The sequence below is a fragment of the Panicum virgatum genome, chromosome 1N (assembly GCF_016808335.1).
Source record: "Panicum virgatum strain AP13 chromosome 1N, P.virgatum_v5, whole genome shotgun sequence".
Classification (NCBI taxonomy): Eukaryota; Viridiplantae; Streptophyta; class Magnoliopsida; order Poales; family Poaceae; genus Panicum; species Panicum virgatum.
This window is the reverse complement of record NC_053145.1, coordinates 35,267,311-35,339,399: the sequence shown is the minus strand read 5'-3', so window position 1 is coordinate 35,339,399 and position 72,089 is coordinate 35,267,311. Positions and strand designations below refer to the sequence as shown.

The window sequence follows — 72,089 nt, the reverse complement described above, 5'->3', positions numbered from 1 at the left end:
GACCACAGAGCTCACCGATCTACGTCGTCCACAAGATCGGCGGTGATCCTAGAGAAGGCCAGTTCCTCACCGAGCCACCCAAGGAGATCCCGCACGGCTACACATGCGCCTACATCCCTGACAGCGTCAGTCCAACACGCTCGGTGCAGATGGTAAACCCAGGAGCTTCTGGAGCAGACGCGGAGAAACAAGCATGGTGGCAAAGTACGCTACTGGGCCGAGTGCTGAGCCATCGGCCCCAGGAGTTCTTAGTGTGGAGCAGGTCAGTGCAATACTCAGGGACCAGTTCGGCATCCTGCCCAAGAGGAAAGCGATCGGCTATTCCAAGCCATACCCAAGCAACTATGACTTGATCCCACTGCCACCCAAGTATCGGCTTCCTGAGTTCACCAAGTTCAACGGGTCAGAGGGAGCCAGCTCCATCGAGCATGTGAGTCGATACTTAACGCAGCTTGGGATGATCTCAGTGTCGGATCCATTGAGGGTCCGGTTCTTCGGCCAATCCCTTACAGGCCTAGCTTTTGGATGGTATGCATCACTGGCTCCAGATTCGATTCGGACTTGGAGGCAGTTTGAAGATCAATTCCATACCCAGTACCACTCGGAAGCTGCAGAAGCTGGAATTGCTGACCTCGCCCAAGTCAGGTAGAAGCGAGGAGAGACTGTGTCAGAGTACATACAGCACTTCAGGAGGTCAAGAACCAATGCTACTCATCGCGCATCACAGAGAAGGAGGCAGTCGATCTGGCTGTCCTGGGACTTGCTAAGCCGATCAAGGATGCGGCTTTTCAGTTGGAGTTCACGTCTCTGGCACACCTGGTGCAGAAGCTTACAGCATACGAGCATTATCATCCTGAGCTATACCAGGACAAGTTCAAGCGCCATGTAAACATGGCCTAGGCGGATGAATCTGATGACTCTGGTGAAGAGCAAGAAGTGGCCGTGGCAGAGTGGACTCGGGGGGCAAACCCTGTCCCGTGCAAGTGGGTCAAACAGCAGGGGCTTGTGAAGGGCTTCGACTTCGACGTGACCAAGGTTGAGCAGATATTTGATCTGCTCCTCAAAGAAAAACAGCTGAAGCTCCCAGAAAATCACAAGCTACCAACGCCACAAGAGTTGCAGGGAAGACTGTAGTGCAAATGGCACCACTCGTTCACTCATTCCACGGGTGAATGCAAGGAGCTGCGTCATCAGATACAATCGGCTATTGAGCAAGGCCGATTAATTTTGGCTCGGCATACGATGAAGGTCGACACGAAGCCTTTCCCACAAGCCAATGTGGTAGAGTTGTCGGACTTCACTCCTACGGGTTAGAATTTTTCATTCCAGATCAACATGGTGGGACCCACGCGCCGCCATGACAAGCAGAGGAGAGAGGCCGCTTCTGGCAAATGGCCGCAGAATGAACGTGGGCTAGAACAGCGACATGTAACTGAAGAGCAAGTGCGTCACATCCGCAACTAGCTTCCAGCTTCTAATCGGCTTCTGGAAAAGTACCAGTACTAGTACAAGTTGCGCCGCCGATACGAATCGGAGGAGAACGAGTATGAACACCACACAGGGAGGACACTGGGGAGACGCCAGGCTATACGCGATCACTGGCACTGCCCGTTCTTCAGGTATTGCTGGAATTCCGGCATGAGCCGATTGGCTACTATAGATGATTGCTTGGAGTGCAGGCCTCGAGGACGCCAGCAGGATGAGACATCGGTGTTCCGGCGCTTGGGGCCCGGAACGCGTCAGGATGACCACGTGAGGCGCCCATCCAGGGGTGATTCCGAGCCAGAGGAAGAAGACAGGTACCATCGCCCATGGTGGTGTCCTGATGGGCTCAATCGCTCGCAGAAGCGCAGGGTGCAGCGCTTGCGCAATCTGGAAGAGGCAGAAGCAAAGTATCTTGACGTGCTGAGGAAAGCGCGTCCGGATCTCGCGGAGCAAGTCAGACGACCGCGAAGGGAGGAAAGGTGCCCTCCGAGAAAAGAGTGGCGCCCCAAGCAGACAAAAGCCGATGAGAAGTCATCGGCTGATGTGAACATGGTGTTCGTGCTCCCGTCGGAGTTTCGAGCACCCCAACCGGAGGAATTGGCCATCACGCAGTTGGATCTCGGCCCACGGCCAATCATTTTTGAGAAGCCCAAGGAGAAGAACTACAAGCACCTGAAGGGGTTATATCTCAAGGGCTTCATCAACGGCAAGCCTGTGAACAGGATGTTGGTCGACACTGGTGCCGCAGTCAACCTGATGCCATACTCTGTGCTGCGCCGATTGGGTCGTTCTTCTGCCGATCTGATCAAGACCAATGTGATGCTTAATGACTTTAATGGACAGCCATCAGAGGCGATGGGGGTTCTTAATGTGGAACTGACAGTGGGCCGCAAGACTGTACCAACATCGTTCTTCATCGTTAACAGCAAGAGTACATACACAGTGCTGCTTGGAAGGGACTAGATTCATGCCAACTGTTGTATCCCTTCCACAATGCATCAGTACCTCGTCTAATGGGATGGCAATGAAGTAGAAGTGGTCCCTGCAGACGATTCCAGCGAGGTCTCGGTCGCAGATATGAACGCCTGAGATGCGGAAGGACAAGAGCCGATCTCAGGGATCGCCCTGGAAGACTGTGATCGGATCGAGGCGACAAAAAATGGACTGAGGCTGGTCTTATCCACTGGCCTCACAGAATAGATGCATCCTAGCAAGCCACGGGGTGTAATAGAAATAGAGAGGCCGGTCCCAGCGATCGGCCCCAAAAAATAGAAAAATTCTGTTTGTGGTCGGAATTGTTACATCATGTACACATGATGGCCTGCTCTGGCAGTTGGCCACTCATTGACTATTTGGCTCTGAGTGATAATAGAAGTATAGAAGCGGCCAGCCTGTGCGGTTGGCCAAATAATTTTTCTTGTCATCTCCCTGTGTTTGCCACTGATCTTGTGGATAGTGAAGACTCGCTTGCGTTCGCAGCTGATTTTTCAGACGACGGCAAACTCGGATACGGGTTCACATCAGCTGATGATTTGGGAGAGGTTGACATCGGTCCTGGGGATAAGCCACGACCGACATTTATCAGCAAGAAGTTGGATCCGGCTTTGCGAGAGGAGATGATTGCACTGCTAAAAGAATACCGGGATTGCTTTGCATGGGACTACACCGAGATGCCCGGATTGGATAGAAGCATAGTCGAGCATTGGCTCCCGCTCAAGAAAGGGTTTCGGCCGTTTCAGCAACGAGCACGTCAGATGAAGGCCGAAGTCCTGGAAGAAGTTAAGAAAGAGGTGGAGAAGATGCTGGATGCTGGGTTCATCAGGCCGTGCCGATATGCAGAATGGATCTCTAGCATGGTACCGGTACAAAAGAAGGATGGCCGATGGCGTGTTTGCGTCGATTTTAGAGATCTCAACAGAGCAACACCAAAGGACAAATACCCGATGCTTGTTGCAGAAACATTGATCAACGCAACTGCTGGCCACAAAATGATGAGTTTTATGGATGGCAATGCCGGTTACAACCAGATCTTCATGGCCCCAGAGGACGTGAACAAGACTGCGTTCAGAGTATCAGATGCAGTTGGCTTGTTCGAGTACTTGGTTATGACCTTCGGGCTGAAAAATGCCGGTGCAACATACCAACGTGCTATGAATTACATTTTTCATGATCTCATCGGCAAGCTGGTAGAGATTTATATTGATGATGTCGTGGTCAAGTCCAAATCAGCTGCGGGGCATTTAGAAGATCTGCGTCAAGTTTTGGAGCGGACTCGGAGGTTTGGACTCAAAATGAACCCAAAGAAGTGCGCTTTCGGTGTGTCGGCCGGTCAGTTTCTGGGATTCCTGTTGCATGAATGGGGAATCGAGATCGGCCTAAAGAGTCAAGAAGCTGTAAAGACGATGAAGCCACCTACTACAAAGAAGGAGTTGCAGAAACTCATCGGTAAAATTAATTTTGTCAGGCGATTTATTTCTAATCTGTCCGGACGCATTGAGCCGTTTATGGGGTTAGTAAAGATCAAATCCGATGATGAGTTTCGCTGGGGGGCAGAACAGCAACAAGCTTTCGATGAAATCAAGGAATATTTGTCAAAGCCTCCAGTATTGGTTTCTCCTCAGCAAGATAGGCCGTTCTATGTGTACCTATCCGTGGGTGACACTTCCATTGCTTCGGTGCTAGTCCAGAAGCATGACGGCCAAGAGAGGGTGGTTTTCTACCTCAGCAGATGCATGTTAGACGTCGAGACCAGGTATCCTGAAATCGAGAAGCTTTGTCTTTGCTTATACTTTACATGTACGAAGCTTCGCCATATTTTGCTCTCGGTAGAAACAATTGTCATATGCAAATCGGATGTCATTAAGCATATGCTGTCGGCCCCTATCCTTAAAGGCCGACTTGGAAAATGGATGTTTGCATTGTCAGAGTTCGATATCCGGTACCAGCCTACAAAAGCAGTCAAAGGACAAGCACTGGCGGATCTTGTTGCGGACAGGATCAGCACTGATATTGCTGCATTATTTATTCGTGCTTGGGCTATGTTCTTTGACGGATCGGCTTGTGATGATGGGTGCGGTGTGGGAATTCTGTTGGTGTCGCCTCGTGGGGCAACTTACTTCTTCTCCATCAGAATGACTGCCCCGTGGACCAATAATCTGGTGGAATATGAAGCCGTTCGCAAAGGGATGGAATTGCTTCTCGAAACCGGTGCAGAAGCGGTGGAAATTTTTGGAGATTCGAAGCTGGTGATTTCTCAGCTCATGGAGGAATATAGGTGTGAGAGCGAGGCTCTTTTCCCGATATGGATGCAGTGCCGTGAGTTGATGTCACGATTCAGGTACATCAATTTCCACTGGATACGCAGGACTCTGAACAATGAAACCAATGATTTGGCACAGATGACTTCTGGCTACAAGGAGACAGCCGATGTAGTCGAGGTGGAGGTTCAGTTTCTAGAACCCGGAGACTGGAGAGCCAATATCTTCAATTACTTGAAGGATTCGGCTCGGGGGGCACCCAGAAGGATAAGACTCAAGGCCATGAAGTATGTTCTGATAGGGGATGACATGTTCTACAGGACCTTGGAAGGACTACTACTTAAATGTCTGGGACCTTCAGAGTCAAATCGGCTCTTGCATGAGGTTCATGAAGGAGCCTGCGGTACTCACCAATCGGCTCATAAGATGAAGTGGCTGATTAGGCGATCGGGTTATTTCTGGCCCAGTATGCTGGAAGATTGTTTCAAATATTATAAAGGATGTCAGGCATGTCAGAAGTTTGGCAAAATTCAGATAGTGCCGGCATCAGTGATGAATCCGATCATCAAACCGTGGCCATTCAGAGGTTGGGGCATGGACATGATCGGACAAATCAACCCGTCGTCCAGCAAGGGTCACCAATGGGTTTTAGCTGCCACAGATTATTTCACAAAGTGGGTAGAGGCAGTGCCCATGAGGTCGGTAGCATCGAGAGATGTGATCAGCTTTGTCAAAGAGCACATCATTCACAGATTTTGGATCCCTCAGACCATTACGACCGATGGAGGATCGGTCTTTATATCAGAGGAATTCAGAAAGTTTGCCGATGACATGGGGATTAAGCTGATCAGATCATCTCCATATTATGCCCAAGCTAATGGACAGGCTGAAGCATCCAACCAGAGCCTCATCAAGCTCATAAAAAGAAAGATCGATGAATATCCTAGGCGCTGGCATGAGGTGTTGTCAGAAGCTTTGTGGGCATATCGTATTTCGTGTCATGAGTCCACCAAGACGTCGCCGTACCATCTAGTCTACGGCCAGGATGCTGTGCTACCGTGGGAGATCACGGCCGGATCAAGGCGTGTTGAGTTTCAGAATGGTCTATCTGCTGAACAGTATGCAGCCTTGATGAATGACAACGTGGAGGACCTAATGGAACTAAGACTTTGGTCGTTGGAAAAGACCAAAGAAAATAAGGCTAAAGTCGCCCGTGCATACAACAAGAAGGTCAAGACTAAGGATTTCCAGGTGGGAGACTTGGTTTGGGAGGCAGTATTGCCGTTGGGAACTAAAGATAAAAAGTTCGGTAAATGGTCTCCAACTTGGCATGGGCCGTACAAGGTTGATCAGGTTTTGCCTGGGAATGCATACATGCTCGAGTAATTGGACGGCGTCAAGTTTCCTGTTGCTGTCAATGGACAACATCTGAAGAAGTATTTCCCGAGCATGTGGAAATGCGAGTAACGAAAAGCCGATGAGATCCATCTGGCTGCAGTGTAATAGGCCAACACGTTGAGTTGGCCGGTAAAAAAAAATGATATGATGATGACAGGCCAACACGTTGAGTTGGCCGGTAAAAAAAAATTGATGATAGGCCAACACATTGAGTTGGCCGCTAAAGAAAAAATGCATATGAGAAGTAAGATAGCTGATGTGTAACCATCGACTTAAGATGTTTTTAAACAAGTACAAGTTTCAGGTTAACAGGCAGTACTGATTGTCTCTTGAGCCTATCTACTGGTTCAGGAATTCTTCTATGGCGTGGATGGCTTCAGTACGGATGGCATCTGCTCGTGCTACAATCGCTTCGTCATCCTTGTCATTGCCTGAAACTATCTGCCGACTCAAGGTGCTGATCTCTGCAAACTCTGCTTGTATCTGCTCAGATATTTTCTGGGTTTCTTGTTTGGAGTTTGGAATGGAAGTTTCCTCGGCCTGGATGAGTTCCTTGGTAGTGCGGACCTTTTCTTCGAGTTCCGACAATTCTTTCTTTAGGAGGTCGAGTCAATTCATGTTGGCAGACACATCAGCTTTGATATCTAGAGTTGCTTTCTTCTGGTTAAGGGCCTTGCACTTTTGGGTAATGTCAGCTTTCAGAGAAGCTTGGGAGCGACGTACTTCCATTCTTTGTTGTGCTTTACTCACTTCTATCCGAAAGAATGAAAGGTTGCTGGCTGACCAGAGCTTGATTTGCAATGGCTCCGGGAGTTGGGATTCTATTTGCTCGAAGATGTTCTTTGTCTTGCTGGAGTCATTAACTAGAGCAGTGATCGGAGCAGATAGAAGATCCTTGATAAGTTGAAGCTGATGTGCCAAGTTAGCCGATTGTTGCAGAGAAGATGTTTTTGCTCCAGGGGTAGTCAGGCCCATTGATGCAGGGTCAAAGGAAAGCAAACCTGAAATATCGAAACTCTATGGGCATATCTGGAGTTAGTGCAAGATGCATTTATGGAGTTATCGGCTGGTTCAGAATTGGTTTTGTAATGTTACCTGTTCTGAAGAAGTGTTGGGCGGTTCAGGAGCAATCGTCCTATCAGAGCTGGTGTTGGCGTCAAGAGCATCTACTGCATCGGCTTGTTCCTCGCTTGCATCCGACAGTGCATCATGAGTTGCAGCCATCTCATGTTGATCTGGGCTTTCTACATTGGGGATGTCTTTAGCTGCATCCTGAACATAGAACTACAGTCAACCGGAGTATACATATACGAAATAAAAAAGGGTTTTAGAAAGGTGAGTTACCTGGTTGGTGTTGGATTCTGATGGACTTGGGGATGCTGGTGCTGGTTTCTTGACCACTCGCCTTGTGGTCATCTTCCTTTTCTTGGTCAAGACTCGGGGGGCAACGATTGCAGAAGTTTGTCTTCGCTTGGAAGCCGACTGAAGTAAGTCTGGCTGAACAGTTATTATCACTTTCTTTGTTGGTGGTGATCCTTTGCAAAAGAGTATATCAGGAGCAGTTGGAAGAAAGTGGAATGGTTCCCCAGTGCTGGTCATAGGTTCTGGACCATCTTGTCGCTGCAAACAGGGTGGGTTAGAATTAGACAGATGCAAAGGATGGAGGACTTAGAAGGATGAATGCATAAATTTAGTACCTCTTCCTCGGGAATTGCATATTCAAAGTCGATTTGCTGCAGTCGAGGACCTAAAGCTTTTCTGAAGACATGAGTTTTCCACATGTTCCACTAGGTATCAAAGCCGATTGATGAAGAAGTGAAGGACAGATCGGCTGGTGTTGGAATGTGGAGATTGTCAAACATGTTGTAGCATCTCGAGCTGGTGAGACCATCAGGCAGATCGGCTCTGCTCTCCACCAAGTGGTGAATATGGAAGTGGGGAGGGACCTGTCCTAAGCCAAATTGCCGAGCTGCTATAACTGGTTGGTAAGATTCATAACCTGGCTTGATAATTCTGTTAGAAGTACTGATGCCAACAGGAAGGAAACCGGGTCGAATCATCAAAGAATATAGATGCCGAGTGCTGTCGTCATCGGCAAAGTTATCTAATCTGAAGGCAGTTGGGTTCTCAAAGGATTCAGATTCAGTAAACGGGAAGTAGCGAGGATTGTCTAGTCCTTTGTAGAAGACTCTAAACCAGTTTGCTACATCTGTTGAATTTAGTTTACTGCCAGGGAGACTGAACAAAGCTTGGCCGTAACTAGTACATCTGATTGGTTTGCCACTTTCATCGGGGAAAGAGTTCTTGGTCAGGCCTTGGAAGTTGGGAATATGATGTTGGAAGTACAGTTGTGCCCACAACTGAATGAACCACCAAGGGCCTCCAGTTCTCAGTTTCTTTTTATTAAGCAAGTTAGATGTCATGAAATGGAGATATCTATAAATTTCTCCAAGGAAGAGTTTGCCTAGGCCGGTGTGATTACCATGGGCCAGGTGGTAGGCCAAGGGGAGATAGTTCTTAGTTGGAGCTAAGGAAGGGCCACAGAGGATGAAGTGCTCTAGCCAAAGATTTAAGAAGGCTGTGTGTTCCTTCTCAGTCACTAGACCTTTTGTTTTCATGTGCTGACTCATGTAAGTACCCCAGTTTGTGCAGTTGACTTTGGAAGAAAGTTTGAAGGGGACTTCTGCCATTTTGTGAGCAGCAGGATTAGGAGAGCTAATGTCTAGTCTAGTGATCATGGTGATGACTAGCAGAGTAGGGGTCATGGGTCCATGACCAAAAAGGAAACAATTCAGAGCATCAGACCAGAAATAGCCGATGGTTTTCAGAAGATTTTCATCTTTGTCAAGGGGTGACAGTGATAGGCTAAGTGCATCGGCTATGTTCAAATCTTGCCACAAGGGCATGTAGGCTTTTGCTACTCTGTTGTACCATGTAATCCAGCTCTCAGGTGGATTAGGCCAGGCTCTTAAGCAGTCGGCCCAGAGGTTCAGGTCGATGTTTTGACTCACAAAAGGGATCCTATTTGCTTCACAAGAGATCAGATCTATGGGATTTTCATGGGTTCGTGGGCCAAGACAGAAAGATTTGGTGTTAGAAAGATGCGGCAGAAGGATGTCTGACACCTGAAGTTCAGAAATTCAGAAGTATGTGTATGGTGTCATGTTTCAAAGTTTCAGTTTCAGAAGCTTAATAAGCTGAAGAAAACTAAAGGATTAGGCCGAATATTACCTTCAGGCCGTGGATTGCCGCATCGTTGATTGCAGAGCTTGTCGTTTGAGCTGCAGAATCTGCCATGGTCAGATCTGTTGACTTAGGGTTTGATTGCTGGAGATTCTGATTTGAATTCCGGCTGCTTGGGGAGTTATTGCTCAGATTTGTAGAGCTTGGTTTTCGAATTGTGGTCGGATTCAAGAGTTCGTTTCAAGTTGGAAGTGTTACTTTATTCCTGTGCGGGTTGCTTCTGGTTTGAATTTCGTCGGCTCTTGGATATTTATGGAAGCCTGATGCGTTGCCATCGGCTTTTGGGAAAGCAAATATCAGACATACATAATTCAGGGGAGTTGATTTCATTAATGGAAAGTCCATTACAAGGAAAGCCGATTGTTACAAAGGAATTAATCCTTCGGCTTTATGATTCTACCCCTACAATGCTACCTACATCTACCAGTCGTAGGTGTTTGAACTCCTACAGTGCTTCGGGCTTCGCGACGCTGCATCTCCACCATCGTCGTCATCATCACCGTCGTCGCTGCTGCTATTGCCATCGTCCTCGGCGCTGCTGCTGCTTCGCCCGCCGCTGCTGCTGCTGCTTCGCCCGCCGCTGCTGCTGCTTCCCTCTTCGCTTCCCTTCATGGGGGCTTTGAGGAACTGGTGGGGGTTTCCTCCTGCCGCCGTATCATCGCTGGAAGAAGAGCCGATCTCTTCGGAGGAGTCGGCTCCTTCCCAGGAGAAGGCGTCGTCTTCACTGCTCTCCAGTTCCTCTTGGAATTGGAACTGGAGGTCTTCCTCTCCTTCAGTCATGGGTTCGTCCTCCTCAGAGGCGACCCTGAAGTCGAACTCCTCTGCATCCCAGTGCAGAGGAGCCAGCGCCTCGTAGGCTGCTGTTGGGTCCCATTCAGGGGTCGGCTCTCGGCTCTCTGAAGTAGGATCAATGGAGGAGGCGTTAACGGAAGAAGAAGAAGGAGGAGAGGAAGAGGGAGAAGAGGAATCTCCAAAGGAGTTGGAGCCGGAGGAAGAAGAGATGGCCATGGCTGGTGAAGGGTTGGTTTTTTCTGCGTTACTGGCTCTGGGAGGAAGAAGGAGTTTGCTGTGGAAAAGAGCCGATTCGGGTGAGATTAAAATGGAAGGCGGATCGGCAGTTTTCACGTTCTACGAGAAGCCAGTTGCAGAGACATTGCGTCTTCCTTGGTGGTTGCAGTATGTTTAATGAGCATTAACGGGAAGATGAGACGACGAATTGGTTTTGGAACTATCATTGCCAAAATCAAGGGGGCATGCGTTATCGCCATAAATTAACAAGATTAATTTATGGGCTGAAATCAAGATGGGTTTAAAGCAGAAGACTGAAGAAGACTTGTAAATCGGCTCCTGCGTGAGCATCTAGGCCACATGGGCCATGTATCTTTAGATTTAGTTCAAGGTTAGAGATAGAGTCCAATCGGGACAAGATTAGTTTTGATTGTTTCCCAAGTCTCCGGACTATAAATATGTATCCTTTGTTATTCGTAAAGGAGAGCGTCATCACGTCTCGCAAACAACAACTCTCGGCGCATCGCCACCCCTAATCCTAGGGTTTCATCCAAGTAAGTGCCATGCTGCCCTGATCGCTTCTTGCGATCAGGGCAGTATTGTTCTTGCTTTTACCTTGGTATTACTCGTACTGAAGTGTTTTTGATGGCGAGTAATGCTAGTTATCTTGATGTTTGTAGCATGGCTTTTAGAAGATCTATTGTGCTTCATTGCTTATCATCTACGAATATCATGTTGTCTCTGTGCAGTCACGTTTCAATCTTATGCTAGTTCTTGTCGCATAGAATTAGTTGCACAGAGGCAACTCCCTGCTTCTTTTATGTCTAGTAGATCTGATCTGTTATGGTTTGCTCTTATCTTAAGAGTTGGCGTAATATCTGCTAGGTTAGGCCTTGCAAACGGATTGGATGATCCGGTGGTGTAATAGATGCTTTATCTTAGCCCAGATAGGGATTGTTCCGGGAATCGGCTCTTGCTAGTTCTTAGGCCTCTGTTTTGGGTTGTGGTTTAGTTGTCTGTTATGTTCATTAGGCCTAGTCACGTGTAGGATGTTCCGATCTAGCAGTGAAGCTGTTACCATCGTGGATTAGATCAATTAGATTTAATTGAAGCAGTTTTATAGTTATTTGCTCTATTTATCATATCTGGATACAATCAGATCCCATCTGACACCGGGACTCGATCGGCTCTTTAAAGCCGATGCAAGAGTTGTCCCGGGGAGCCGACCACGGCTCGGACTTACATTTACACGTGTCTTTGTATGCAGGAAACTGTTTGGAGCACGTCTGCACCTTCCTGATCGGGTATAGGTCAGGTGGCACGCCCGGCTTTCACACATCCTCCGGGCGCGTGACGGAATTGCGGGCTGTCGACGAGGGAGCAGTGCCTGCCAGCGCCCCAGCAACCTCCCGGCTCTTCGTGTTGCCCGTCGCTGCTCGCCGGTGGGTTTCGACTGACAACAATATGTCGATGTAATGAAGGGGCACGACGTCGGGCTCCAAGAATACCTTTAGTCGCTGTCCGTTCACCACATATCGGTCGCCTTTTGCATCCATGATTGTCACCACTCCCGTGGGTGAAACCGAGTGTACGACGTATGGTCCATCCCATTTGCTTTGTAATTTTCCTTTCCCAAAGAGTTTGAATCTTGAATTGTAGAGTAGGACCTTGTCTCCTTCTTTGAATTCCTTGTTTTGTAATCGTTTGTCGTACCATCTCTTCATCCTTTCTTTGTAAATTGATGCACTATTGTACGCTTTCAATCTTAACTCCTCCAATTCGCTTATTCGGATTCTCCTTTTAATTCCAGCGGCTTCCGCATCAAAGTTCATCTCCTTCATCGCCCAATACGCCTTATGTTCTAGCTCAACTGGCAAGTGGCATGTTTTTCCATATACAAATTGATAAGGAGTCATACCAATCGAGGTTTTGTGTGCCGTACGATATGCCCATAGTGCATCATTTAGTCTCTTCGACCAATCTTTTCCTCCTTTTACCACGGTCTTCTTTAAAATGTCCTTCAATTGCTTGTTCGAAGTTTCCGCTTGTCCGTTTGTTTGGGGGTGATAAGCCGTGGACACACTATGTTCAATTCCCAATTTCTTCAAGCATTTACCAAAGTTTTTGCCTGTGAAGTGTGTTCCTCCATCGCTTATCAAGATTCTCGGGACGCCATATCGAGGGAAGATTACCGATTTAATCATGTGTGTGGACTCCTCCGTTGATGCCTTCCGACATGGCATAGCTTCAACCCACTTAGAAACATAGTCCACCATCACCAATATATGCTCAAATCCATGTGAGTTCACGAATGGTCCCATGAAATCGATTCCCCAGACATCAAATAGATCTATTTGTAAATTGTAGTTCAATGGCATGGCATTCCTTTGCGAGATATTCCCCGTTCTTTGGCATTCCGGACAAGTCGAAACAAATCTTTTCGCGTCTTCATGCATCTCGAGCCAATATAATCCACTAGCCCATACCTTAGCTTGAGTTCTAAAGTGCCCATAATGTCCTCCATATCCCGACGAGTGACACTTTCTTAGAACTTCTTCACGTTCCTCCCTCGGTATGCACCTTCTTAGGACTCCATCTTCTCCATATCTATATAAGTATGGTGGATCCCAATAGTATTTTCTTCTTTCCGTGATCACTCTTCTCTTTGCATTCTTGTCCAAGTGATCCAAGGGCATCCCTTTTATTGCCCTTATTATTTCATTCATCCAACTATCTTTGTCAAGAATTCTATATAGGTGATCATCTCTCATTTGATCCTCGATAGGTTCTTTTCCATCATCTCCATGGTTCATCCTTGATAGGTGGTCGGCCACAACATTTTCTGCCCCTTTCTTGTCCCTTATCTCCACATTGAATTCTTGTAGCAATAGGATCCATCGAATCAAGCGTGGTTTAGCATCTTTCTTGGACAAGAGATACTTGATTGCCGCATGGTCGGTATAAACTATCACCTTTGAATTTACTATGTATGATCTGAATTTTTCGAAGGCGAATACCACGGAAAGCAATTCTTTCTCCGTTGTTGCATAATTAACTTGGGCTTCATTGAGAGTCTTGCTTGCGTAGTAGATAGCATTTACCTTCCCCTCTTTCCTTTGTCCAAGAACGGCTCCTACAGCGTAGTCACTTGCATCACACATGATTTCAAAAGGTAGATTCCAATCCGGAGGTTGCATGATAGGAGCACTTATGAGAGATTGCTTGAGTGTTCAAAATGCGTGAAGACAATCACTATCAAAATTGTACTCCACATCTTTTTGGAGAAGTTGTGTCAATGGCTTGGTGATTTTTGAAAAATCCTTTATGAACCTCCTATAGAATCCGGCATGACCGAGGAAGCTCCTCAAAGATTTGATGTCCGTAGGTGGTGGCAACTTCTCCACGGTTTCTAATTTTGCTCTGTCCACCTCTATCCCTCTCTCGGAGATAACATGACCGAGAACAATTCCTTCTTTCACCATGAAATGACACTTCTCCCAATTAAGCACAAGATCAACCTCTCCACATCTTTTAAGAACTTTCTCCAAATTTTCCAAGCAATTATCAAAGCTAGTACCATGCACCGAGAAATCATCCATGAATACCTCCATGATCTCTTCTATGAAATATGAAAATATAGCCATCATGCACCTTTGAAAAGAAGCGGGCGCATTGCACAATCCAAAAGGCATCCTCCGATATTCAAAAGTTCCATACGGGCAAGTAAATGTGGTCTTATGTTGATCATCTGGATGAATAGGTATTTGGAAGAATCCCGAGTATCCATCAAGGTAACAAAAGTGTGAATGCTTTGCCAACCTTTCTAGCATCTCGTCGATGAATGGTAGTGGAAAATGATCCTTCCTTGTTGCCTTATTCAATTTTCTATAATCGATGCACATCCTCCATCCCGTGATGGTTCTTTGCGGTATCAATTGCTCCTTCTCATTTTTCACAACCGTGTGTCCTCCTTTCTTCGGAACGCAATGCACGGGGCTTACCCATTCACTATGTGGCACAGGGTATATTATTCCGGCATTCAACAATTTGATAACCTCCTTCTTCACCACATCACGCATAGCATGGCTCAACCTTCTTTGATGCTCTACGACCGGCTTGTATTGCTCCTCGAGTTGTATACGATGTGTGCAAAAAGCGGGGCTAATACCTTTCAAGTCGTTAATCGAGTAGCCGATCACCTTTTTGTGCTTCTTCAATAAATTCAGCAACTTCTCCATCTCTTCTGGGCTCAATTCATCGCTAATAATCACCAGAAAAGTCTTGTCATCTCCCAAAAATTCATATTTCAATCCCTTGGGGAGTGGCTTCATCTCAACATCGGGCACACCATCCTCTTCTTGATCTAACTCTCCAATGTCTTCAAATTTTTCTTCCTCCAAATTCCCGTGTTGTGGCTTCAACTCTTCCATTGTTTCCACTAGTTCTCCGTCTTGATCATCTTGAGCGTCTCCATTCTCCAAAGCGCGTTGGAGAGGATCCCTGAAAGAATTAATGGAATGAATGCTCTCTACCTCTTCGTTATCAAGAGGTAGAGGTGAAGCAAAAGACGGTTTTGAATGAAATTCAAATGTGCGCTTCTCTCCATCTAGATCAAAAGTGACAATCCCTTTTCCAACATCTAGAACAACATTTACTAATTTGAGAAAGGGTTTTCCAAGGATTATGCCTTCATGCTCATCATCACTAGCATTAATCACAAAAAAGTCGGTAGGAATTTTTTTACCTGCTATGGTAACATTTAGATTTCTAAGCACTCCTAGCGGTTTGATTAATCTACCATCTCCCATGATCAATTTAATGATTGTGGCATCTAGGTTTGATGTTTCGTTAAAAAGCTCAACATAAACCTTGGAACTCAGCACACTAACATGGGCGCCAACGTCACATAAAACATTGCAACATTTTATTCCTTCTATTATGCAATCAACACGAGGTGTGGGTGATGGGTTACATTCGCCTTGATCGCTTCCAATCGCATATACTTGGGCTATGTGCGCGTAGGGTGATGATTCCGAGTTCACTCCTAGGGTCCTTTTGATTTCCAGCACTTCGTCTAAGTCAATCTCTTCCTCTTTTTCTTCAAAAAGTTTTCGAATAATATCACCGGCCGATTCCTTGCCAAATGTATATCCCGTGTGACTATCTGGCGGGAAGTCTTCAGCTATCACCTTCGCCATTCCTCGGTGATTTGGATGCGGTCTTGCTTTGTCGAACAATCTTCCAAAGTCAATTGGTATCCAATCCATTTGCTCGAATTCCCTTAGCGATTTGGCGGTGCCTATGGTTCTTTCTTTCTTTTCCCGGTCATCTTTCGTTGCACTCCGGATTGATGCTTCTTCATCGTGGTTTGTCTCTATGACTTTCCCATGCTTCGGTTGTTCATCCCTCACTTCCGATGCCTCTTTTCTGAAAATTCCAGCAAGCACCCGTACTTGAGATTCTTCCTCGGAGCTTGCCGAACATCGTTTTTCCCAATCTCTTCGCATGGCCGCACCCTTGTTGATTTTTTGTAGGAGTTGGGCGGCTTCCGTGAGTGTTTTTCCATGAGATCTCCTCCTGCACACATTTGAACAAATTGCATGCACTCGGGGGTTAGGGAAAAATAAAAAGTATGCAAGAATACTTCACCGGAAAACCCGAGCTTCGGTCCTTGTTCAATCAATCCATTGAATCTATCCCATGCTTGATCTATCCCTTCTTCTTCTCCTTGCGCGAAGTTGATCACTTGCTTCCGAATATGTTGAACCTTGCTTAATGGAAAGAACTGCTCGCAAAATTTCTTCATCAAGTCATCCCAATTTCCTTTTACCACGAAGGATGCAAGTGCAAACCATCTTCTCGCTTCTTCCGCAAGTGAGTATGGGAAAAGATTCCATCTAAACCAAGCTAGCGGAACTCCGTCTTGTTGTACCGTGTTGCATAGCATTGTGAACCACTTGATATGTCTATATGGGTTGTCCGTCTCATCTCCTCTAAAGGGGTTTGCCGCCGCCATCTTGATGATTTGAGGCTTGATCTCGTACTCGGTGGCTCGCAACACCGAATCTGATTTTTGCATGTCAAAGTCCTCCGATCGCGGGCTTGCATAATCCCTTAGTGATTTTTCTCCGTCCTCCATGTGTTGAATGAGATGGCCCACCTAGACAATCAAAAGAAAAACAAGAAAACAAAAATTTTCTAGGGAAAATGTTAGGTGTTAGTAACCAACAAAATTAATACAAAGTTAAATGTAGCAAGATCGCTTGTTCCCTAGCAATGGCGTCAGAAAAGTTTGTTGACGCTTCTTAAAGCGCCAATTTACGTACTGCAAGCGCACGGATCGTGTAGCTTTTCCCTTAGAGTATTCCCCCAAGGTTTATCAATCCACGGAACAAGTGTATTACTATGCTTAACTAAGCACTAATGATGTTGGTAAAAGATCTATATTGAGTGATTGAGTGTGAAATAGATCTAATCTAACCAATCTAATCTAATCTAGACTAATGAGCAACGATAGATGTGTGCACAAGATATGAAGAGCATTTGTCCATAGGGTCTAGGTTCACTAGAGATGTAATCGCCAAGCAACGAAGAACGGATCTAATCTACCAAAGGTGTGTTCCAAGATCAAAACCTTTCCCTCCCGCATACTGTCACTACACGAGGATAATCGGTAACAAATCAACAAGAACACGATAGTTGATGTAATCTAAGTAAACCATGCAAGAGCAAAGCAAACCCAAAGCCAAGTCGCGAACTATTAGGCATCAAAGCATCATCAACAAGAATCGTGATAGATCAATCTCATAAAGGATTCGGCAATTACAACTCAAGATCTCCTTACAACCCCATGAACAAACAAGGACTTTACCCCATGAAGCTAAGCGAAGCGTAGTCGATCATGGTGGTGAAATCTCCGGCAAGGGATGGATCCCTTGCTGTCCTCCAAATTGCAGCAGCGCCGAGGGATGATGAGGCCTCCGGTGTCGCCTTTCTCTTGTGTCTAACTCGAATGTATCTCTGGATGCTCTTTCTCTGTGATCTCTGCGATCCCTCTGTGGTCTCCTCTGCGGTGCTCTCTTTGACGGCGGCTTCGGGGTATTTATAGGAAGATATGGTCGGTGGTTTTGGTAAAACATAGATTAGGGTTGACGCATACTTCGTGCTGAAGAAAACCGAGACCGATTGGGCTCCGAAAAGGGCTAGGCCGGCCGGCCAAGGACTCCAGGCCGGCTGGCCTGGGCCTTTTCTGCCCCCTTTCGGTCCCATCTTTCGCGTGTTGAATCTTCCTCTTATTCCTCATCTTAGCCCAGTTGTAACCATACGTCAAAACATCTCCGAAAATGTCCAATTTCCTGTCAAAATGCAACATGCTCCAAAATCCAGGACAAAATCGAAAACGGTCAAGTTCGGGTGCCAAGTGGCGGGTTAGTAGATGAATCATCCCGAAGAATTTACCAAAACAACTCCTAATCATATAGTAAAATGGGTACTTAAGGAGCGCCAACAGCGGCCGATCTTTTGGAACGGCCTTTGTGTACTTGTTCAGCAACTGATCAAAGGTGGGTTTGTGCTTTGCAACTCCTCCCTGCACGTTTGATTCATTTACCTTCCAAGTACCCACTTCCGTGCGCTTGGGCTCAAATGTTTTGGGTCGGCCCTGGGGTCGACCGGTTTGACCGGTCAGGGAGGCCGGTCTGACCGGTCGCGCCTGGGCAGCAGGCCGACTCAAAACTTGCGTGGCACTTGCTTGCCCCCCCCGGGTGTAGAAGCTTTCAAAGTAATTTTCAATGACTCCTTACCATCAGGAGTCTTCTCTAACACCACTTCCTTGGCTAGAATCTTGTCCTTGACATTTTTCGGCCTTTCTTCACTAATGATCACTTTGTTTCCTTTTGCTCCTACGGCTTGTTCCGGCCGAATGAGTACCTTAGCGTTATTCAGATTAATGGTATGAACATTGAATGACACCTTGTCAACTTGCATCTCATGCATAGCCAATCGTCCTTCATTAACGGCCGATTGTATATGTCGGCGAAACACATTGCAGTCATTAGTTGCATGAGAAAATGAATTATGCCACTTACAATATGCATGCCGCTTCAATTTCTCAAGCGGCGGTATGGCATGAGATAACTTGATGATTCCACTTCTAAGCAATTCATCAAATATGCGACCACACTTGGAAACGAGTTCTTCTCGCCGATTCTTTTTAATCGGCTTAAGTGATGGACAAGAACATGGCATAGCCTTAGATGACCATACAAACTCAGCCACATAAACTTCTTTTCTCTCATCGTCCGAACCATTGGATTCACACTCAACATGTGTGTTGGACTGATGAGATTTACAATTTTCTTTGGCATTTCTAAATTTATACTCTTGGTTCATAGCTCAAAGTTGCAAACCACTAATAGAATAGTATTCAAAACCTTCGAGTTTTTCTCTAAAATGTGAACACAAACCACCAAGAGCAATATCTATCAAATCCTTATCAGAAATTGACAAATTGAAACATTGGTTTTTAGTTTCTTTAAATCTTTTGAAATAATCAGAAACAGATTCATCCCTTCCTTGTTTAACCGATGTTAAATCTGTCAATTTTGCTTCATTGTCCCCACTATAAAAGTGATCATGGAATTTTTGTTCCAATTCGTTCCATGATCGGACCGAATTTGGGGGCAATGAAAAAAACCAAGAAAAAGCAGTTCCAGTCAATGACAAAGAAAACAAACGAACACATAGAGCATTGCTAGAACTAGCTTCACCAAGTTGAGCAACATACTAACTAATGTGCTTCCAAGTTGACCGATTGTCATCCCCGCTAAATTTAACAAAGTCGGGAACACGCCACCCCGTAGGATAAGGAACCAAATCTAAAGCATCGGGGTACAGTCGTTGGTACAACCGATTTTTACTAGGATTTATACCAAATTGACTAAGCTTAGTACCAAGTAATCTGTTCAATTCTGCTTTCATCCTAGCGAAATCGGCTTCATAATTACCACTTGTAGATGCTTGTGCGTTAGAAGATAGACGATGTTGGTGTTTACCGCCAAGCTTGCTCAGGGATACCCTTAGCAGTCGGGTTTGTAGGTAAGGATCGACGGCTCTGGAACTCGATGGTGCAAGGAACACAAAGATTTAGACAGGTTCGGGCCGCGAGTTGCGTAATACCCTACGTTCTGTGTAGTGGTTTGTATTGTCTTAGGTGTAGATGTGTCTTGAGGGGGTCCCTACCTACCCTTATATATCCAGGGGGACAGGGTTACATGGAAAGTCCTAGCTGAGTACAGTTGGAGTCCTTCTATAACACGATCGGGTAGTTTCCTTGTACTGCAGCTAGTTCTACGCCTATTCGGGTAGTTACAAAAGAGGTAAGGTACATCTATGAGCTATCCCTTACTCTAGAACATTCTATGTATGTAAGCAGTCCCGCTGCCCCGGGTCTGACAAGCCCCCGAGCTCTTCGTAGCCGAGTCCTGCAGGCGTCAAGTACTTGGCTGGGCGTCTTTGAGTCCTTCGAGTAGTCAGAACATCCTTCTGGTTGCTTCTGACTCTTCCTTCAGATACATCGAGTAGTCCTCCAAGTACTTCTGTTTGCTTCGAGGCTGTGAGGTGCTCAAGCCCCGAAATCTTGATCATATATGGTGCGCGAAGTACTCGCGCTCCATATGGAGTAGCCCTCGAGCCATAGGTTGAATCGTAGAATCAGGCTGAGGGTCACTTCAGTCTTTTTCTTCTTCTTTATTTTTTAAAAAAATTGAAAAATAAATCTCTGATACATATATTCTGTAGCCCCCGAGTCTTGAATTTAACTCCCTCCATTTAGATTTAAGAATCAATGTAAACTCGTGGCAACAACTAAAAACTTCCCTGAGAAGGAGAGAATCCGTTGACATCCCAAATATTCACAAAATTGCCCCTGAAGACCATATAAAGCCAGTTGAAAACTTCCAAGGGTTTCACCTCTTGAACTCCTGGCCGCCGTCAAACTCAGATTTCACATTTGTCTCTTCTCAGTCAAAATCCAAAAGCCCCTCTCGTAGCCCCCGAGCCAAAACTCGTGACTTTGAGATGGCTCCCAGGAAGAACAAATCCAAAGTTGATGAAGGAACTGTCGCCAATATGTCCACAGGTTGGTGTAAAACCAAGATGTCTGAATCATTGGTCCGGGAGTTGGAGAATATGGGTCTCCTCCAAGAGCAGGGCATGAGCCAATGGCGCGCTGGTGAAGGAGAAGATTACCCCAGGGAAGGTACGCTTGAGACCATTATGTTTCATGATTTTGTAGAACGTGGTCTCACTCTTCCCGTGTCAGAATTTTTCTATAGACTTCTTCAATTTTGGGGAATTCAGTTACACCATCTCACTCCCCAGTCCATCTTGCATCTTTTAATTTTCACTCATTTCTGTGAGGCATTCCTTGGACTTCTCCCCCATTTCCATCTTTTCCAACATTTCTTCTTTCTTATTCCAATCCCCAATGCTGCCAATCCCGCCATCGTCGGGGGATGTGAATTGGTACTCCACCCTGAGAACCGAGGCGAGTACTTGGCTTATGATCCATAAGGTCAAGGAGCCGAGTGGAAGAAATTCTGGTTCCATGTTGGGAACTTTGAATCCCCTCTTCTAGAAAGGACTACCGGTGCCCCCCAAGTCTAGGAGAGCTGGTCGAGTAGAGGACCTGGTGGAAAGCAAGTTGAAGCCATTCTTCGTGCGATTGCCATTATTAAGAAAAAAGGAGTCACTAGAGATCATGTGGTCTTCTCATTTATCAGTCGCCGGACGGAGCCTCTCCAGCTGCGAAAGCATCCTGCCTTTAGATATGAAGGTACACAGGATCCCACTAGGATGTCCTCCGAACCATTGGCACAGTCTGAAGTAATAAAGAGATGCTGCAAAGTACTCGATAACTTCGACAAGTCTTTGATGCTTCCAACACTCTTCTCGGCACAAAATCCTCCCGAGAATGCCTGGGTAGTGCTTTGGATACCATGTCAAGTATTTGTAGTTAACCGGTTTTGATCTTCTGACTAAGTATTGGCTTCTTTCTGCAGAAGAATTATAAATCTTGGTATTGTATGCCTCCGACTTCTGCAAATGCTGATTCTGACGACAGCAAGAAACGGAAGGTGGCTCCCAGATCAATATTGCAGAGGAAAGTTCCTCATCTCGATGCCGGCGAGTAAATATATAATATTTTGTTGATTGTATCCCATTTGCCTCAGCTTTCTTATTCAGAATCTTGCTTGGCTAGGGTCCAACATCTTTCGGCGCATGAAAAAGATCAGGTCCAAGACTTCTGGAACTGGGTGTCGAGTGGTTCGGAAGAAACTAGTCGATCAGCCCCCGATTCTCCTGTAATTGGGTTGATCGAGAACCCGGCTGACAGTTTCCCAAGTGCAGACACAGCTGAAAAACCAAGCGAGCCAAGCCCTGAAACATCTGATACTCCTGCGGCTGCTGAAGGTGCTTCCAAAGCTGGTGGATCTGGGAGTAGTGGGTCAAAAGGTCCTTCCTTTCGACTGATAACATTCCAGTCTAAGCCTCAGTCAACCCAAGAAGAGCTGGGAAAGGAACTGTTTGATGATCCGCTGTTGTCTCTAGACAACATGAAGAAACTTGCAGATTGTATGCAGTGGAGCTTTAAATTTACCAAGGTGAGTCTTCTGCCACTATTTGTCTTTGTCGATTAGTTGTTGATATCTGACCAGATTCGCTTTGTATGTCTCAGGATGTAGCCAATCGATCTTTCTTAAAGTCTCATGCTCTGTATAAGACTGTGGACAATAGAAAGGTCTTGGAGGATCAGAGAGCCATAATTGCCAAACGTCTGGATGAGTCCTTGGCGGCTCGTAATAAGCTCTATGAAGCAAATCAACAACATCATCTGGGGATTTGTAATATGAAGCTCCAGATCAAAAATCTTGAAGAAGAAAAATCAAGGCTGCAGGAAGAAAATTCCAAGCTTCAACAACAAGTGCAGACTGCCCAAGCTTGTAAGTACTCGATCTTTTTTCCTTGATTTTGCTTGGTCAATAATAACTACTGAAAAACCTTTCCATTAGGTTCTCCAGAAGACCATACTCGACTGGTTGCAGCAGCTCAAGCTCTTGTGGATGTGGTCGATGAAGGAGGGTCGTCAAATAGCAAATCCTTGGTGGAGCGCTTGGAAGAAGCTCCCCAGAAGATTTTTGATGTCTTGATGGCTACTTCGAAGAATTATCTAACCCACATGATAGGAGTTGTCAAGTCGTACTTGCCTCAGTTTAATCTGGCTCCGATAGCTAAAGGAATAGCTCCCAATTGCTCTGATGAGAAATTCCGAGAGTATTGTAAGGAATCAGAAGTGATTGCGGAGGAAATTCTGAAGAACATGGCAGAGTAGACTGCTTGTAACAACTCTTATCATCTTCAGTGAGCTCTTGTCGTTGTTCATAGCTTGTATCCTGTTGGTGTGTCTTCAGCAGCATAATCTGATACCGTAGGATAAGTATGAACTAGTCGACCAATTGAGTAGAATACTAGCATAGAGTGATCCTTAAAGTTAATCAGTTAGGATGAGTCCAGTTGGACTATCCAAATAGAAAAAACTTGTAAAGATACCCATAAACTACTCGATCAAGCGAGTAGTGTGTCCTTACCAAGGACTGGAGTAATTCGTAAGACAAAACTGTTAGGTACGAACCCCATCGGGTTGCCCAAGATGTAAATGTCATAGGGATATCCAAGGCTTACTCGAGCAAGACGAGTAAGGTGTCCTTTAATCAAGGACTGGAGTAATCCTTAAGGCAAAACTATTAGGTACGAACCCTGTCGGGTTGTCCAAGACGTAAATGCCAGAAAGATATCCAAAACTTACTCGAGCGAGGCGAGAAAGGTGTCTAACTTGTAGACTGGAGTAACTACTAAGATTGACCTGTTAGGGCGAACCCCGTCGGGTTGCCCAAGATGGACAAAATGTAGTAGTATCCATAACGTACTCGAGCGAGCGAGTAGTTTTGCATTGACAGTATTGCTGGAGTTCCTCATAGTTGACCTGTTAAGATGAACTCCGTCGATTTATCCAAGATGGACAACTAGTAAGGTATCCATTCACCTTCTCTAGCTAGGCGAGTAGGTTGTGCCCTTTAAGGGAAAGGATGAAGCTTGTGTAGTTGTTCTGAAGGAAAACTGTATAAGCTTATCCGGAACTGGTGATGCTGTCAGATTGCCTTTAACGTAGTCGATATGCCAATAAGGATCCTCACTTTATTAAAGAAATCCACTAACACCACAAGTTGCTTGGATCAGGGATAAAACTTGTGCAAGTGCTCGATGTTCTAGGAATTCGGTACCTCATTGCCATCTGCATCAGTGATTCTGTATGAACCCAGTCTTGTAACCTTAGTTACGATGAAGGGACCTTCCCATCTGGAATTTAACTTATGCAATCCTGTCTCATCCTGAATCCGGCGAAGTACTAGATCTCCAATGTTGAAGGATCTATGCTGGACGTTGCGATCGTGATAGCGTCTGACTCCTTGAAGATATCTAGCCGATTGAGTTAAGGCGTTGACTCTGGCCTCTTCGACTAAGTCTAACTCAAGTTATCGAGCTTCATCTACTTCTCCTTCTTGATAGGCTTCTACTCTTGGAGATTTTCACATGATATCAGCGGGTAGTATAGCCTTTGACCCATAGGTAAGGAAGAAAGGATATTGTCCAGTTGCTTTGCTAGGCTGGGTTCGCAGCCCCCAGACTACTTGAGGTAGTTCTTGAATCCACTTGCCGCCTTTCTTGGTGTTGGCGTCGTAGAGTCTTTTCTTCAAGCCGTCGAGTACTAAGCCATTGATGCGCTCAACTTGGCCGTTTGCCCGAGGGTGAGCCACGGAAGCATATTTGACCTCGATGCAGGAATTGTCACAAAAATCCCAAAAAGATTGTGACGTGAAGTTGGAGCCAAGATCTGTAATAATGGTGTGAGGAAAACCAAACCAATGAATAATGTCGGAGATGAAGTCCACTGCTCTATCTGATGAGATCTTGACAATGGGCTTGTACTCGATCCACTTGGTGAACTTGTCGACTGCTACCAGCACATGATTGAATCCTCCTGGAGCGACAGTTAATGGTCCGATCATGTCCAAACTCCAATAGGCGAACGGCCATGATAGAGGGGTTGTTATCAAGTTGTGTGCTAGGATGTGAGTCTTCTTGCCAAAGAATTGGCAACTAGGGCACCGTAGGACTAGGTCTTCTGCGTCCGAGACAGCTGTTGGCCAGAAGAATCATGACCTAAACGCCTTGCCGACTAGTGTCCTTGATGCAGCATGACTGCCGCAAACTCCTTCGTGTATTTCTCGGAGGATGTCTTTGCCTTCTTCAAGGGTAACACACTTCATGAGGATGCCTGAAGCAGAGCGCTTGTATAGGTTGTCGCCGACGAGGACGAAACCCTTGCTGCGCCTGGTGATGCGGGCAGCTTCAGCGCTTTTAGGATCAACATGTGGTGGAAGTTTGAATTCCTTGATGAAATCAATAAAGTGAGTTCGCCAATCTTCATCAATCATCAGCACTTTTCTGACTGTGGCCGGGGCCTCCGAGTCAGTGGCTTGTTGGCTTTGTTCCTTGACTGATGGGTGGTGAAGTTCATGGACAAAAACTCCTGGTGGAATAGCTGCTCGAGTGGAACCAAGTTTGGAGAGGACATCAGCTCCCACGTTGTTGTTACGATCGACGTGGTGGATTTCCAATCCTGAGAACTTGTTTTTGAGCTTTCTGATTTCTTCAACGTATGCGTCCATTGTATCTTTGTTGACGACCCATTCTTTATTGACTTGTTGAACAGCGAGTAGAGAATCACCGTAGACGAGTAGTCGCTTGATGCCGAGTGATACTGCTAGTCGGAGGCTGTGTAGCAATGCCTCGTATTCGGCTTCATTGTTGGAGAACTTGAACAAGATTTGGAACATATACTTCAATTGTTCTCCCTTGGGGGAGATGAACAAAACTCCTGCGCCGCCTCGATCAATCTTGAGTGAGCCGTCGAAGTACATCACCCAATGCTCTGGAATGTTCTGGGTGCTGGAATTTGGTTTTCCCGCCATTCAGCCAGGAAGTCGACTTGTGCCTGTGACTTGATTGCTGTTCTTGGCTTGAAGTTGATTTCTAAAGCTCCCAGTTCAACTGCCCACTTTGAGATTCACTTTGAGATTCGTCCAGTGGCATCCCGATTGTGGAGTATATCCCCCAATGGGAAGTCAGTTATGACTGAGATCTTGTATTCGTCGAAGTAATGTCAGAGCTTCCTGGAGGTGATTAGAATTCCATACAGAAGTTTCTGAATTGATGGATATCTAACCTTTGATTCAGAGAGTACTTCGCTGATGAAGTAGACTGGTCCCTGAACACCATAAGTGTGGCCTTCCTCCGGGCGTTCGACTACTATCGCCGTACTGACTACATGGGTAGTCGCAGCAATGTAGAGGAGTAATTCCTCACCAGGTAGTGGAGCTGTTAGAATCGGTGGTGACTGGAGATGATGCTTGAGATTCTCGAGTGCTTCCGCGGCTTTTGTAGTCCACTCGAATTTATCTTGTCGCTTTAGGAGTTTGAAGAAGGGTAATCCCCGTTCGCCAAGCCTGGACAAGAATCGATTTAAGGCTGCCGTGCAGCCTGTAAGCTTCTGGACATCCTTGATGGTAGCTGGGGCGTCCATGGCCATGATGGCATTGATCTTCTCTGGGTTAGCTTCGATTCCTCGGTTGCTGACTATGAATTCGAGTAGTTTTCCAGAGGGTACACCAAAGACGCACTTGGTTGGGTTGAGCTTCCAGCGAAATTTTCGGAGGCTGTTGAAGGTCTCTTCCAGGTCAGTAATGAATTGATCCTGGGTCTTCGTTTTGACGATGACGTCGTCAACATAAGCTTCAACATTGCGATGTAGCTGGTCGGAGAAGCATAGCTGTATCGCGCGCTGGTAAGTAGCGCCAGCGTTCTTCAACCCGAAGGACATGGTCTTGTAGGCGTATGCCCCGTAAGGGGTGATGAAGGCCGTCTTGATTTGGTCTTCTTCTTTTAGGGTGATCTGATGATACCCTGAGTAGCAATCGAGGAAGGATAACAGGACACATCCTGCAGTCGAGTCGATTACTTGATTAATACGTGGTAGCACGAAAGGATCCTTCGGACAATGCTTGTTTAGATTAGTGTAGTCGACGCACATCCTCCACTCGTTGTTGTTCTTCTTCTGGACGAGCACAGGGCTAGCCAGCCAATCAGGGTGGTAAACTTCCTTGATGAACCCAGCTGCGAGTAGTTTTTCCAGCTCTTTCTTGATGGCTTCTCGCTTGTCCGTTGAGAACCGCCGTAACCGTTGCTTTTTTGGTATTGCTTTGGGGTCGACCTTCAAGGCGTGCTCGATCAACTCCTTGGGCACCCCTGGCATATCCGCTGGTTTCCACGCGAATACGTCTCAGTTGGCCCTAAGGAAGTTGACGAGCTCGAGTTCCTATTTGTCACCCAGTCCTGATCCGATGATGGCTGTCTTGGAGTCATCTCCCTCTTGTAGCTGGATAGTCTTAGTGCCCACACCATTGGTTGGTTTAACCGATGATTGGCTTGGTTTCTTGGAAGGCATCGACTCCATGAGTGAGAGTTCTTTAGCGGCGGCAAGTATTTCGCTGACAGAGCTAGGAACTCGGGTAGTAGAAGCATGATCTATTGCTTCGTTGTCGCACTCGAAGGATTTGAGGAGGTCTCCCCGTAGTGAAAGGACTCCTGTGTTGCCTGGCATCTTGAGGAGTAGGTAGACATAGTGTGGCACTGCCATGAACTTGGCTAGTGCAGGTTTTCCCAAGATGGCATGATAAGAGGACTCAAAGTCGGTTACTTCAAATTTGATGTACTCTGTCCGGAAGTTCTGTTCTGTACCAAATGTGACTGGGAGGGTAACCGAGCCAATTGGAGTAGAGGAATTTACGGGGATGATGCCGAAGAACGGAGCCTTGCTTGGAGTAAGCAAACTCATATAGTTGAGGCCCATCTTTACCAATGTGCTTCCAAAGATTAGGTTGAGCCCAATTCCGCCGTCGATGAGTACTCGAGTAAGCTTGGAGCCCTGAACGACTGGATCGAGCACTAGCGGGATCTTTCTAGGTTCAGTGAAGCTGGTCCACTGATCCTCCCTAGAGAAGGTAATGGGGACCTCGCTATATTTAAGTGGCCTTTGAATTGCTGGTTCGACTGAGAGGATCTCTCTGAGTAGGAGCTTCTGAGCTCGCTTGGAGAAGCTAGAATCTCCTCCAAATATGACATTGACGATGTTTTGCTATTGTTGGAAACCATCACGGTCTTTCTTGTCGTCTTCATCATCTTTGTCTTGTTCTTTCTTTGGAGTAGTTGCAGGTGCCGACTAGAAGGATTTGCGCAGGATCGTGCACTCCCAAATCGAGTGGTTGCTCTTGGAGTGGATTGGACATCTTTTGTTGTGAAGTATCTTGTCGAACTGGTCCTGCGGTTTGTCGCCCTTCTTACCACGTGGTGTGCGATCCATGGTGCCGACAGTGTCGTCAGGCTTACGCTTACGTGTAGGATCCCACTGGTTGCTGGGCCCTCCACGATCGTTCTTGCGGCGGGGAAAGCGACTACATTCTTGCTCCTCTTCATCTGCCCAGTGCTGCATCATGTCACGTAGATCTACCACTGTTTTGGGCCGATTACGCCCAAAGTCGCGGTATAGTGATTGGACGGTGATGCCGCTCTGGAAGTAGTCGATGACGTCGTCGTCGGCGACGTTGGGGATGGTGGCTCTTGTGTCGAAGAAGCGCTTGACGTAGGATCTGATCGACTCGCTTTGTTCTTGCTTGCACATGGACATGGCGTGTCGAGTAGCTACACGGTGTAGCGACCCTTGGAAGTTGTCGACGAAGGCCTTCTTGAGGTCATCCCACGAATGAATGGACTCGCACGCCAAGCTTTCGAGCCACGTGAGGGGTGCAGGCTCCAGGGCCATCGGGAAGTAGAGGACCTTGGTGTTGGTGTCTCCCCCTGCAACACTAACAGCGGTCGAATATAAACGTAACCATTGAGCAGGGTCTTGCTTACCGTCGTACTTCTGGATGTTTGTCAGCTTGAAATCCTTTGGGTACTCGACGTTGACGAAGACACTGCTGAGGGCGGGAAAACGATCGGAGTTGTCTGCAACCTGTGCTCTGCGTCTTGCGTTGATGATGTCCCGTGCGTCCACAATGGAATCGGCTACTTCTTCCCTATTGTTCCCACAATTGTTGTTGTTGCGGATTGGCTGAGGGCTAGGAGCTTGATTTGCTTGTGGTTGGCCACCTCTGGGGCGATGACTACTTGCAACTTCCTGATCCTCTTGGTTTCTTTGGTTCTGCTATTCCTGCTACTGTTGACGTTGGTGGCCTCCGGGGGTACGGCTTGCTTGAGGTATTGCTGTTGCGGTAGCCCTTGATCGCGTACCGTGAAGCGAGGACAGGGGGTTCTGTTTCTCGAGTTGTTCAACAGCGTTTTTGGTGAGATTTATGACTCGTTCCAACTCGGGATTCTGGGGCATCGTCATGAGTCGCAGGGTCGCTTCTGTCATTGCGGCGATCGGTGTTCTGAAGATGGCCACCGCTTGATTTGTTATAACCATTCCTTGACCACCTAGATTACTGTCTGAATGTGATTTGTTTGGACATTAATCGCTGCTAGAGCGCTTAGGAACTTAAACACGATACAACTTGTTTTATAAAAGGAAAATGCGTGAGTGTGTGGGAAGGGAAAAATGTGAAATTTTCGAAAGATGAGTATAGACGGGATGGATAGCACTTCTGTGTGAATTACCAAATGGTGTGCTCATACCCGTGTGGTAGAGCAAGGAAGGGAGATATCCATCATGTCACAACTAAGGACCGAGTTGGTGTGTCATCTCACCTAACTCCACTATCATGCAAACCACTCGACCGTTGAATGGGAAACGGCTTAGCATAAACCCCACTAGTTAGTCTGATAGCCATCAGGAGAGCTGAGAGCAACGGGTGACCAAGGAGAAGGGATATGCTCTGTGTGACTTATGCCCCGGATATACCTCGGTGATAGGTCGATGACCCCTTAGTAGATCCCGTGGTGGCTAGTCAAGTCTAGCTAAGGTGGGTAATGGCTTTGTTGGGATCTGCACTGACACTAAGGTGATCGTGCTGTGGTACCCCGCTTGTGGGGTAAAGTTGCACACCTTTGCAGAGTTAAAATCTATTCGAATAGCCGTGCCCACGGTACTAGGCGAGTTACGGTGTGGTCACATAACTAGTGTTTCTTCTGGGAATGGACGGGTTGGCGTGAGTTGTTTTGGAAAAGTGTCCGGCAGTTGTGCCATGTGCTACGGCGGATGAGGAGTCCGATAGCAACTTAAAACTTGGATCCTGTGAGGATCAAAACTACGGGTTACTCGGTACAAGAAAATTTGCTGGAAAATCCTTTCTTTCAAATGAACCCCTGCATAAAAATTAGCTTTTCGCAAATTAAACCCTAGCCTTATCCTTGATTTACCCTGTGCATTATAACCTATTTATACCCCCTCCGTGGGTGTGGTTGGACTTGCTGAGTACGTTTGTACTCACCCCATTCTTAATTTTTATTGAGGAAGATCCAGACTTCGTTCCCGAAGACGTTGAGTAGAGGTTCCGTCCTGCACCCAACCTTGCCTGTGGATAGGGTCACCCGCAGGAAGTTCCGTATGGCGCAAGACTCTGATGACCCCCTCTTCATAGTTAATATCGTTGTGTGGGTGTTAGTTGTTATCCTCGCGATAGTGGCGCTTCACTGCCCACTTCCGCGTAGAGTTGTACGGTGATGTACCATCTGATGTAATAAAAGTGTTATCAGCCTCCTGGGACTGATATTGTATCACTTTTAAGTCTTCTCTTATGAGGGGATGCTTCAGCTATCTCAGGTTGTGTTCCACCCCACGGTACCATTGTGGTAGGCGGCAGGAGGTGACAGCCCTGTCCGTCCCTCGTAGTCCACCACGTTCGGGTGTTTTCATAGTAGTAGTTGCAGGTTGCTGTTGGACTCCCCTCTCATCCCTTTTTGAAGTTCTTCCTCTTCCAGCCGCTGAAATAGATTAAGTTAGTAATTGGCTCGTTAGCTAGATAGAGTAGTAAGTTATCTGGAGTTAGGCCCTCATCCCTCTTACCTCTTCTCTCTTTGTGTGTCCGGTTGAATAGTTCTAGGTTTGGTTAAAGCTTTACTATTCCTTGGATTCAATATCCCAGGTATACTCCCTGGTGAATGCTACAATCGATCTCTGTGCGCTTGCGGTGTAATTCATTTAGGCTAAGGAGTGCCAACAGATGGCAGGTGACAGAAAGGGCAAGGGCAAGCAGGTTGTGCCGAAAAAGAAGAGAACTCGCGAAGACCATTAGTGGGAGCATGCTCTAGCAGCCGCAGATGCTGCTGATCAGCCCCAGCGCTCAGTTAGGATCAGAGAGCTAGAAGCTCAGGGGGAGACAGAGATTGCACCACAGCAGCTACGCCACTTAGGGTGTACTAGGGGTCAAGAGACGGCTCAGATGACTCCACCCTCACATTTTGTTCCACGGACTCGAGGTGGTGCTACTCAGAGAACAGCAGGTCGTGTTCAGCAGCACCCAGGTAGTGATAGTGAGGCAGAGGCTCAGCTAGGCGGTGACACACCCTCAGAGCCTCCCCTTGTACACCTACTCGACGTCAAGGGGCTACCAGGGTTGAGAGTCAAGAGGATGAGGTATGCATTAGCTGAGACGTGGTTTCTAGAGCAGAGGGATGCTAGATTCGATCGTCACTTCTACACTCTGCTCCATGAGTCATTCTACCACACCTACTGTCAGTTGGATGTCAGGATCAGTGAGCACCACTGACTACACTGGGTCGCTCTTCGTGTTGCAGTAGGGGGAGTTCCTATACTCCCATTCTTCGAGAGGTACCCTGGACTGCCCACACTTTCCGTCTGACGAGGAGGTCAGTGTCCTGTTTTAGCAGCCCTTTCTGCAAGGGACACCGAGGACTCCAGACAGACTTACTCCAGTGGAACACACAGTACACCTAGCTCTTAGGAGGAGTTAGCTCTACGGGCAGGGCTACAACGAGGGGATCACAGCTCTACAGCAGTGGTTGTTAGTTCACATTATGACATGCCAGGATTTCGATATTGTTGATCTTTTCATATGTGAGATTGAGGATGTGATCATAGATGGGATGACAATACACCATCAGCAGCCTTTTGCCCACTGGATTAGTTGGATCCTCGCTCAGCTCAGATAGAATGCCTGTATGGATCAGCTAGAGCAGTCGAGGGCGAGCTTCAAGGAATATTGTCCTACTGCTCCTCGTGACGGTCGTTGTGGCCCGAGAGGCCAGTACAGAGCATAGCAGAGACTCGACGAGTGAGCTTTGGCCGAGGGTAGAGTGGCAGATGATCCTATGGCAGTAGAGGAAGCTTCTCTTGTAGCTACAGATGCCCAGCTCCCTGCTTACTTAGCCATAGACACTGAGGACTCGGAGGACGATGATGACTTCATTCCCACTATTATTGTCCGTCGAGCCGCTCACGACGATGAGGTAGGCACCTCAAGAGCTCGTGATCCAGCTCCAGCACCTCCGGTCATAGCTGCTAAGGTCACACAGCCTAATTCGCTTGCTACCATCCTTCAGCGACTCATAGATCAGCAGAGCAGGTTTGCCGAGGAGTAGCGTCAGCAGAGCGAGGTTCAGACTCAGTAACTAGCTGTACAGGCTCGTCAGCAGGAGGCATAGATGCTCATGTTTTAGGAGATGAGGCAGCAGTAGGAGGCCACACGGCAGCAGCTCCTTCAGCAGTCCCAGATTCAGCAGCAGATGTTTACTTTCTTCTCGGGCTGCCTCGAGACACTCTACCGACACTCTGGTCTGCCCGAGCCTCCGCTCCCTACACCTCTGCAGCTCCAGTACGACCCTGCTGCACCTCCTCCACCTGCTGGCAGCTTCGTGCAGACACCCTTGGCCTCATTCCCGATATCTCCAGTCCTTCAGACCGGGGTGTTTGTAGCTCCAGCTCCAGATCTAGTAATGCAGCAGAGTGTGATGACCAAGGAGCAGCGTGCTTTTTACCTTTAGCAGCAGCAGTTTCTCCAGGGGCTTCTGCACCCCTCAGCTCAGTCACTGCCGATCACGACACTCATGTTTGAGTCACCCTCACAGTCTGAGCCGCTTCGCCCGATAGTCATTCGTCTTCTCCGTTAGACTCTGTTCTCATCACATCTGCACCTTTGACAGAGTCCACGAGTGTTGTTGCAGAGCCAGCCCAATCTTCGGGTCCTACTACTTCAGCAGCTCCACCGACCACTCCTGCCGCGGCTCCCGACTTTTCTGGCGACTCCACGAACGCCGCCGCCACCGAGAGCTTAACCACTGGATCGAGCACGAGGACCCCGCCTTCTCCAGCCCAGGACTAGCTTCACCTTCTTTTTCGGTGCTTTGTTGCCAAAGGGGGAGATAGATAGGGGGAGTAGAGATAGGAGGAGCAGGGTGGTTTGTGGCGTGTATTGGATCTTCATAGTTTTTATGTATGGATATGTCATTTGGATATTGTGTATATTCTCGTGTTGACATGTCTCTACATGTGCTTTAGTTTTAGTAATGCATGCTTGTTTAGTTCCTTGTCTATCTTTTGTCTTACATGTGTTGTTGTTTAGCGCTTTCAATTTCATATCATGTTATCTCTACTTTGTGTTGTGTAAGCATCTAGGCCCTCTAGGTATGTTTCGGTGATTAATGACAACCATTATTGTGACTAATGAGTTTGTGCAGCTTAATGAAATATTATTGGTCATTTGGTCATATGTTAAAGAGGCCCTTCAATTTCATTATTCAAAAAGGCAATCTCCGTATTCAACTCAAGTATGTAACAAGACTAAGGATCTTTCTAGTCCTAAGTGTCACAAGGTTGAGAAGGACACTTAGGTTAGTATAGGTTTTATAGTTTTGTAGAGATCGCACTATTAAGAGGGGTTAAGGCCAAGTAACTTGAGCATGGACATGGTCAATCAAAAATGGATGCACACTATGGTCGCTCAGGTTATTAGAAGTTCAAATAAGTGGTTTTTAACTAATATCTCAAGAATATTTGGATTTCATTCAAGACTCAAATCAGAAAAGGCAAAATCAGAAAAAGTCTATACACCGGTTTGACCAACGACTCCAATTTTCTATACGTCGGTTAAATGCAGTTATCAGAGTCTGGACAAGTACATACACCGGTTAAACCGACGATATTTGAAATTAGCATCGGTGCAGTTGTCCAGAATGTTGGTTTTCCAGGGTGTTTCAAGGTTATATTCACCTGTTAAACCAACGATATTTGAAATCAACGTCGGTGCAATTGACCAGAGAGTTGGTTTTTTCCAAGGATTTCAGAAGTTATACTCACCGGTTAAACCGACGATGGATTCGAGTTAACGTCGGTGCAGTTGTCCAGAGAGTTGGTTTTTCAGTTGATCAGTGGACAACTACACTCACCGGTTAAACCGATGATATGTCGGTTAATCTGCCCGAGTTGTAACGGCTAGTTTTCCAAATGGGAAGTTTACATTCATCGGTTAAACCGACGATGACTTTTGGAGGACCGTCGGATTAACCGGCGTTGCGTACTTTTCTGGCAGATTTTCTCCAATGGCTCTATCCGCGTGAGCTGCCTATATATACCCCTCCAATGGGTCATTTTGAGCTCTCTTGACACCAGGCAACATTCATACACTCATACTATTGTTGAGAGCCACCTTGAACTTCATATTCCACACATTTGATCTTTCAATCATTCAAGAAGCAAGACTAAGGACTTGAGTAGAGAGAAACTTGTGTGCATCCGTTCTTGGTGATCGGTTTTTGCTCAAGTGAAGGCCCTAGCTTGTTACTCTTGGTAATTGGCAGCACCTAGGCGACCTTGGTGATTGAGGTGTTTCTTCCGGAGCTTGCCAAGTTGATTGTGGGAGCCCGAAGAAGTTTGTACGTGGCTTGAGTTCCACCACGCTGGGATGGTGAACGGAGACTCTTAGTGAGCGCCCTCGTCTCGGTGACATGGGAGGTGACAAGACTCTTAGTGAGTGTCACAACGTGGATTAGGGGTGTGTGCCAACACATCGACACCACGGGAAAAAAATCCGGTTGTCTCTTGCCCACTCTCTACTTTCAAGCACTTACTTTCATGCAATTATTCATGTGCTTGACCTTAGAGATCATAACTTAGTTCTACCATGCTTAGTTTCATATCTTGTTGTATTCTTTATAGCTTGTGTAGTTTGCTTAGTTAGCCGGTTGGTGAATTCAGCCTTACTAGGATTGCATAGGTTAAGGTTGCTTTATTTTGTTTTAGAAATTTGAAAAAGGCCCAATTCACCCCCCTCTTGGTCCATCGATCCATACATGTTGTCATCAATCACCAAAAAGGGGGAGATTGAAGTGCATCTAGGCCGATAGATGCATATGGTAAGTTTCGGTGATTAATGACAAAATGTGAAAGGAGACCCCTCAATTCAAACAATCATGCGTGCCAAGGACTCATTTTTGAAGATCAAGGACCTTTTTAGTGTCAAGTGTCACAAGGAGATGAAGAACACCTAATTTAGTTAAAGTTTTACAGTTTTTAGTTCTTGACCGTACTATTAAGGGGGGTTCTTGAGTTAGTAGCTTGACCGAAATTGAGTTGGCCCTAGAAATCTAGCACACATGCTCAAACTCAATTCAAGATAGCTCAAATAAGTCAAAACAATACTTGGAAGAAGAAAGAATCGAAGAAAGAATCAACTCCAAGTCAATTTAGCAGAAAACCAGGAAAAACAGTTGCACCGGATAAACCGATGCCTGACCATCGGTGCATCTGGAGGTCACCGGATAAACCGACGCCTCCACATCGGCTCAATTTCCAGTTCAGAAAGAAATCAAGTCAAGAAACCCTAAGTCACTGGTTTGACCGATGGTTCCATGACATGCGTCGGTCTAATCAACATACTATTGCCTAGAGAGCATGTTTTGGATGGATGAAACTTCGCTACAGCACTAGTTTAACTGACGGTCGACAAACAGGCGTCGGTGTATTGAATATACTATTACCCAGAGAGCCTGTTTTCCTACAATCAAGATTGGCTTCAGCACCGGCTTGACTGATGCACCATCAGAGCATGCATCGGTGCAATGACGCAGGCCTGTGCAATGACCTGAGGCCACCCAAGAGAAGAGAAGAGAGTGCTTTGAGCCAAGAGATGAAGATCTAGAGCTTGAAATTATTCCAAACTTGAAGAAATCAACCATTCAGAGGGTAGCAAGTGTGCTTGAGCTTAGTGCTAACTTAGTGAGGGTCAAGCGAAGTCTTGAGAGCTTGTTGCTCTTGGTGTTTGACGGCACCTATACGGTCTTGGTGATCGGGTGGTTCTTGGTGAGCTCTTAAAGTTTGTGGGAGCCCCAAGAAGAGAAGATTGTACACAGTGTGAAGTTCACCATTCCAGAGATGGAGAAGGAGCATTCTTAGTGAAGACTTGCTTCTTGGTGGGGCAAAGGAGCAAAACCCTTGTGTAGGTGCTCCAACATGGACTAGGGGGGAGCGTCAACTCCTCGATACAACAGAAAAAATCCAGTTATCTCATGTTACATTCTAGCATTTAAATTGGCTTGTGTTTGATCTTGCTCTTAGTTGCTTGCTCCTGGACTGGAACTCTCCATGCTAGTGTGATTTATTGACTAGGTTGATTATTTGCTAGTGTGATCTTCACTAGGAAAAATGACCACGTTAGTGTGTTTTCCAACCTAGGTTCACGATGCTAGTGTGCTCTAGTTGATAGGTTTCAAATTTGTAGATTGGGCAATACTAGTGCTAGGTTAAGGACTAGCTAGAAATTTGAAAAAGTCCCAATTCAAACCCCCCTTCTTGGGCATCGATCCTTTCAATTGGTATTAGAGCTTAGGCTCTCTTTGATAGGCTTAAAATCCTAAAGATGGCCCCGAGGAGTAGTGGACCACCAAAGCTCGATGGGAGAAACTATAGCTATTGGAAAGATCGCATGGCGGGTTATGTTGAGGCTCTCCATATCATATGTTGGGAGGTCACCGATAAAGCTATTGTTGGTGATTGGAGTGATGATCAAACCAAGTATAATGCTAGAGCCAAGAATGCTTTGTTTGATGCCCTTAGTGAAAAGACTTTTGTTGTTGTTGATGCAGGCTTCACTGAAAAGAACAATTTCTTCTTCTTGGTTTAACCAACCAAGACTAGGAGAGAGGGGAGAACCATATATACGAGCAGAGAGTGAAAGTGACCATGCCCAAATTATCAAACTTTTCGATAGCTCGATCCCTTGACTTTTACGAGGCCTCCACTTCCAAGGAACAGGGAAACTGAGAGGAGCCTGCACACAACCGGCATCTCGGAGTCATCAATCGCTACAGTCAAGTTATTCCTAGCTAGTATAGCTCGCTCTAGTTGAACGTTAGACTTCTAGAAATGCCTGTACTGCATGGCCCGTGCTGCCACACTTTGCCATGGACAGAACAGGTTCTGAAACTCGAGAGCAACGGTGATGGCACAGTGAAGTCCGAGCGTCCCAGCAGTGGGCTGCTATAGCTAGGGTGGTAAAGGGCCCTCAAATTTGGCCTAGATAATATAAAGGCCGGGCCTTAAAAGGGCCGGCTCTAATCTTATACAACTTTGAGCTAAAAAATTAAAAGGCCAAATTGGACTGTGAAGTAGCCACTAGGGCCATGGCCCATTACCACCCCTAGCTACAGCCTACAAGCCTAAAACTAACGGACACTCATTGGTAGTTAGCTCAGCTTACCGTGTGGCCATGAGTAGAGTAGCGGCCCTATGTATGATTCCTACCATGCGTCGCCGCTCATGATGTACGCTCGCCAAGAATCACATCAGAGTCGATATGGTCTGGAAATTCTGCACCGACAGGAGACTAGAGACTGGAGAGGCTCCTCCTATGAGTCAAGGCCTGATGGTTTCATCCTATTCCTATATTTCCAAATGCATTGACCTGCACGCAGCACGCTCTTCCAACATGTCGGGCCGTGCTCCGCGTGCTACCGTGAGTCCGTGAGCAGCGGGCGCATACGCCGGCGTAGCAACTAGGGTGCCCGTGTGTGGCTCGATCGGACTAGCCATCATGTGTTGCAGAAAACATGGGAGTCGGGTGAGTGCCGGAGGGAGACGCGGGCCGGGTCCCAAATCCCAACCAAACATCACCATTCACAAGTAACGTAGCATGGATCGGATGTACCATGGCTAAACTTAAGGTTTGGAATAAAAAGGCTAAGTAGAGTTCTTATTATTTTGAACAATACTATGATTTTACAAAATCACACGATTCGTGCCCTCAAACACCTCATGATCGTTCAAAACCCACGGGTACGATTTAGTATTTCCTAGATCTAAAAGAAAAGGATCTGATCAAACTGAGCCGCAGTGAATTATGAATGTGTTCATGTATTATATATCAATCTTTCTACTTCCATTACAGCACATTCCAGTCCACTGTATAAATAAATTAGTTTTTTTAGATGCACTATTTTTTTTGAGATTGATGCACTAACCTTATCTAGAACTGCATCCTGTAGTTTTTTTAGGGATGGGGAACTGCAGCCTTGTACTCATTTGGGCCTATTTCTAGGTAGGAATAACCACTGTTCATTTGGGCCTGGCCTAGTGATACAGCCGGGCCCAGTTGGGCTGCATCCTTTGAAGGAATGGCCGCAGCTGCCCACCAGCCTCCGTCATATCCGCGGCCGAAGCCCCCCTATTTAACCCCACGCCCTAGGGTTTCGCTCTCTTTCCCTGTGATACCGAACCAGAAGAGTGGCAGCGCGGACAGACTAGGAGGAGGCAGAGCAGAAGCAGTCGGGTCAACCCACCGCCACCACCATGGGTGAGCACCCGCCTGTCTTCCCTTCTCGTTCTGCTTGTGCTGCCATAGTGCCCAGAGACTGTCTTGTTTGAGAAATGCTAATGGCGGCGGCAGCGGTTGCTTTGGATGTGTCCGTGCAGGTATTGTGGAAGAACCGCCAAAATTAATAGATGAAACAATTAATACGCACTTCAAACGGAGTAATATGATAGTCTGTCGGGTAAAATCCCGATAAAACCACTGTATTTCCGATCGAAACAACATACCTCACTCGAAGGTGAGCCCAGAGATTACAATAGCCATAAATTTACAATACAAATTCAATAGTAAAAGTTATTACAAATTGATTTTGAGAATTCAAATAGGGTACCTCAGAAATTTGAAAGTAGATAAGTTCTTCAGAGTTTATAAACAGCGGAAAAGAAAACGATATCTAGTGATGATATATGACATCATGATGAAGCCCGTACATGACGTCAATCTCACCAAGCATTCCAAAAATTACCTGAAAACAAAGCCACAAGGAAGACTGAGTATACTAATATTCAGCAAGACTAACCCGACTAAGGGTATATAACAGCCCTTTAACTAGACATGTAAGGTTTGTGAAGGCTCTAGGGTTTCTTTTGCTGAAAAGCAACAAAGAGTAAGTCCTTAATTTCAAATTTTAGCTTTCAATTTCTAGTTTTATTAATTATTCTAGGTAAGCATCTATCTATACAAGCATGGCAGAGAAATTATTTGCATCCAACAAGATTGAGTATCATCATTGTTCCACTTCTTACTCTATGTGGCAAAGAGATTAAGTAGTCTCAATATTCGTGAGCGGCGGAACAGTTCGAACCGAATTTCAATCCTCGCAAGGTAAACCTAACACACACGCTTGGAGCACTATCGAGTCACTCCCAAACAACCTTTTGCCTTTCATTCCGGTTCGTGGATCAGGGCCACTCTCCCCGACTATAGGACACCAACCTCGTCTCTCATAGCCGTGGTGTAGCGCTACAATTTCCATATCATTCATTCTGTCCATCCTATCCCTAAGAGAGAGTGGGAGGTATGTCCACTTGGAGTGTCGATTGGTTACTAGGCTTACCGTGTGCCATATTTACGGCATGTGGCTAGTACTTTCAAACGCTTAATCAACACTACCACACACTACGGCCTTAGCAAATTCAACTACACAGGAGGGATATAACCATGAATCTCGTAACCAAATCCTGTCCGTGGTCTTTATAGTGATTGCAAAAATTTAAACAATCAACTCCTATAAAGCTCGTGAGTGACAGGCAATCACTCGACTTTTACCGGTCCTATTAGCATAGCATCTCGTCGAACTCAGTTTCTAGTATTCAATCAATAGGTACCTAGGATTATGCATCTAAAGTTTTCATTCAACTCCAATAACTTAAATGCACAGATAAAAAGAAACAAAAGTTGCATAATTTAAAATAATCGTATTATGCACGAGGACTTGCCTTCAGTGGCGTCTATAAAGTCAGTAGGCTTTAACTCTTCCGAATTGGAGTTCGAGACTTCAGTTAGTTCCATAATATTGGTCTGGGCTTCAGAATTATCCCCGTCTGGTTTCTGGATGAGTTCGTATGTTCCGTCTGCTAGCGATATTGGTTCTATATGCAATGCAGTAGTTAAAATTTAGTGAAGTGCTTGAGTATAGCTTTCCTTCACTAAAAGGTTGTTATCCAATAAAGTGAACATTTAAGATTAACTTAAAAGTTTTACTTTACTTGGCAATGGTTTATAGAGTAAAAGGGAACACAAAGAACTCCATAAAATAACAAAACTAATTACACTAAGAAGCATGGGTTGAAGAAAAAGAAAGGGTAGTTCTATTTAGGAACATAGGGTGGGTTGAAAGTTGAATTCAAATTTAGAATTTGAATTCAAAAGAATTTTAACAACTAGGGCTCATAAATTCAAACATAAACTTGAAGTTTATAAGGAAAGATCATATATATAAGTCAAGCTCAAACATAGAGTTCATTTTAATAAAAACAACACTAGCATATATGAATTAACTTTAAAACTCAACATATAATTCAAAACTCAAACTAAACAGTACAAAAATTCTCCCAAAAATTATCATAAACTATTTGTGATCAGTAGAGCTCATGATAAAAAGATGACCCTAAGAAATTACCAAAAACATGCTTTAACAAGTGCATATTCTAGAAATAAATAAAGTACATGAAATCATGAGCAAGAGTCACGCGCTGGGGTTATAAAATTTTCACAAGAACATACATAGCCTATAGATCACATGGTTCAAAAATCAAGTCCATCACAGCTATGGTTCAAGAGATTAAATTAAAATACTCCTTTCCTAACAATTAATCTAGAGCACACAATATAAGGTTTCAAACAAACTTTAGAAGTCAAAGTCATAGAGCTAGTTAAGAGGAACACAATAAAATTTATTTGACATTTTTCTGATTTTTCTACTAATTACTACGAATTTTGAAAGTTCACAAGATGGAAAGGAAAGGGGCTTTGTAACTTTTGCAGAAAGGGCCCTCAAAAGATTTCGGGCCAAGCAATCAAGCCCTTGGCCGGAGTCAGAGCAGGGAAAGGAGGTTGACCGGCCAAATCCGGCGAGGAGGGTCACCGGCGGTGAGAATGAAGGGGCCAGGGGTGTTCAGCAGTTTGAGGCGCACATGTAGGTGGCTTGGATCGGACTTGGGGTCGGGCGGACAAGGCAGTGCGGCGGAGCAGTAGCCCGCCGGCGAGGGAGGCGGCGCTGGGCGGAGTTCTGGTGAGGGAGTGGAGGGGCAGCTGGGCTGGGAAGATTCCAGGGAAGATAGAGAAGGTCGTGGAGTGTTCGAATTGGGCAAGGCTGGAGTGGAGGCTATGTTCCGCGGCGAGCTCAGAGCTCGGGCGGCAATGGCGTGCAAGGCGACGGTGGATTTCAAGGCCAGGGCCGGTTGGGGCTATATATAGCCAACGGAAAGGGAAGGATGGGCACTCCGGGAAAGGGATGGGCTCCTCCGGGCCGTGGGTGAGCTCCCAGAGGTGGGGCTGGCTTTCCAGCGGGCGGCCGGCGAGGCGGCTCGAGAGGACGGCGTGGCGCGTGCGCAGGGTGCCAGGCAGAGGCGGTTCAAGGGCGGTGGGGTCTTGCTCGCGACGCGTGGGGCGGCGCGGGGCAGCTGGCGGGCGGGGAAGGTCGGCGCGGCTAAAACGGCGGTGAGGGGCGGCGCCCCTGTTTCTGCTGAGAGAAGCAGAGAGGAGGAAGAAGAAGGGTGGTTTGGTAATTTTCCAAAAGTTTTAGGGGGCTAGCTGTAAAGTAAAATTTTCCTTTGATCTAGGGCTCAGATGAAAAAGTGTTCAACATGAAAGTTGTGTAGTTTTTCAAATTCTATAACTTTCATGTTGTGCAAAAATTCACTAGGTCAAAGAATTTGAAATTATTTTGAAATCCGCCAAATCTTTTAAAATGCAAAAGAACACAACTTAGTTTTTAAAATTGCAAGGGTAGCCCTAAGCATAAATATATCTTTTTATGAGGGTAAAAGTGAAAAACAAAAATGCATTTTAACCCCTCACAAAATTTGAAATTTTGCCTTTTGCAAAACTGTTTTGTAAAAAGGACTCTGCACTTTTCCAAAATTACAAAAATACCCTTGCTATGACAAATATGGTTTAAATTTTTAAATAAACACAAACACAAAAGCTATATTTTTAACCCATAAAACCTGAATTGTCACAGGTATCTCATGTGACTCGATGCACAAGCGCCGGGCCACCGGTGGGAAGCGGAAGTCCTGGAGGAAGAAGCGAAAGTAACAACTCTTTTCCTCTCCTATTCTTTCATTTGGATTTGTGTGGGTGTGCAAAGGTTTGTAGCCTAGTCAAGTAGTTGATAAGATCAATTGTATAGGGTTTGATATCTTTGCATTTCAATCTCTCAGTGGATCTTGAAGTGTTTTCGGTTATAGGAGCTGATCTGAGTTGTATCGTGTTTAGTTTTGTCCTCGACGTAACTTTGTGAACTCTAGGTTTTACCCAGTTGGTACCCCCTAATTATGCGGGGTTTTTTAGTTCCATCGTAATGAGTTATCTGTGAGTGTTAAATAGATTATCGTAATGCTTTTGATGAAACTAACAATTGTGAAAATGAAGCAGATCTATCATGTCGTTTCTATGTTTAATTTAAAATTTTCAGAAGGCAAACTAGTTTAGAATTTCTGGGAATTGTTTGGATAACCTGTGATGAAAGTGTTCAGCTTTATAATTGTGTTATATGATATGTAAGCTTTATTTTTAGGGTCAGTTGGATCCATGCCACTACAATTTCACGAAGTTGGATTTCATGTTGAAATCCATGCCATTGAGTGGCATGATTTTCAACGTGAAACCCAATTTCACGGAGTTGTCGTGGCATGAATCGAATTTTCCCTTATTTTTATTACTACTAAATGAACCATAAACCTTTATTTGCATTTAGTTACAAGTAATCTATGCAGTAAAATTCATATGATTTGTCAGCTGTCAGGATCATGCTCAGATGTAATACTGGGTATGATGGGAATTGATGTCAGCAGCTCATTCTAGAAGAATTAGATCAAAATGATTGCATATTATTGTGAACAAACTTATTCAGTTTCTCATTTGTCTTGAAGGTATGAGCTCGGCCGCCAGCCAGCCAACACCAAGTTGTCAAGCAACAAGACGGCGAGGAGGGTCCGTGTCCGAGGAGGTAATGTGAAGTGGAGGGCTCTCCGCCTAGATACTGGTAACTACTCATGGGGAAGTGAGGCTGTTACCCGCAAGACCCGTATCCTTGATGTGGGCTACTATGTGTCAAACAATGAGCTCGTGAGGACTCAGACCTTTGTGAAGAGCGCCATTGTGGAAGTTGATACTGCCCCATTCAAGCAGTGGTACCTAACACACTATGGAGTGGACATCAGTAGGAAGAAGAAGACACCTGCTGCCAAGAAGGATGCTGCTGAGGTATGTTTCCTCGCAACTGAAAGTTTATTACTGACTTTGTCTTCTGTAAGGAATTGGCTTCACTGTTCAGACACTATATTTTGTTGATTACAAATAGCAGCTCATCCTAAGCACTCCACCTGTCTTGCAGATTTTTTTATAAACCTCTTCCTCTACCCACCTGTTGTGTGAATAGCTTGTTTATCCATTTCTTTGCATGTTTAGGTTTCTATATGAAAGATATTAGAGTTGATTACTTTCAATGAATGTATTTCGGTAGTCTTTCCCAGAATACTATGAGTAATAGTTCTAGTTAAATTCCTTTTCCTTTACTCTAGAGGATATATGTGATGGTTTTTCCCTCAGCGGATCATTTATTTTTTGAGGTGCATTAATGTAGGGATAAGAGTGTGAGGCTGCAGCTGAGGAAGCAAAGAAGAGCAACCACGTCCAGAGGAAGCTTGAGAAGCGTCAGCAAGGACGCATGTTTGACCCCCACATTGAAGAGAAATTTGGCAGTGGAAGGCTGTTGGTGTGCATTTCATCCCGCCCTGGGTAGTGTGGCAGAGCTGATGGGTATGCAATATCAGAATTCTATTTTTTCTTTATTAGAACTTTTATCTGTCTGTATAATCAACATCAATATTGCAGCATAAAATGGAGCGTTTGTTTGTAGCATATGATGAAGCCATCACGATTGTATCTAGAAATGCATATATGTTGAGCAGCTGCACTTTGCTTGTCACTAGATTTTACCATCTATATATTATTACAGGCAGCTACTTACAATAGCCTTTTCTTTTGTATGACAGGTACATCCTTGAGGGTAAAGAGCTTGAGTTCTACATGAAGAAGCTCCAGAGAAAGAAGGCCAAGGGTGCTGCAGCTTAGGGCATTGTTACGGATGTTCTACTCTGGGGGTGGCCGATAAAATATTTATTATGGCTTTTTTGTTAGTATTGTCAAGCGCAGAGTGTTATGCTGGTGTTTTGCAGACCTGATGAGCACATTATTTTATTATGTTTGTGCTGCAACAGTTTCTGTCCATAAAGAAGTTTCCGTTTATCTATGAGATGGCCGTGGAATACTTTCATATTTATATTTTTATTACTTGATAGCTACAGCCTTGGTTAAAATATGTTTCGAGCTTAAGAACTATCACTGTAACAAGATCAGGGGAGCACATTGTCCTTTCAGCTCATGTTTTCATCAAAATTCAACAAAAGCCAAAACCTCTGGTCTTACGCTTTTAACTCGGTGGCATACTTAATACGACACTCACTATTTAACTAGTCATCCTGAGTTTATTTATTCGCGGTTAATGTACCTGTAGAAGATTGACAATATATATCCATAAACCTTTCATGCCGGCACTCACGAAACCATTCCCATTCATTACCGATTACTATAGAACCGGCATCCATACAATTTCCGCCGTATGGACAACATTAAGCTTACGCTACAAAACAGCGTATTGTCTGAGTACCATCGTAGATGGGGAATTAAATTCCAATTTGGGGCCATTGCTCCCAATGTAATCAACCGATGGTTGGTATATTGGCAGCAGCTCAAGTAGTCCACTGCTTGAGCTCAGCGTTCGGCTCACATCACCGACGGGAAGGTCAGACTCTCTCAGCTGACTAAGGATCCTTACCGTTCTTACCATCGCGTAGGTGCATTGTTACAGAATTTAAGTACTGAATTGAAATGCTGAAAGTAATGTGCTGAAAGTCAGTCATATCATATAAGCCACCTTATCATCGTACCCTTAATTACCTAGGCTTTACGTCCTAGGCTCTTCCTTAGTAATCCAACACATTTTTGCAAACTTGATAATTTGAAGTCAAATGTGAAAGGTTTCTTGTTTAGAAAACCCTGTCGTAGTCTCTAGTATACTTTGTTTGGCTCTGATGCCAGCTGTGGCGGAACCACCCGAAATAACATGGATTAAGTGCGCTAACCATTGTTGCAAGGCAACTCTGATCCAACTTGCACGAACCTCGGCAGTTCCTCGAGTAAACTCACGATTAAAGCCACAAAAAACTGGGATCGAACAAGCAATCACTCACACAAAGGCGAGCCCAGAGAGTACAACAACACGCATTTCATACATCACAGAGTATTGCAGCGGAATTTAATTATTACAAACCAGTTCTGAAAATAAGACAGGTACTACATAAGTTCCAACCACTACAGTTCATCAGAGTTCATTATTCAGTGGAAGGTAAATAAAGACAATAGCTAACGAACACATGACATCTCGATAAAGCCCGTACAAGACATCACTTGGGTCCCACTCAACAGACCAACCCGGAGGCAAAGTACATGGCCAAGTCAAACCAACAATCAAGACTTCAAAGTCATCACCTGAAAACAATGCCACAAGCAAGGCTGAGCATACTAATACTCGGCAAGGCTTACCCGTCAACGGATATACCTTACTCCACTAAACTAGACATGCAAGGTTGTAAAGCTCTGGGGTTTCTTTTGCTGAAAAGCAACAAAGAGTAAGTCCTTATATTCAAGTTTTATCTTCAATACTCTATGTTGATTAAACCAGTCTAGATGAGCATCTGTCACTAAACAAGCATGTTGGAATAAAGCACTAAGCATACATCCAAATTATCATCACCATCATATTCCACTTGTTACTCTATGTGGGAGAAGTGTTAAGCAGTCTCATTGACCGTGAGCGGCGGCCGATTCGAATCGAGTTCTTAACCTTGGAAGGCAAACCTAACACACACGCAAGGGGAACGAAGTCACACATGCAATAATTTCCCTTTCTTCCCCGTTCGTGGATCAGGGTCATCCCCTCGACTACAGAGTACGGCTACTCTGCACCCGCATGTTGCGCTCATGAGAACTTCATTCAAAGAAGGTGAAAGTAAAGTCCACTCGCGGGTCCAATCAGGTAGTTAAGCTTACTGATTACCATATTTCTTGGCATGTGGTTAGTACGTTGAAAAGCTTAACAAATTGTACCACACACTACGGCCTTAGCAACTTTTCCTTGGTTTTCCGAAACGAGAGAAGATGATTTCATGAAACATCTTCCTCGCATGCTTGGCATCTGCAGCTCGGCAGGGTAACACTTCCACCCACTTGGAAACGTAGTCCATAGTGACCAGAATGTACTCGCAATCATGGGACTTATGGAATGGTCCCATGAAGTCAATACCCTAGACGTCGAACAGTTCCACTTGGAGATTACATGTGAGGGGCATTGCGTTGCGAGCAGTGATGCCTCCCTGCAGCTGGCATCTTCGGCACCTTCGAATAAAATCTCTGATGTCTTCATACATTGTGGGCCAGAAGAAACCACTTTGCCAGATTTTTGCTTGTGTTCTGAAAGCTCCAAAGTGGCCTCCATACGCTGCAGTATGGCATTTCTCTATGATCTGTACCCCTTCTGCTGTAGGGACACATATCCTCAACAATCCATCCGTACACACCCTGTACAGGTACGGTGGATCCCAAAGGTGACGTCTGCTCTCGAAGATCAGCTTTTTCTTGTTTTCCCCAGGTGGTACATAACCTGCAACCATGAAATTCACGATGTTTGCGTACCATGGGTTGGAGTCCGTCACCTTGAATAGCATGTCGTCACGTAGGAAGTCATTGATTAGTGGTTCCTGCAGGTTAGTAACTTGCATTCGTGACAAATGATCAGCTATAGTTTTCTCTACTCCCTTTTTATCTTTTATTTCCAGGTCAAATTCTTGGAGTAGGAGTATCCACTGAATCAAACAGGGTTTAGCATCTTTCTTGGTGAGCAAATATTTCGAAGCTGCATGGTCAGTATAAACAATAACTTTTGCTCCAACCAAGTAAGATCTAAACTTATCAATAGCAAAAATAACTGCAAGGAGCTCTTTTTCAGTGGTGGCATAATTTAATTGTGCTCCTGTCAGAGTTTTGCTAGCATAAACAATAGCATGATGCTTCTTATTTTTGGTTTGGCCTAAGACCGCACCAACGGCATAGTCGCTAGCATCACACATTATTTCGAACGGGAGGCTCCAATCTGGGGGTTGAATGATTGGAGCCAAGATGAGTGCCTTTTTTAAGATTTCGAAGGCTCTAAGGCACTCATCCGCGAACTCAAAGGGCGCATCCTTAGCTAAGAGGTTCGTAAGGGGTCTAGTGATCTGTGAGAAGTCTTTGATGAAACGACGATAGAACCCCGCATGACCTAAGAAGCTACGGATCCCTTTGACATTCGCTGGAGGTGGGAGACGTTCTATAATGCCAATTTTGGCATTGTCCACCTCAATCCCCCTTTCGGACACAAGGTGTCCAAGGACGATGCCTTCACGGACCATGAAATGACATTTTTCCCAATTCAGCACTAGGTCCTTTTCTTGGCATCGTTGCAAGACCCTGTCTAAATTTTCTAGACAATGATCAAATGTTTTTCCATGGATAGAGAAATCGTCCATGAAGACTTCCATGATTTCCTCGATCATGTCTGAAAAGATAGACATCATGCACCGCTGAAAGGATGCAGGAGTGTTACAAAGCCCGAAAGACATCCTGCGATAAGTATAGGTTCCGTATGGGCAAGTAAACATGGTCTTGCTTTGGTCGTCAGGGTGGATGGGAATTTGGTGATAACCGAAATACCCATCAAGGAAACATAAGAAAGAATGTTTGGCCAACCACTCTAACATTTCGTCAATGAAGGGCAGCGGGAAGTGGTCTTTCTTTGTTGCCGAGTTATGTTTTTGATAGTCTATGCACATCCTCCAACCCGTGACAGGTCGTTGAGGTATAAGTTCGTTCTTGTTGTTCTCAACGATCATCATACCTCCCTTCTTTGGCACAACTTGTACCGGGCTTACCCACTCGCTATGTGGCACGGGATAAATGATCCCAGCTTGCAAGAGCTTAAGGACCTCTTTCTTAACGACATCTCTCATCGTATTGTTTAGCCTACGCTGAGGCTCCCTAGAAGGTGTGCAGGTAGAGTCGATAGGGATACGATGAGTGCAAAGGGTAGGACTGATTCCTTTCAGGTCCTTGAGTGAGTAGCCAAAGACGGGTCTATGCTTTTCTAATATGGTAAAAGCTTAGTTGTTTCCTCGTCGGAAAGGTGACTACTGATGATAACGGGAGTTTGCGTGTCACCATTGAGGACAGCATAGAGAAGGCCATCGGGAAGGATTTTTAGCTCTATTGGAGGTCGTGTTGGCTTCTCATGAATGGGTAGTTCTAGCTTTTCCTCTAAATTGCCCTCTTCTTGGATGAAGAGTTTAGCATCTCTTTCTAAAGAGGGCTTAGAATTGTTGTCGGGCATGACAGCCAACACCTTCTCACTGGGTCCTTCTTGGGGAACAGATTTGGGCCATGGAGTTTTTGGCTTGGCCGATAGACAACATGAAAGGTTTCCCCCCAAGAGACACCTTCGGTCCTCCTAGATCAGAAACATCTAGGAAGAGTTTTTCTACGGGATGCCCTATCAATATGTCGAAGTCCTGGACTTCGAAGACATGGAAGTCTAGAGCGATCTCTATTTCCTTGTGCCAAACTAGCACTTCGTGCATAATCCCAATCCCTCTTAATGTGGAACGTGGCCCAGTTCTAAGGGATTTTGTAGTTGGAGTAACACGTCTTTCGCCTAAGTGATAAGAAGAGAACAAGGCAGAAATAATGTTTACTCCAACCATGGGATTGTAAAAAGCCATGACTGCAGTCCATTCTATGGAACATGGAATGGTTAAGGAGGGGGCATGAATTTGAATTATTTCGAAAGATGTTTCCCCTTCCTATACCCATTCGTTGCTCATAGCGGTTACCCTTTTTACGGTCTCTTTAAGGGAAGCCTTATCGAGACCGCTCCGTGGGTCTAAAGGGACTGGAGGCCTTTTCTGGAGGGGATATAATGTGGTATTGCCAAAGTCATAGAATATATCCTCCTCAATGTTAAACGGGAATTCCGGAGGCAGAATTTCTTCCTCCTCCGGGTCTTCTGGTTCAGGGGAAGGTTCGGTCGGTGATTCGTCATGGGTTACTAAAGAGTGAATGGGCTCGGCTATCGAAACTTCCTCCTGGCTTGAAGGTTGTACTACTGGGAGGGGTTCTATGAAGGAGGTGTTTTCCAGGATACGATCCAGGAGTGCCACCCCTTCGGAAGTGGTTTTATAGGCAAAAGATCCCCCAGCGGTGATATCAAGCTGTTGGGCTGTGTCATTGTTCAGCCCCAACTAGAAGTGCTGAAGCAGCACATGGTTGGGAATGGACAAGTCTGGGCCGGCATGTGTGAGTTGTGAGAATCTAGCCCAGGCTATCCCAAGGGTCTCCTTCTCATCCAGACGAAAGTCGAGGATTTCTTTACGCAGGGAAGTGATGCAAGAAATAGGGAAGAATGTGAGACAGAACCTGTTCCGCAATTCCTCCCATTCTCCGTTTACCTTCCCTACATTATGGTGTACCATTGTTTCACTTTCTTAGCAAGGGAGAAAGGAAATAACTTCCACCGAAGTGTTTCTTGTGCCATGCCTGCAATGGACAAGCAAGAGCACATCTGCTCGAACTCTCGTAGGTGATGGTTGGGATTTTCTAGTTCATATCCTGAGAAGGGTTGTTCCCGGACCATGGCTATGAAGCTAGGGTGGAGTACAAAGCCAGAAGCTGTGATTGGCTTGGATGACTGTGGTAGCTCTAAGAACTCGCCCGAGGGAGCAGAGAGTTGGTGGATAGAAAGGGTGTCCATGGAATAAGGATAAAAAGAAAAGAAAGGATAAAAGAAAAGATACACGAGCAACTAGGTTCGAAGACAACTACGGCAACCGTTCCCCGGCAACGGCGCTAGAAATGCTTGTTGGTATTTCTTAACTCTTACAGAGAAGTCCGCAAGCACACGAAAATACTACTGTAGCACTTCACCCGGGAGTATTCAGGGTATCGTATTTTCCACGAGGAACGGGTGTGTAACTGTCTTCTAGCTAGATTACCCTGATGAAGATAAGAGATAGAGAGACCTTAGGGTAGTGTGATTCTGATCCAAGGATGGGTTCTAGGAATGATACACTGATGTTTCCACTCATTCACTTCAGGCACCGGTCTGACCCTGGTCTGCCAAGGAATATCCGGTATCGCTCTATGTCGAACCCAGCCGGGGGGGGGGGGGGGAGTGCAACCATGCAGACTGTCTCCGTAGTAGACGGACAGGCTGTCACCACCTGCCGTCTACCCCACAATATCAGCTGAGCTCGAGACAAACAAAGGTAATATAAGGCTAGAGTCGCGCAGGGTTATTCCGTCTTTATCAGGGGCCCTCTTCTAGAGTATCCGCTACGAGAACGGACGATGAACCTACGAACTGAATGAGAACAAAAGAGTAACTTAGCTAGAACTCACCGAATAGAAGAACCCGATATGTACTCCAACTGTACCATATCCGTAGAGGTACAAAGCTAAAGAGACGCCGACAAGTCCGGTTCTTCTCCGCACTCCTTCCTCACACACTCCCTAGGCTAATGATACAAAGAGGTGGAGCCTCTCTTCTCTTCTCCTTCACAGGTGAAATGGTGTGTGTGTGTGAGAGGTGGTGGGAGGCCCCTTTTATAGTCTTCAGAGTCGGTTCCCGCCAAAAGCATATATGGAAGGTAATCTGGAGGAGTAGGGTGCACGCCACGTCAAAATGCACCTGGACGGGCTACTGGCTAGGTTCGGCCGAACCCTGGGTTCGGCCGACCCCACCTGGCAGCAACTCGTCCCTATCTTTCTCGGGGAGTCTGATATGTGGGCCCTTGTCAAGATCCCGTGGTGCATTTGCCTTGGTTCCCCTGTTTACTCTGACTTGTGGGCCCTCTTTGTAAGTGACACGTTTCAGTTGTTGATCTTTTGTGCATTCTTCCTCGTGTTCATTTGTGTTTTCTCCCTTTTACAGATGTGGGTGCCTGCAAATGACAATTCACCAAAACTAGTGGAAATGATTAGTCATAAGCCCTATATCTAAGTTTGGTGATTATTTCCGGTAAAAAGCTATAAGAGTTGACGGTCGAAAACGACACTTAAGGACCGTCAACAAGTCCCACCCTAGATCTAGCAAGAACTAGTATTTCATCTAGTTATAAGTGTTTTCTGATGCTCAAACTATTACATAGAGCTACACATTGTATGAAAAGGCATCTAACCAAAAATCAGCTATAGACACTGAGTAGAACTCCTAGAACATTTATATCCTATTTAATCTAGATTTATGAACAGAGCTAAAAGTATTTAGATTCAGCAAAAGCTCATGTCGACAAAGTTGTAGAGTTCAGTAAAAGGATTACAGAATAGTTGGATTTGCATTTTTATGATTTTTCTACGAACTGATATGCATTTTCAGAGTTCACTGATTCAAATTATAAAGTTCATGTCATTTTTACAGTTTAGCCCCTAGAAAGATTGCAATCCATTGCAATCGGGTCCTTGGCCGGTTTTCCCAAAGCAGGGCATACCTCGCCGGCGCTGTTCTGGCAAGGGGGCTCATCGGCGGCGGTTCTTAGGGGTCGAAACAGGTAGAGGAGGTCCGTGTGAACCTTTTGGTGCTTGGGGTCGAGGCAGGGGTGGCCGGAAAGGGGGTCGTCGGCGACGGGGGGGGGGGGGGGGTGGCGCGTCGGAGTAGGGCTCGACGGCGAGGCTGCTCCGGTGACTATGGGCACTGGACTTGGAGCGCTTGAGCGACAATGGAGGGAGGGGAGGCTCTTGGGTCGGGACTGGCAGCTCCACGACGAGCTCGAGCTCGCCAGAGCAATGGCGGCCAGCGGAACGGGAAAAAGGGGGCTCGCATGACGCCAGGGCTTGGGGCCCTATTTATACGCGGCAAGGCTTCGAGGCAAAGCATGTGCACTCCTGGGAAGGTTGATTTGAGCCAGGTTGACCTGATGGCGACGCGACAGCACTGGTGGCGTCGGTGGTGGCGTGGCGGCCGCACAGCAGGCGAGGGCACACGTCGCGGGGAGAGGGCGCCAGGGAGAAGCGGTTTTGGCTCAAACCATGGGCGAGATGGCCCACTTGGCCGTCCACGGGGCGGGGCATGGCCTGCTGGTGCCGGTGATGGTGTACGGGCCGTCCAGCGCATGGAGAGAGAGGGAGTGGAAGGAGAGAGACGACGAGGACTGGTTTGCAATTCTGGAAAGGCTTAGGGACCGGCATGGAAACTAAAATTTTCTCTTTCTTGCTGCACTCAAATAAAAAACTTTTGAATACCAACTTTATTCATTTTTTCAAGATCTACAACTTTTGTTTCAGGCATGTTTTCATTTGAGCTATGGTTTATAAATTATTTTGAAATTTCAAAAAGTCCATAAAAGGCTTCATAATTCTTTGCATTTTGGGCTGAATATCGACCCACTTCCTATTTGGCACATGTTACTAAATGTACCAGATTTTAGTCTACATTATTTTTGTGAGGTGATTTGGATATGAACTAAAGTTGAAATATGCTTTCTTTTCCAATACAAAATGAGTCCATAATTTGAATTTAAATTTAATTTACCTTTTTGTTGTCTTTTATAGTAGCTTTCCCTCACATTAAATTAGCTGTTGGTCTCATTTTGCGTATCTTTGCCTTTTAAACACCTAGGGTGTCACAGTCTACCCCCCTTAAAAAGAATCTCATCCCGAAGTTGGATAAATGAACGAAAACAAATGTAGAGGTACCTGGGGTAGAATTGAGAAAACCAGGATAATGCCGTTTGAGATAATTTTCAGTCTCCCAGGTGGCTTCTTCTTCAGTGTGATGATTCCACTGAATTTTATGCATCTTAACCACCTTTTGACGAGTACCTCTTTCTTTTTGATCAAAGACTTTGATAGGGTATTCAGTATAAGAAAGGTCCGGTTCCACTAAGATATCTTGCTGTTCGATAATCTCCGTAGGAACTCTGACGCATTTCTTGAGTTGAGATACATGTAACACATCGTCGATTGCGGCGAGTTTCGAGGGAAGTCGCAATCGATAAGCCACTGGTCCACACTCTTCGATGATCTCATAAGGTCTTATGTATTGAGGAGCTAATTTGCCTTTGATTCCGAAGCGTTGGACACCCTTGGTTGGAGAAACACGTAGGTAGACATGATCACCAACATTAAACTGCAGGGGCTTCCTCCTTTTATCGAAATAGCTCTTTTCTCTAGACTGAGCTATCCTTAAGTTTTCTTGTATCACTTTGACTTGTTCCTCAGCCTCGACCATTAATTTAGGTCCAAAAAATTTACACTCGCCAGTTTGTGACCAACTCAAAGGAGTTCGACACCTTCGACCATACAAGGCCTCAAAGGGTGCCATTTTCAAACTGGCCTGATAGCTACTATTGTACGAGAATTCTGCCAGAGGTAAACATTTGTCCCAATTCTTGTCATAATGAATGACACATGCTCTAAACATGTCTTCAAGAATTTGGTTCACTCTATCGGTTTGTCCATCTGTCTGAGGATGATAAGCAGAGCTTTGGATTAATTTGGTTCCGAGAGCTTCCTGGAGTTGCTCCCAAAAATGTGCAATAAACTGAGTACCCCGATTAGAAATAATTGTCTTGGGTACACCGTGCAGGCAAATGATGCATTCAAGGTAAATCTCCGCATATTTGTTGGCCCTGTAAGTGGTGTGCACTAGAATGAAGTGATCTGTTTTTGTGAGGTGATCCACAATGACCCAAATAGAATCATGATGTTGCGAGGTATTGGGTAAGCCGACAATGAAATCCATACTGATGTCATCCCATTTCCAGGATGGAATAGGCAGAGGATGGAGGGTTCCGGCAACTTTCAAATGACTAGCCTTCACCCTCTGACAGGTGTCACATTCTGCAACATATTTAGCAATTTCTCTTTTCATTCGGGTCGACCAAAAATCTTGCCGAAGATCTTGGTATATTTTAGTGCTACCCGAATGGATTGAGAATTTAGAGAGATGCGGCTCGTCAAGAATTTGCTTCCGGAGTTCTTGATTTGTAGGAACGACTAGGCGAGTTTCGAACCAAAAAATTCCTTTGTGATCTACATGAAAACACGTGTATTTCCTTTCTCCTTCTAGTAATTTCTGTTTGATAATCCCAACACCCCTATCATGTAACTGTGCCATGATGACTTGGTCATAGAGTGTTGGTTCGACTGAAATATGGTTTAAAGTTCCCTCATGAATTATCTCCAGATTTAGCTTATGCTTTTCAGCACATAACATCTTTGTAGGATTCAACTGACAGACAGTTACAATGAACTTTACGGCTGAGTGCATCTGCTACGACATTGGCTTTGCCGGGATGATAATGAACTTCCAGGTCATAATCTTTGATTAATTCAAGCCACCTTCTTTGCCCCATGTTCAGATCACTCTAAGTGAAAATGTATTTGAGACTCTTATGGTCAGTGTAGATGTTGCAATGAGTACCCATAAGATAGTATCTCCAGATCTTGAGAGCATGAATAACCGCTGCCAACTCAAGATCACAAGTTGGGTAGTTAAGTTCATGAGGTCGGAGGGCTTGGGAAGCATATGAAATAACTCGATTTTCCTGCATAAAAACACAGCCAAGACCAGTGCCCGATGCATCACAATAAACATCATATGGTTTGCTGTTTGTCGGGTTGAGCCAAGACTGGTGCTGTGGTCAGATGTGTTCTTAAGGTGTGGAAAGCTTCATCGCATTTCGCGTTCCAATTAAATCTCACACCTTTCTTTAATAGCTCAGTCATCGGTTTAGCAATCCTGGAGAAGTCCGGAATGAATCAGCAGTAATATCCTGCTAGACCGAGGAAACTGCGGATTTGATGAACGGAATTAGGAAGATTCCTGTCCATCACTTCCTGAACCTTGCTGGGATATACTGATATTCCTTCACTGGAAATAGTGTGACCCAAAAATTTCACACTACTCAGCCAAAACTCACATTTTGAGAATTTAGCATATAGCTGATGGTCTTGGAGACGTTGAAGAACAATACGCAAATGCTGCATGTGTTCATCTTCATCTTTGGAGTAGATCAAGATATCATCAATGAAAACCATGACGAATTTATCTAGTTTTGGCATGAATACTGAGTTCATGAGATACATAACATAGGTAGGAGCATTTGTGAGATCGAAAGACATGATTAGATATTCATACAGCCCATATCTTGTTGAGAAAGTGGTCTTCGGAATATCACAAGGTCGGATCTTAATTTGGTGATAACTAGATCGAAGATCGATCTTTGAAAAGATGTTGGTTCCAGCCAACTGATCAAATAAGACATCGATGCGAGGAAGTGGATATTTATTTTTGATAGTCACCGCATTGAGAGGACGGTAATCAACACACAACCTCAAACTGTTATCTTTCTTCTTCATGAACAGGGCTGGACAACCCCATGGTGAAAAAAGAACTTGGGCGAATAAAACCCTTGTCTAAAAGTTCTTACAATTGGATTTTTAGTTCGGCCAACTCTTTGGGTGGCATTTGGTACGGTCTTTTTGAGATAATGGCAGTACCGGGCTGAAGTTCAATAACGAATTCGACATCCCGATCTGGTGGCATTCCAGGCAAGTCATCCGGAAAAACATCGGCATACTCGCATACTACTGGAATATCTTCTATGTTGATGTCTTTCATGGCGAATGCACAAGAGTTCATGCACTCTCCAGATGGCAAATAAAGAGTGAAATTTCCATGGGTAGGGGAATTTAATTCAATAGCTCGGGAAGAGATATCTAAGATTGCCCCATGTCTATTCATCCAATCCATTCCCAAAATAATGTCCATGCCTTCTAGTGCTAGTAGAATCAAGTCTGTTTTGAAAATCTTACTGCCCAATTTTATTGGTACGTGTCTTCTAATTTGATTTGATGCAATTCTCCCACCCGGTGTAGATATTATTTATGATCTTTTCGTATGAAAAAAATCTAACCCAACTTTTTCTCTAAATTTAGCACAAATGAAGCTATGAGATGCACTAGAATAAAATAAGATAACTGTGAGTTTGTGATGGATAGAAAATGTACCCGCCATAACTGGAGTTCCTTCAGGAAGTTCAGCAAGAGTGGTGAAATTAATTCGACCTTGCCTGACTTGCACAGTCTGCTTCTTGCCTTTGTTCTGATTATCCCAACGGAATCCTTGCCCTTGAGATTGTCCCACCTGGGGGCATTGCTTGGCAAAATGATTCGGACTCCCGCACTTGAAATAGCAGTTGTTGTTGTCGGGACGAGCGGCTTGCTGCACATTCAGCCTTGGGCCAGACTGCTGCTGTGGAGAGGGTGCAAAACAATTCAGCTGCTGCTGAGGTGGTCTAAGGACCCAACGCCCTTGCTAAGGGGCCTTCTGAGAGGGTGCAGCTGGAGTGTTCTGCACTAAACGATACCTCGGTGGCTGCACAGTCGATGGTCTGACGGGTGCCTTCCTCTTCTTCTCAGCATGATGAGCTAGGATATAATCCACCTGAGTAATTGCCATGTTCACTAGCTCATTGTAAGAATCGACTCGAATGAGATTGAGGCATTCTTTCAGTTTCGTGCTGAGCCCCCGACGGAAGCGATCATGCTTCTTAACATCGGTATCCACATGATAGCCCGCATATTGGCACTGGTGATTGAAAGCCTGAGTATACTGCATCACTGTTGTGACACTTCAGGTGTCAGTGCTTTTAAATACAATCAATGTACCTTAGTTAAACTAAAAAGAAAAATTTAGGAAATTAATTCAAAGAGAAAGGGTCAAATAAAAGACAAATCATACAAAAGAAATTAAAGGAGAATGAAAAAGGAGTGAAAAGCTACTCAAAATTTAATTAAAAAATGTGCACAAAATTTTAGTTGGCTCATGAGAGGTACTTCAATTGACATGTGCTCAATTGAACTTCAGCCAAAATCAAGTCAAAAACTGAATAAAACCAAAGCCCTTTTGTGCAAATTTGCAAATGTACAAATAGTTCAAAATGTGAGTTTCAAATGAAAATTTGCATAACAATAAGTTGTAGATCTTGAAAAGTTATGCAAAAGTGGTATTCAACACTTTTTCATTTGAGCCCTCTAAATAGGAGATATTTTTAGATTACCGAGAGGTCCCTGGAATTTTCAGAAATCGCAAAAGAGCCCCTATCTCCATCTCTCTCTCCCGGCTTACTCTGTTTCGGCCGCCGCCTGCCGTACGCCGCCGGTGGACTTCGTCCACCGCGCGCCCGCGGCCAAATGGACCCGGGGAGTCCCTCAGCGCCACCTGGCCGCCTCTTGGCACCTCCTCGCGTGCACACGCGTCCCAGACCCCTCCCCGAGCCGCCACGACACCCCGGCCAGCGCAGCACCGCTGCCTCCTCCGCCCGCTCGCCGTCGACTCGCCCAGGGCCAAATCGACCGCCCCCAGTCGCTACTCGCCTCGCCCAGGAGCTTCTTGGCCTATAAGAACCCCCAGAGCCCCGCCATTGCGCGTCTTCTCCTCCTTCTTCCTCCTCCCGCCGCTCCGCCATGGCCGCCGAGATCCAGCTCGCGCGGACCGGCTAACCCAGCCCTGCATTGCCCCCTCCGACCACCGCAGCAGCTTTGCCACCTCCTAGTTAAGCTCCACACGCGCGGAATCGAACCCAAACATACTCCCGACGCCGTTCCCCTTTTGCGCCGCCGCCGGCGAGCTCGGGCTCACCGCGGACCGGCCAGCTCCGAAGGAGACCGAGCCCGACAGCTACCCCAGGAGCATCCACAAGCTCCCGCCGTGCTCGTGCGCACCCTGTTCCCCTACCCCGATCCCTCTTTCACCTCCAGCGCCGGCGAACCGAACAACCGCCCCGCCATTGACGCCGACGAGCTCGAATCCGTGCACCGAACCTTCGAACGTCGACCAGGGTAGGTGTTCCTCGATCCTTTCTCTCCCACGCGCCTCCCCGTGGCAGCCCCGGTAAGCCCTGCGTCGCAGAACACCACTGGCAAGATGCCACGGCGGAGAAGGCCGGCGAAGGACCCGGTTGTAATTTCTTTTTTTCATTCAAGGGTGTTTCTGCAAGTTTTCCAAAGTATATCAGTGAACTTCTAAAATGCAGAACAAATCATAGAAAACTCATAAAAATGCAAACTCAACGGATTTGGAATCCTGGTAACAAGATCTACAAATTTTGTAACAGTCACATCTGCAGAAACTCAACCAATTTTAATCTGGGAAAAAGAATAAGAAAACCACCTTATGCTTGTTCATGAAGTTCTGCTCATCAAATAACCTTGATTTTTGGATATGTTATCACTAATGGAATTTTAAGATCACAGTAAAAAGATGGCACCCAGCCAAAACAGTTATCATATTGGAACAATCAAGATTCTCTAATCTGTTGTTAGCTTTCTCGATTTAATTATGGAAAATATGCACATGAACTTGCTCTGAAATGTTTACTGCATGCATGTACCACTGAATCCCTGTTAATCCCTAAATTTCAGATTTATTAGAGTTCAATTGCTATATACCATGATTTATGCTTGTTTAATCAACTTAATTCTTCATATATAGTTCTTTTGTTCAGAAAACTCTATATTTATTTCTGGAGTCTCTTTTTATCCCTGTGTTCCTGTCTAAAAATTTTAAGCTGCAGTTACTGAGTTTTGCTTTGCTTAATAATCATGCTTAGCATCTTAGGGCTAGATTTACTATTTTTGTTCTGAGTAATAGACAATGTTTCTGATCATGATTTTTGGGCATGATCTTGTTTAGAGTATGTTCTATCTGTAATAAAAAGTTCAGATGCAGTTCTGATCAAATGCACCTTGAGAAATTTATGCTAACTCATGCTAATTAACTGCATAACTAGTTTATCATACTGAGTTAAATCTTTAAAAATTTTCTGGAGTATTATTAGCTCATGAATAGTCTCTGGTAAAAATTTGAGAACCAAATCCTTAGTAAAACTTTCTGTAGAATTAATCTTTGTTAATGGCTTGCTGTTTTTATTCTTTTTATCACCTCTGCTGTATAAGCGTATAAAATCTGGAAAAATTTCAGTGCTGAGTATATGTTTTGAAGTTGCTCCCATAAAATTTGTAGCACCAGAACCCATGTTGAACATTCTGTACAAAAAGATGAAGCAACTAGAGTAATCCTTTTGCATGAATAGTTATAGTTTGTGCTCTATGGTAGATGCTGAAATTTCTACCATGAATGTTCAAGTTTGGATCTGAGTTACTTTAGTGTTTCATCACTAGCTCTTTAGTAGATGTGTTGTTAAGAAATAATGAAAGCATGCGATGTGTTGAAATTAAAAATGGAAACCAAAACCCCCACTCATTCATGAAGAAACGTAGTTATGTTGACTACTCTATAAACGACTGCCCATGAAATAAAAAGTGAAATCATCACTAAATTTAACTTGTTGAAACACAACTTTATCGTGAAGGAAAGAAATCGTTATCCATGAGTAACTCATAATCCTGCATTGCATATAGAAACGGTTAATCTCGCGGATGGTGACTACGAGCTGGTGCCCGCGGACTCTCGTGTGGATCAGGAGGTCAATCTGAATTGTGCTAACTTGTCTCAAGACCTGGGCCAAGCCCCAGAAGCTTTTCTGCCTGACAGTGCCCAAGAAGGCAAGCCCCGGAGCATAATCCCAATATTTTCCGAATTATCTTTCAGCCATCTATTTATTAATGTATTGTAATATTTTGTTTTCTGCATTTAAGTTTTCTAGGAGTTGATCGAAAACCTTATATGCATGATCCCTAGGAACCTATGTATGCTACCGGATCTTTTTATCGACTAGTTGCCATGCTAAATAGGTACGGTAGAAGTCGAGTGGTTTCCTGCCTCTCGCGAGCAAATAGGATTTGTACTGGCTTTAATTCCTGCTGAAATATAAGAACAACGGGCGGGGTTGTGTAGTTGTGATACCCCGCTGGTGTAGTCAAAAATGGCTAAGGTCGCGGTGTGTGGCTCATTTCGTTAAGCGTTTGAAAGTACTAGCCACATACCGAGAAATATGGTAATCGGTAAGCTTAAGTACCTGATTGGACCGGCGAGTGGAACGATCTCGCACCCTCCTGATAGAAGTAGGGTTTATATTTTTGTCGCGACGTACGGGTGCAGAGTGGTCGGACTCTGTAGTCGGGGAGGGTGTTCCGGATCCACGGACTGGAAAGAAAGGGGAAGAGTAGCGTGGGCGGGAGCGAAGTCGATCCCCATGCGTGTGGTCTAGGTTTCCCTAGCCAGGTTGAAATTCGATTCGGAATCGTCCGCCTCTCACGGCATGAGATTGCTTAATGATTTCGGTCACATAGAGTAACAAGTGGAACCTAATGATGATAATACTGCTGGTTGATTAAATGGTTGTTCTACCATGTTTGGGTAGAGTTAGATGCAAACTTAGAATGGTTAATCCCACTGGAATATGGCTAAATAAAATATGAAAATAAGGATCAACATTTAGTGGCGTTTTTGGCAAAACAAACCCCACCAACCAAAAGCCTTACATGTCTAGTTATCGGACTATGTTATATCCGGTGACGGGTCAGTCTTGCTGAGTATTAGTATACTCAGCCTTGCTTGTGGCATTGTTTTTAGGTACTAACTTTGAGGATCTGTTTGCAAGTCTTACTTGGCCGTGTACCTTGCCTCCGGGTTGGTCTGTTGAGTGGGATGGCCCTTCAGCTGGTGCTAATCACCCTCCCGCTGAGTGACGCATTCGTACGGGCTTTATCGATGCGTCACGTTATTTCGCGAGTTATCTTTTAATGCTTCTGCTGAACAATGAGACTTGAATAATTTGAGTAGTTGGAACTCCGTAGTACTTTGCTACTCTGAACATGGTTTGTAATAAATTTTCTTTCCGCTACAATCACTCTGAGATGTATGAAATGATTTGTGTTGTAATCTCTGGGCTCACCTTCGTGTGAGTGTTGTCTGCTGATCTTGGAATAGCGTGGCTTTTATCGAGGCTTCACTCGAGGAACTACCGGTGAGTGCCAATTTGGGTCAGAGTTGCTTAGCAACAAAGATCAGTGCACCCAGGCCCAGTAGTTTTGGGTGGTTCCGCCACAACTGTGTGGGTGCCTTGAGTCAAAGCCAAGAACTCATTCAGTTTTTGATCAAGAAGACCTTCTAGAATATGATGAGCTCGAAAAGCAGTTTTGAACTCATCCCAGGTAACCACATGATCAGTGGGGGAAGCATTCCATTATAGTGATCCCACCACAAATGCGCTGAGCCACGGAGCTGCTGTGCAGCAAAATGGGCGTTGTTGGCTTCAGAGCATGGCACGGTCAACAAAGAAAACTTGGACTCGATTGTATGAATCCAAGCGTCCGCATCGAGGGGTTCCTCTGTCCAGTTGAACAAAGGAGGTTGTGTCCCCAAGAAATCCGGGTACGTAGTGGATTGAGGTTGGTGGTCATGGCGTCCACCCCGCTGCTGCTGTTGCTGCCCTTGAACCAGTTGGCGAAGCAACTCGATTTGGGTGGCAAAAATCTCCGCGAAGCCGGGTGGCGGAGGTGGCGGTGGCGGGGTTCCACTACCACTTGCGTCAAAACCACCTGGGGTGCCTCGCGTTGATCCCACTATCTGAACTATAGGAGTTCAGCATCAGAAATTTGATTCATATGACTTCCAAGATGCATTGCACATAGGTGTAACGAAATCGGACTCCACAAGTGTTGGTGAAGCAGTTTGTGCAGTGTCAGACGTTACGGAAAAATTTGTAACTTTCGTTCTGCTCATCAAAATTCTTTGAAATTTTGACAGAAGCTAAATAATTTCACGTGCTACAACTTTGGTATTCAATGCAAGTGCTGATTCAGAGGTTAGAATGGTCGAAAAAGTCCATTTCTACCTCTCTGGAATTTCTGCTTTGCAGAAAACAGAGCAGTAGTATTTTTGCTAAAGCTCTGGCTATACAAGTCCAATGAGTATGAAAGTTTACGAGCAGATGGATCATAACATTTGAAACAACTTTGGTATTCATCACATGGCCCAGATTTGCAAGGAAACAGAGGTAAAAATTCGAGAAAGTTCCTGCAACCATTCATTTCACTGCTGACATATACTTACAACCATCCATCAAGGTTCCCATTTCTAGTCTACTTGACTAACTTTTCTCGCTAGCAGGATGTTTCTAACATCAGGGGCTCAACTCTAAGTTAGCCTAAGTCACACTTTCCAAAAGTTAGGCTACACTAAGAGGAGTATAGTCAAAAGTCAATATGTCGTCAACATCTAAAAGTCGTCGAGGTTGTTGACGGACGCCTCGCTGGACACGGGAGAGTGAGCCGCCTCCTCGAAGACGCCCTGCACCTCCTCGAAGTCCAACTCGGAGACGCCCTGCACCTCCTGAGGCTCCTCATCATCCACGTCCATCACATCAGGTGGGCGCGTGGAGGGCATCCTGCTGAGCCTGCTGGAACTGGAGCTGGTCATTGGCGTTGTTAAGCGCCAAGTCAATAGCCTGAAGCTGCTCCTCAAGAAACCCAATCATGGCTTCATGCTCGCCCACTGTCGTCTCTAAGGTCTGAACTTGACCCTCAAGCTGATCAAGCTGGTCATTGAGGTCCATGATCTGCTCATCCCTGTTGACGACCATCCCAAAGTGAGTCTGCGCCAGATCAGCCAGTTGGACTATGGCATTGCCCTGATACATCTGAAGGCCGTACAGTGCGTTCAGGCACCGAGCGGTCATGCAGACTATGCCCGCAGCGTCAAGACAGCAAGGACGTGTGCGGTAGCCATCCTGTCCTACCACAAGGGGTTAGCCTCGTCGACTGCCGGAAACAGCCCAAATGGAGTCAGCAACACCTCTAAAGGGTGCTGCTCACAGAAAGTGATGAGCGCGGTGGTCGCTGCCAACTCCCAGCAGTCCAAAAGTCGGTGTCCAGTGACCTGAGTGTCGATGGCTGGCCACTCTGGATTGAGCGGGTGCTGCAGAATCATCATGACCACGCGGGAGAGGCACACGCCCATCTCCACGAAGTCAAAACCCCCGTAGAGCGGTAGGTTGGGATAGCCGGCTGCGCTGAGCATCTCCCACAAGAGCGCGGGCATGAACTCCCAGTGCAGGCAAGCTGAGTGGACGTGGCCCTGCTCATCCACCACTACCAGCACCGGGTCCTCCATCCGCCCAAAAGACAGAAGGATCAGCGATAAGCTAGATAGAATGATGAGATAGTGAACAGATTGCTAAAACTGCTAGCGGACAGATTCTGGACATTCCAAAGAAATATATGTAACTGCTGAAGTTGTGCTTTAAAAATTCTCAAATTTTTCCAGGAAGTTCCTAAGATAATTGTGCACAACTTTCCGAGTCAAGCCCAGGTCTAATTCAGAGTCTAAGATGATTAAAACCTTAGATTTTTTTACTGTTGGTTGACTCAGGAAACAGAATATCCAGAGAGCTATGGTTTTGTGCACCAGAATCAAACCACTGGTCTAAATTTTCTAAAATTTTTACAGGAGTTAGTTGGTTCAGTTAACTACAACTTTCATGTTGAACGTTTTCTTAGAATTTGCCCCTAAGTTCGTCGAAAAGTTCAATTGGCCGAACTGCTACGACTAGACAGAAAAACAGGTAGTTCGAAACTCATCAGATTCTCTACTGTAGTTTACTCTAAAAATTCCCACATTTTTACAGAACCTATTAAACTTGTTTTACTACAATTATTTTCACAGGCTCAACTTCATATTGGGTCGTTTACCAGGTCTAATAATTTGAGTCCTTCAGTTTACAGCTGAACTAGGCTTTCTCATCTAGAAAGTCCTTAGGAAAAAATTCCTTTTCTAAATTTAAAGCATTGATTTCGATTTTGAATTTGGAATGAATGCATGTCCTATTCGTCCTCACAACTTGAAAAATTGCCAAATACCTCTGGTCTTACGCTTTTAACTCGGTGGCATACTTAATACGGCTCTCACCATTTAACTAGTCGTCCTGAGTTTATCGATTCGCGGTTAGTGGGCCTATAGAAGATTGACAGAATATATATCCATGAACCTTTCGTGCTGGCACTCACGAAAGAGTTCCCATTCATTACCGATAGCTATAGAACCGGCATCCATACAATTTCTGTCGTTTGGACAACATTAAGCATACACTACAAAACAACGTATTGACTGAGTACCGTCATAGACGGGGAATTAAATTCCAAATCGGGGTCATTGCTCCCAATATAATCAACCGATGTTTGGTATATTGGCAGCAGCTCAAGTGGGCCACTGCTTGAGCTCAACGTTCAGCTCGCATCACCGACGGGAAGGTCAGACACCCTCAGCTAACTGAGGATCCTTGCCGTACTTACCATCGCGTAGGTGCGTTGTTACAGAATTTAAGTACTGAATTGAAATGTTGAAAGTAATGTGCTGGAAGTCAGTCATATCATATAAGCCACCTTATCATCGTACCCTTAATTCCCTGGGCTTTACATCCTAGACTCTTCCTTAGTAATCTAACACATTTTTGCAAACTTGATAATTTGAAGTCAAATGTAAAGGGTTTCTTGTTTAGAAAACTCTGTCGTAGTCTCTAGTATGCTTTGTTCGGCTCTGATGCCAGCTGTGGCAGAACCACCCAAAATAACTCGGATTAAGTGCGCTAACCATTGTTGCAAGGCAACTCTGATCCAACTCGCACGAACCTTGGCAGTTCCTCGAGTAAACTCTCTATTAAAGCCACAAAAAACCGGGATCAAACAAGCAATCACTCACATGAAGGCGAGCCCAGAGAGTACAACAACACGCATTTCATACATCACAGAGTATTGCAGTGGAATTTAATTATTACAAACCAGTTCTGAAAATAAGACAGGTACTACCGAAGTTCCAACTACTACAGTTCATCAGAGTTCATTATTCAGCGGAAAGTAAATAAACACCATAGCTAACGAACACATGACATCTCAATAAAGCCCGTACAAGACATCACTCGAGAGGAGTGGCATCAGCACCAGCTGAGGATCCGTCCCATTCAACAGACCAACACGGAGGAAAAGTACATGGCCAAGTCAAACCAGCAATCAAAACTTCAAAGTCATCACCTAAAAACAATGCCACAAGTAAGGCTGAGTATACTAATACTCACCAAGACTTACCTGTCAACGGATATACCTTAGTCCACTAAACTAGACATGCATGGCTGTAAAGCTCTGGGGTTTCTTTTGCTGAAAAGCAACAAAGAGTAAGTCCTTATATTCAAATTTTATCTTCAAAATTCTATATCGATTAAACCAGTCTAGATGAGCATCTATCACTAAACAAGCATGTTAGAATAAAGCATTAAGCATACACCAAATTATTATCATCATCATATTCCACTAGTTACTCTATGTGGCATAAGTGTTAAGAAGTCTGATTGACCGTGAGTGGCGGCGGCCGAATCGAATCGAGTTCTTAACCTTGCAAGGCAAACCTAACACACACACACACACGCAAGGGGACATGCAACAATTTCCCTTTCTTCCCCGTTCATGGATCTGGGTCACCCCCCTCGACTACAGAGTACGGCTACTCTGCACCCGCATGTTGCGCTCATGAGAACTTCGTTCAAAGAGGGTGAAAGTAAAGTCCACTCGCGGTTCCAATCAGGTACTTAAGCTTACCGATTACCATATTTCTTAGCATGTGGTTAGTACATTCAAAAGCTTAACAAATTATACCATGCACTACGGCCTTAGCAACTTTTCCCAATACCAACGGGTTCTCAACCATGAATAACCTTCCCTGACCCCACCCGTCAACCTTATATTTTGCAGTATGTGATAAACCAATCAGAACCTATGATCTCGTGAGTAGCAGGCAACTACTCGACTTTTACCGGTCCTAATTAATAGAGCATCTAGTCGAGCTTATCTAGGGGTAAACAGTACATAGGAACATAGGTTGCATAGATTAAAAATATTAGGCATTTGAATGCACCGAGGCTTGCCTTCTTGGGCACTGCTAGCCTTGGGCTCTTCCGGACTTTGGTTCGGGTCTTGGATCAGTTCAAGAGAGTTCACTTGCACACTGGCAGACTCATTCTCGTGTGTCGGCACCAACTCGTACGTACCGTCAACAAGATTGGCAGTTTCTATATGAATGCAAAGATGATTTTGTTACAACAGGATACACATTTATATTTCTTTCCTTCACTATAAAGTTGTAATCCAACAAAAGATGTTTTGCTGTGGTGAACTCAGTTAACTTCATTTATTAGGCAATCGTTTATAGAGTAGTTCTTAAATTTACTTTACTTCATAAAATGAACTGGGTGGCTGTTTTTAATTGCCAGTAAAACTTCATAAGGTTCTTTGACAATTTCATTACATAAGTTAGGAACATTTTCTGGTGCTGCAAATTTTACACAATATAACGCACCTAACTAGGATCTTACAGTAAATATTTCGGTTAAAAACAGTAAAGCATGTGGTCATGAAAAATATTGTAAACAGAGCATACTAATGTCAAGATGATTTTCTACAGAACAAACTACAGCAAGACCGAAGCTCAAAATTTTACAGAGTGTTCTAAACATGATGCTTTAACTACTGATAATTTGCCAGAATTTTTCTAAGCATCAATCATGAATAATAATTTCAACAAACAAAACTTACATATAACAAGATTAGATTCTACAGAGAGTTGTAGAGTGTTTCTATGTCTTAAAATTTTACCAGAACCTACACTAAGCATGAACACGCTTTAGTAAAAATATCAATATTATCTCCAGTTATAACTCCAGTTTGGTATTTAACTATCTAATCACATGCAATTTCATCAGAGCTATATTCTGTTTAGTAATAAACCCTAAAATTTTTGTGGAGAATCTACACAATTAGAAAGTGATTTTTAGCAACTTTCATATATAAACATGCAGTACAATGATCAGTGGAAAATACACAACCTAGTCATATAAATAAAATGAAATAAATGTAACTCAGGTTATACACAGTATTTGGCTCTCAAAGTTTTCCTGTAAGCTTATCTACTCGAGACTAAGCAATGGTACATATTTCATATTTTTTCAGATAATACAACTATTTATCATGATATAATGCCATATTACATGGATAAAATGAAATATATAGCTAGACAGGTCTAAAAATCATCAAACTTGCGCATTGAGGTTCATTTAGCATCTCTAACTAGTGGAAAAAGTTTCATGTCAAGTACCATTGCAGTAGAGCATCCAAACTTAAAAAAGCAAAGTCACACCCTAGATCTAGCAAGAACTAGTATTTCATCTAGTTGTTAGTGTTTTCTGATGCTCAAACATTTACTCAGAGCTACACATTGTATGAAAAGGCATCTAACCAAAAATCAGCTATAGACACTGAGTAGAACTCCTAGAACATTTATATCCTATTTAATCTAGATCTATGAACAGAGCTAAAAGTATTTAGATTCAGCAAAAGCTCATGCTGACAAAGTTGTAGAGTTCAGTTCAAGGATTCCAGAACAGTTGCATTTTCATTTTTATGACTTTTCTACGAATTGATATGCATTTTCGGAGTTCACTGATTCAAATTCTAAAGTTCATGTCATTTTTACAGTCTAGATCCTAGAAAGATTGCAATCCATTGCAATCGGGTCCTTGGCCGGTTTTCCCAAAACAAGGCATACCTCGCCGGCGCTGTTCCGGCGAGGGGGCTCATCGGCGGCGGTTTCTATGGGTCGAAACATGTAGAGGAGGTCCGTGTGCACCTTTTGGTGCTCAGGGTCGAGGCAGGGATGGCCGGAAAGGGGGTCGTCGGCGACGAGGGGCGGCGGGTCAGAGTAGGACTCGACGGCGAGGCAGCTCCGGTCACTATGGGCACCGGACTTCGAGCGCTTGAGCATCAATGGAGGGAGGGGAAGCTCGTGGGTCGGGACTGGCAGCTCCACGACGAGCTCGAGCTCGCCGGAGCAATGGCGGCCAGTGGAACGGGAAAAAGGGGGCTCACGCGACGCTGGGGCTTGTGGCCTTATTTATAGGTGGCAAGGCTTCGAGAAGAAGCGTGTGCGCCCCTGAGGAGGTTGATTTGGGCCGGGGTGACCTAACGGCAACACGGCGGCGCTGGCGGCGTCGGGGATGGCGTGGCGGCCACACGGCGGGCGAGGGCACGCTTCGCGGGGAGAGGGCACCAGAGAGAAGCGGTTTTGGCTCAAAGCCTCAAACCATGAGCGAGATGGCCCACTTGGCCGTCTAGGGGACGAGGCGTGGCTAGCTAGCGCCGGCGACGGCGTACGGGCCGTCCAGCGCACGGAGAGAGAGAGTGGAAGGAGAGAGACGACGAGGACTGGTTTGCAATTCTGGAAAGGCTCAGGGACCGGTGTGCAAACTAAAATTTTCTCCTTCTTCCTGGACTCAAATGAAAAACATTTGAATACCAACTTTGTTCGGTTTTCGAGATCTACAACTGTTGTTTCAGGCACTTTTTCATTTGAGCTATGGCTTACAAATTATTTTGAAATTTCAAAAACTCCATAAAAGGCTTCATATTTCTTTGTATTTTGGGCTAAATATGGACCCACTTCCTATTTGGCACATGTTACTAAATGTACCAGATTTTAGTCTACATTATTTTTGTGAGGTGATTTGGATATGAACTAAAGTTGAAATATGCTTTATTTTCCAATACAAAGTGAGTCCATAATTTGAATTTAAATTTAATTCACCTTTTTGTTGTCTTTTATAGTAGCTTTCCCTCACATTAAATCAGTTGTTGGTCTCATTTTGCGTATCTTTGCCTTTTAAACACCAAGGGTGTCACAGCTCCACGCGCGCACACGCACCCAGCGCCGCCATTGCTCGCCGCCGACACTGCACCGCCGTGCCGCCGGTCCGCACCACGCACAGCTTTAGCTACGCGCCCTCCACGTGTGCCTATTCGAGCTCATGCCCCATCCTCTCCACCTTGGGCTCGGGCGCCCTTCAGGTGTTCAACAAATTACCTCAAAGTAATTTTTTGTCATTTTTTCGTATTTCACGTTGATCCACCAGGATGGCAGGTGACAGAAAGGGCAAGGGCAAGCAGGTTGTGCAGAAAAAGAAGAGAACTCACATAGACCGTGAGTGGGAGCATGCTCTAGCAGCTGCAGATGCTGCTGATCAGCCCTAGCACTCAGTTAGGATCAGAGAGCCAGGAGCTCAGGGGGAGACAGAGACTGCACCACAGTAGCTATGCCACTCAGGGTATACTAGGGGTTCAGAGACGGCTCAGACGACACCACCCTCACGTTCTTGTCCACGGACCCGAGGTGGTGCTACTCAGAGGATAGCACGTCGTGTTCAGCAGCACCCAGGTAGTGACAGTGAGGCAGAGGATCAGCCAGGCAGTGACACACCCTTAGAGCCTGCCCTTGTACACCTACTCGACATCAGCGGGCTACTAGGACTGAGAGTTAAGAGGATGAGGTATGTGTTAGCTGAGACGTGGTTTCTAGAGCAGAGGGATGCCGGAGTTGATCATCGCTTCTACACTCTACTCCAAGAGTTGTTCTACCACACCTACTGTCAGTTGGATGTCAGGATCAGCAAGCACCACAGACTACACTGGGTCGCTCTTCGTGTTGCAGCAAGGGGGTTCCTATACTCCCATTCTTCGAGAGGTACCCCGGACTGCTTGCTCTGCTCAGCGAGAGGGATCGATATATTCGCGATTGGGTCCAGGTGTTCTACGCCACTCTGTTTGTCGAGGAGGATCGGATGTTCATTGAGTTCACGTTCCAAGGGAGGCGCTGGAGGTTGTCTCACGAGAGGTTGGCTACCTTCTTGGGAGTGAGAATATCTGATGAGCCACGGCTTCTACACTACTTGGCCTACAGTGATACCAAGCCTCCTCATCGCCCTCACGACACACGCTTTCCATCGGACGAGGAGGTTAGTGTCCTGTTGTTGACGGTGCTTAAGTATCAATTCTGCACCATCAATTCCTGCATAAACACATAAAATGTAAACATCAACATAGTGGTAGGGGTTTATTACTGACTATTTCCACAAGTGTTGGTAATTATTTGTATGCAGGTGAAATAAAGGTGAAAACACACTCCTCAGTTCAAGGCAAAAGGCACAACCAATTAGAGCATGAGAATTAGGCTGAAATCGATCAAAAGAGGCCCAAGTACCAAAGCAAACCAGCTTAGGACAGGCCATGACTCATGGGATTAGGACAAGGGACACCAGGACAGGCTAAATACCAAAGATGGGCCGATTCGGGGCCGGCCGACGGTCGGCCGACCACCATGGTCGGCCGACCAAGCCCATGGGCCCTACTGCCTCAACTTTGATGCGTGGAAGCTCCTCACTAGCTCCCAAGGTCGGTTCCAAGAGGCATAGCTGCATTCCCCAGCCGAGGAGAGGGTGGCTGTCTCCTATATATATGAGGGGAGGGGCTCCATTTCAACACATCCACCAAGTGCAACTTCAAGCCTTCTCTTTGGTTTAGAGCTTCCTAGCTTAGGGAGAGGGTAGAGGTACTCAGGAGGGGCGCTGGTCTTCGGCGCTCTTCTCCATTTTATACCTCTACGAGAGTGAGAGAGTAGTTCGGGAGAAGTGCCGGGGTGTCGGCACTCTGCTCCCAGCTTGTACCTCTACGGATGCTGCTAAATTCTTCGGGTTTAGTAAGTATTTGTGGTTCCTATCTCTAGTTTTTTACTTGGTATGGTATATGCCAGTAGTGCTTGTAGTTGAGTAAGATCAGTTCTCTTACTCGCGGGTTCATCGCTCTGTATTCATACAGAGTGCTGTAGTTTACTACGGGATATCATATATAGTTAGACTACAGTAGTAATCAGTAGCGTAGGCGTGGTGTCTATGCTAAGGATTATCCTTCATTTTTCTTATATCCCACGGTTTGTTAGAGGTAGGCCCTAGGTGGTGACAGCCTGATTGGTCCTTCGTAATCCTTCACGTTCGGATATAACGTAGAGCTGTTGGCCGGAGTCGACTAGCATAGCAGTTGTAAGCCGGTGCCCGAAGCGGGTATTATGCCCGAAGCGGGTGTTATGCCCGAGGGATCGACCTTTAACTCGGCTATAGTGCTATCTTAGGAATCCCCTCTTCCCTTCAACCTATCTTGGTGTGTCCTTGGATCGACTAGATTAGAAGATGGTGCACACAAGTTCCCTATGGATTCGATAACCCTTGGAATACTCTGAGGTGAAAGCTACAACGGTATCTGTGCGCTTGCGGATTTATTTGTAACGCTAAAATACCCAACAAGCTTTCTGGTGTCGTTCTCGGGGAACGGTTACTGTATCTTTCTTCGTACCTAGTTGTCCTCGTATCCTTTTCTTTTCTTTCCTTCTACCTTGACCCCCGCTATACATAGAGAAGTTATCCTTTAAAAGCTTCTCTACCCTACGGGATTTATCCCGTATCATTTTTAGTTTTCTTTCTGCTATCTTTACTCCGGCTACCCATGGAGAAGCCATCCTTTCATAGCCTCTCTGCCTCAAGGGGCGAGTTCAATGAGCCACCATCCTCTTCCACATCTGGCTATGATCCTTGTCCTGACCTTATTGCTATGGTTCGGGAGCTTTCCTTCTCTGGGTTAAGTAGCGAGAACCCAGACCACCATCTGCGAGAGTTCGAGCAGCTTTGTTCATGCTTTGCCTCTGCAGGCATGAAACAAGATGTCCTTATGTGGAAGTTGTTTCCCTTCTCTCTCAAAGGGAAGGTAGAGCAATGGTACACGTCTTATACATATACCGCAAAGGGCAGCTGGGACTCCTTGAAGACGAGATTCTCTGTCGTCTTCTTCTAGCAGAATGAGAAGGAAACTTTAGGCGCAACCTGGGCTAGATTTTCGCTCCTAGTGAAGTCGGACCCTACCATGTCGACACTCAATCCTTTAGTCCTTCGGAAATTTAAGAAGAGTCACGATAAGGATTCTGCCAATTTCCTCAACTCAATCACTGGAGGAGTACCCCTCCATAAGTTCCCGACTGAGGTTAATAAAATCCTAGACTATA

General features: G+C 45.4%; 1 pseudogene; it reads left to right on the top strand.

Moving 5' to 3' along the window:
- Nucleotides 1-42,019: 42,019 nt before the first annotated feature.
- LOC120653475 lies at nucleotides 42,020-44,131 on the top strand (annotated as a pseudogene).
- Nucleotides 44,132-72,089: the final 27,958 nt, after the last annotated feature.